General features: G+C 42.9%; 1 protein-coding gene across 1 annotated transcript; it reads right to left on the bottom strand.

Annotated features, from left to right (window-relative positions):
• Nucleotides 1-8,701: 8,701 nt before the first annotated feature.
• On the bottom strand, nt 8,702-31,380 carry LOC130111091 (annexin A2-A-like). Its single transcript, XM_056278122.1, has 13 exons — nt 31,282-31,380; nt 28,860-28,920; nt 27,637-27,730; nt 25,118-25,212; nt 24,183-24,296; nt 17,222-17,312; nt 17,055-17,134; nt 16,505-16,564; nt 14,912-15,005; nt 13,578-13,673; nt 12,568-12,626; nt 10,738-10,860; nt 8,702-9,546 (listed from the first exon to the last, which is right to left on the bottom strand). Exons 2-13 carry the CDS (start codon nt 28,908-28,910, stop codon nt 9,487-9,489), a joined length of 1,017 nt encoding a protein of 338 aa, XP_056134097.1. The 5' UTR covers nt 28,911-28,920; nt 31,282-31,380; the 3' UTR covers nt 8,702-9,486.
• Nucleotides 31,381-69,258: the final 37,878 nt, after the last annotated feature.

The following is a 69,258-nucleotide window of genomic DNA, read 5'->3' as shown; positions in this document are numbered from 1 at the left end:
TGGATTTAAGTTGATTCATACCTCTATTTTTGTACTTGATAGGCCATCTCCTCCTACTTCACCTTCACCTCCTTAAAATGAGTCACTCTTTAAGACAAAGGACAGACAGATGATGAATATTCGTTGATGATGGGGATCGGCTAATGTGGGTGTAATAATAACACTGTGCATCTGTGGCTTGGGCTGACATTTGGTTCATGTTTGAGTGCCCGTCTTGGTGATTTTTGCTCATCATTTGAAGGTTAGGCGGTCTCCATGTGTGTGTCCACAGAGCGCCGACCACCGGGGCAGAGGGGATTCAGAGGAAGGCCGCTGACAGGATTACAGAGGCTTAACAATTCAGGATTGGCTCTGCCTTAAACTACCACTCCTGTAGGTCAGGAGTGAAAACTAGAATATATAGAATAACTAGAATAACTTTGAAAATAGCATTGCTTGGTACCGGCATGTTTTATGGTAAGGCAACTAGTATTTACCCAGAAATAAGTCAGTCAGTCAGTCAGTCAGTCAGTCAGTCAGTCAGTCAGTCAGTCAGTCAGTCAGTCAATCAATCAATAAATCAATCAATCAATCAATCAATCATTTGATCTATCTATCTATCTGATATTGGATTGGCTGTGACATTTTTCCAAACAAACAAGATATTTTAAGATGATGTCCTTTAAGATGATGTTATGATGTCCTGTTGTGCCCATGTCAGATGTAGCAGTTTTACCATCAGACAAACAACAATCAATGGACAACAAACACACTACAAAAATCACGCTGAGTTGTTTATAAAAGGCCAATGGCAGCCGGGCGAATGAGTTGTTAAGCCTATTGGTCCTGCATGCTGGCAGATTGTATCTGCAACCCGACAGAAGCAACTTGAACGTTTGCCACGATGTGCTTCACTGGTCATGTTCCCACACCAACTTGTCACCGAGACAAATTTGTACACGTTTACTGTGTTACTAAGAGAGCAGATAGGGACTCATATTTCTCAAAGATCTGGTGATTGCAGGTGTCATCCTGTGTGCTTCCAGTTGCAGGCATGCTCTCTGCAGGACCACCCTGCCATAGCTTGGTCAGTTTAAGGTGATTGCCGGTTTTTCCCATAATCTTCTATGTCCACCAAAAGTAATGCAGGTGAAACTTAATTTACTGCTCATTTATTTTTTATGGCAGGTTTTACTGTGGAGCAATGCCAGGGCCAGCATTACTGCTGTAGCAGTATTTAACCTCCTGTATTGTTGAAGTGTTCTCAGGGAGAATAACTGTTTAGCACAACACACGCTCCACCTGCCTCTCTACCAACCACCCCGAGTAGCTGGCCCAGCCTCCCACGGATGATTAGGACCTACTTCACCGCCAATCATGATTAGCAAGCTGGCTACGCGCCACATATCTCCACCCATTTCCATGCACTGTTCCAGCACAGGCACCCATTATCAATTAACTCACCACCATCACAAGCTAACTGGTCTGGCCAGAGACGAAGATTTAAATGTTTTCTTTGTAACAGTTTTGACACCTGTCATTTTAAACACAACTTAAGTTTTAAGCAAAAGACAACATTTTGCACTTCCTGCAACCTGTCCGGTACACTCATAACCAAGGAATGGAGGCATCATTTATCCATCCATCCATTATCCAAAACCCTTATCCTGCTCTCAGGCAGCAGGCAGAGAGACACTCTGGACAGGCTGCCAGGCCATCACAGGGCCCATACACACACACACACACACATCATCATCATCATCATCATCATTATCGGCGGTCACTCAGGGTCAAGTATGACCGTCCTCCCTCTGGGTCCCTCTGGATCCTCAGGTGGGCGTAGAGGCTGATCCTGGAGCCACATAATGGGAGGACGCCTGTGCGTGACAGCTTTTTACGTGGAGTGGTTGATGCACCTGCAGCCACCACACGGTCTTGGCAGGGGGTGGCCAGAGTCCAATGGCATGGAGAACCAAGACGATTGGGGACCACCCTCTTTTGAAGCCTTCATCCGCCTTCACTGCCGTTGTGACCTGGAGACGTCTTCCATCAGTTCCGCTGCTGAGGTCTTTGTTGGCTCGCTCTTCATCTGGAACCTCCCCGTTGACCTGTCCGCCTTGGGGGACCCTACCAGGAGCCAAGCTCCGGACGCCATAGCTCTGGAGATCATTGGTACACACAAGCTTCTCCACCATGGCAAGGTGGTGATCCAGGAGAACACACACACACACACACACACACACACACACACACACACACACACACACACACACACAAACACTTAAGATTTTTTCTTGTTCCTTGTTTAGCTGTTTGGGAGAGTAGGCGGGCTGATTGTGACAGGTAGCTGAGATGCAGTTGATGTATGTTTTGTGCTTTTTTTTTACGTGAGTTGGTGAGCAGGAAACATATAAGTGAAGGTCCTGGCAACACCAAAGACAGATACCGGGGAGCATGCCAGAGGTTCCCAGGGCCACCTAGCAAACGGGTGTTAACCGAGTGAGGAGACGTCAGGACAGGGCGGAGGTGTCAGAGCGGGGGAGGGGAGAGGGGGCACGAAGGTCTGTGAACCATCCATTTACAAAGAAAAGGTGTTTATTGCAGAGATTATGAACTTAATTACAGAATTATATGGGGAAAAAAACCATCAACAGACCCCCCCCACACACACACACACACACTTACTGACACCCACCATCCCAACAACATGTGACTGCTGTACAATGCTGTCAAAGTGCCCTTGAGCCTGATGGCTTAGAAGAATATTCACATCCAGCACCGACTGGACATGCAGGGTGTGTGTGCTCCACAATAACTGCAGCAGAGAGAGGGATGCCTCTGCACAACGCTCGGGCAAAACCAAACACTTTTTATTGTAAGCCTTTTCTGAGTTTGAGTTTGAGGTATTTTTACTTTCTATGATTGACAAGTCATGAGCTGTGTTTCAGAATGACATATCTACAACACTGAATGTCGAAAGGAGACATAGGGTCAGCTGCTACATGACATACTGTGTGTGTGTGTGTGTGTGTGTGTGTGTGTGTGTGTGTGTGTGTGTGTGTGTGTGTGTTTCATGATGGGAATTACAGCAGGGGGGGGTGATACGTCTTTATTACCAAATCAAACCATCTGGCGTAAATCAAACACTTTATTTGGGTGATGTAAAAGGGGATTATTGATATTGTGTTTAATCATCGTACAACCATCCAGCGTGCAGGGCGCCCCTGCAACATGACACATCGCCACCGTGCCGTTTCAAAACACATTTACTGGAATGAAAACATAATTTTCCTTGATCCTAAAAAAAAAACACGAAGACGCTCTAGATCAGTGTTGTCCAACCATGGGCCGCAACGCATGAGAGAGAAGAAAAATGCATGTGCTTTTTTGTGATTGATTTCTGTAAGTGAAAAGGAAGAAGTGAAAACATGTGCTGTGCTTCCTGAGCTGATGAAAACCATCCAGCGATGTTACCGTATTCCCAAATTGGTTGGTCGCAGCATGGAAAAGTTCGGGAGCTGCTGCTCCAGAGACTATTAAACAAACAAACCCAACCCCCCCCCCCAAAAAAAAAAACTAAAACAAAATCTAAAACGTATGCAGGGGCTCATGTTGCAAGGAACAGAACAAATGGAAAAACAGGAAGAAATGTTCTAGAAAGACCTTCTGGTCGAAACAGTTTTACATTTTTATGTTCCCTCAGGTAGTAAGCCTTAGAAACAGAGGATTTTTAATATCCTTACATGACTTCAGTCCTTCTTTTTATCTCTTGGATACAAAAACAGTACAAAGGACAATGACGAGTCCTCCTCTTTATAGCCAAGAGGTAAAGAGGAGGACTCCTCATTGTCCTTTGTACTGTTTTAGTTTTTTCCTAAAAACAAAACCAAAACAGAACGTGTTTGTTGATGAGTGGTTCATGTTGGACTGCAGCGCTGCTGCTGGACAGCCTCTTTGACGCAAATCTCAGTTTTTGCGTCACAAAAAAAATCTCACGTGGGTATCTACCTACCAACACGGGGATCGCCAGTTCGAATCCCTGTGTTACCTCCGGCTTGGTCGGGCGTCCCTACAGACACAATTGGCCGTGTCTGTGGGTGGGAAGCCGGATGTGGGTATGTGTCCTGGTTTGCTGCACTAGCGCCTCCTCTGGTCAGTCGGGGCGCCTGTTTGGGGGGGGAGGGGTAACTTGGGGGGGGGGAATAGCGTGATACTCCCATGCGCTACGTCCCCCTGGCGAAACTCCTCACTCTCAGGTAAAAAGAGGCAGTTGGTGACTCCACATGTATTGGAGGAGGCTTGTGGTAGTCTGCGGCCCTCGCCGGATCGGCAGAGGGGGTGGAGCAGCGACTGGGATGGATACAATTGGGGAGAAAAATGTGTGTGTGTGTGGGGGGGGGGGCCTCAGGTCCAAACATTAGATTTCTATATTTAACTTCAACTAAATAAATGGTTCCATTTTGAATAAAACATTAATTATGCACACAAAGAGTTACAGACACATGCAGGTCACACTCATCTGAAAAACACATGTAACTGAAATCAGACAGGAAGTGGATAGATTCAATCCATTTTTTACATGTGATCCTATGCACACACACACACACACACACACACACACACACACACACACACACACACACACACACACACACACACACACACACACACACACACACACACACACACACACACACACACACACACTGATACTGGTATGCACACTGAGTGAGGGCCACAGGCTTGAGGCTGATCAAGGCAGACACATGGAAGAGGCCATTTGCTAGTGCGACATAACCTCTCTTCATAAGTTAACACCGTGTTGTTGAGCTCTTCTGCTTGCACCTTTACTTTGGAGAAGCGCTCCCAACTTGTAGCCTTTTTCTGCACAAACAAGAAAACTGCTCTCGGTGCTTTCTAGCACCACCTGATAGCTTCGCCGGCTAACTTGTCTCCTGATTCCCCATGTTTTCCACTCACAGGCTGCAGCTGACTGAGGCAGCCAAACAGCTGGGCCTTTCAAATTTTAATTTAGCTGCTCCTCATAAAGACACACCTCGCCTCGGGCCTCAGCCAGACAGCCGGCTAGCTTGCAGCGCTCTGCACAGCCCTAACTGGGGCAGAGCGCTGGGAAAAACAGACGGGCTGTTCAGCCACGCACCGAAGACTGGGAAATGCCTCTCCAGCCCAAGGACATGCGGCGCGAAGGATGACGGATGAAGACGCGCTTAACACCACGTAGGGGTGACCACAAGATCGGGGCCCAAATTCCCCCCAAGAGATTATTCGATCCATCTCCCTATCTCTGGGTTTTCTGTGAACAAAGGGTAAAGGCCGTGTTACCTTTACTGCGGTAAATAATGAAAAACATATTTGAACGCTTTACCACTCCATCAATTGATTCATCACATTGGATTAAATATTGAACCATGCCTTTTTTCTTTGTCTTTTTCTGTTTTTTAAATTAAAGATAAAAGATGAAGCAACGCATAGTTTAAAATCCTCCTCCTAACAGCTCGCTGAATCCCCATGTGGGTAGTGGCGTCCCGGGCCACGTCGCTAATGTAGTCGCTGCCTCGCCTCCCCTGCATCATTTCAACTGGAATGCAGAGAGTCGTTTGTGCTTGGGGACATTGTGGAGGTCCCCAGAGGGCCAAAACAGAGCATGCAGTCTGCATCACATTCACCGAGAGAGAGAGAGAGAGAGAGAGAGAGAGAGAGAGAGAGAGAGAGAGAGAGAGAGAGAGAGAGAGAGAGAGAGAGAGAGAGAGAGAGAATAAAGCAAGGAGCACAAAAATATGGGCGCCACTCTCCTCTTTATGATCAGCAGATTAATCTGTCAAGCATACGGGGGTGTAAATCTTGGTTCTCTCGCTTTACAAAATACTCTTTTGCCTTGCTTTGCACCGTATTTAATGTTTTATTGGTAATAAACATAAAACAGCACAATGGGGTAATGTTCTCATCAATATTATTACTAAATGATAATAAAACTGAAGGGCTTGCTATGCTCCAGGGGAGTTTCTTTTAGGACTCCACAATAGGAACATTAAATGCTCTGACCTTTGTGAGGTTAAACTCTCTGGCAATGACGAGGACTTTCTCCTGCCCCCCGTAACTTCCACCAACGTGGATGGTGCGCGGTCTTCCCACATAATCCAACAACAAAGGACACTACTGGTTTTCCTTAATCTCCGACTAATGCGTCTTATTTAACCTCTTTTTTCTTTTTCTTCTCATGTTTTGGGGGTCAAATATGCACAGCAGTGATGAGGACGGTGCACATTCCCGTAGGAGAAGTTGCTCTACACTCGTTTTGGAAGAGGAAAAAAAAAACAACAACTCAATTTCATCCTTTAATATCTATCGCAGGGCCATAGTCTGTAAAAGTCTGGACCTTTGTTGCCTGAAATATTAAGATTTGTTCTGATTTTGGGCTGATGAGTATTTTCAAAAGTTGCATTTTATGAAGTTGCATGTAAAAACTGGAGCGACACTCTTCCTTGAGATATCCCCCGTCCTGGATATAAGGTCAGATAACAATGCCGTCAGAGGAAATTCAATATCGACATCAGGCGGCTGCAGGAAGGAGTGAAAAAAACATTTATTTTCCTCAATAACGGCTTTGCATTAATGCATTAAGGCCATAACTAGACATACTAGACATACAACTAGACATACCCAATTTCCCCTCGGGGATGAATAAAGTAGTCTGATTCTGATTCTGATTCTGATTCTGATGCTGTGTCTGAATCAGAAAAGCAACATGTAATGGTTTTCAGCCAATAACAGCCATGTATTTTCCACAGTGGAGGTTGATTCTGATCAAACAGGCTTAGACGCATCCCACCTCCAAGCAAAGTCTTGGATATGAAACACTCACGTATGTCCACAAAATGTTGTTCCAGTAAAGCACATTTCACTTTCAAGTGTTATTTTTATTTTATTTTTTTAATCATATGACTCCAGGGAAAATAGCACAAACACACCCGCTTCTTCTCATTATGGCAATTGGCCCCCAGATAGTACGACTACTCGGCACACCGTCGGGGTCGTCAAATGGATTTTATTCACAGTAATGTGGGGTGATGATATGATGATTTATGAAATCTGACAAACGTATCTTTCTAATATCCTGCTGTAATGAATATTAATGATGATACAATTAGCCACCTACAAATACATAATATCCACAGCTTCTGATCGCTTCCCAAGACTCAGCCGAGCAACATTATTGAAGAGAAACGACAGCCGAGTATAAAGATCACAACTCCTGTTCATTTTGGACTGAAACGAAGGGCTGTGGGTGAGCGTTGCTTATCCTTATATAAGTGATCATGAGCACAAGTTGAAATCCACCAGACTAACCCCACTTTAACAGCATATCTCACTCAACAGCTCTTCACTCAGTCATTATCAGGGATGAAAATGGCCAAACTGCACCCTCTTGTTCACTACATCACAATAGCATGCCCGATTTCTCTGTGAAACTGTGGCACCACTGAATTTAGCAGTGGGCCATCTCTCTCTCTCTCTCTCTCTCTCTCTCTCTCTCTCTCTCTCTCTCTCTCTCTCTCTCTCTCTGCCCCGGTCCTCATTATTATCATCTGGCAGTCGGTCCTGCATTACCTGTCTCCTCCCCACTGCCTTTAAACAACACAGGGGTTATCGCTCTATTACTGTCTACTTTGGGCCCTGCGGAGAGGGGCCCATTAATTGGTTCTGTCATTTGTAGTGGCAAGGTGCTTGGCTGCCGCCTGGCCACGGTGCAATCATTAGAGAAATAAGGGGAGTGAACTCTCTCCCCCTACAGTGATGCTCTCTGCCTTTCCTCATCAACACAACCTGCTCTCCAACTAGTGTCTCCTCATTTCAACACTGTGCTCCCTCTCTCATGCTTCTAGTGTATCTTACTCTCACTTCATCTTTCTGTCCGTCCATCTGTCTCTCTGTCTCCACTATATCTTCCCCTATCGCTCTATTGCTGTCCTCTCTAGCTTTCTCCCCTCTCTCTCTCCATCTCTGTCTCTCTCCCACCTTCTCACCTCCCTCTCCATCTCTCTCCCTTCCCCTCTCTCTCTGTCCCTCTCTCTCACGCCACCCCCCCCTCTCCTTCTCTCTCTCATCTGCCGCTCCTTATTACCAGTCCATCTCGTTCCCTTCCGTCTATCTCTCAACATTTCCCCTTTCCCCATATTTCCTCTATTTTCTTTTGCGTCATAAAGTCGATACCGTCATTTGTGTTGCGGTGGTAGTGCAGCACCTTTTTTTGCAGCCGTGAACCCGCTGTTTCTTTCTCCTTCTTTCTTGCTGTCAGTCTAAAGTTGGTTTTCTTTTCTCTCTCCGTCTTTGACTCCTGTCGATCTGATCCTGTGAGACCACCAAACTAAACACGAGAAACGGATCGAAGATGTTTGTGCTGCCGCCGTATGCAAATGAGTTTGGTTGGAGGATAAATTAACATCTTTAATTAAAAAAATTAGCGGCAAACAAACAATGCAAAACACACGAACGATTAAAAAAAACTAAATAACCCTCCGCAGCGGAAATAGGACCGAAAGAGAGAGTCTTTTCGAGTGAACGTTAGAATTTTATTTTATTTTATTTTATCCGACTTCCAGAGGAATTAATTATGCAATACGCATTGTCTAGAATTAAGTAAAAAAAGAAGAAAATTAAACATAAGATCACAATCTTTTATTTTATTTGCTGCCATTGTGTCCTACGGGGGTGCAGTTATTAACCAGCAGTCTTACTTTAACCATGAGAAACACGCATGGTACTGGTCTCTACGTCAGAGCTAATTCCCCGGAAGTAAGTTCAGAAATGACGGAACGTCTTCTGCAAATCCATATCGGGGTTCGCTCCCATTCCACACTTTTTCTTTCGCCAGGATGTATTTTCAACATAAAATCAGTGGATCGCAACTCGGCCATGTTCAGGAAATATAGTTTTCCAGAAAGCTGCTTGCAAAAGTTGAAAAGTTGTTTTTCTTTTATTTTTTTTAAAAATGTTCTTTTATTTTTTTATGGTCGAGTAAACTATCAAATGAATAGTGGCTAAGGCTCCTGGATGTGGAGGGCACGTGCTTGATGTTGCTCTACCGCCCTCTAGCGGCGTGTTGACGAAACAGCACACGAGGCCAATACCGTACTTCAAAAGTCAAGACTTTACTTCAAAACAGGACATTCTCAAGAGTATTACAGCTCAGCTACACATTACTGCAAAAGTAGCATTATCTGAACATATTGTTTCCACTCCGTTGCAAAAACAGCCAACACGTCAGTTTTCCGATCTGAGCCAACCACAAGCCAGCAAAGATCACAAAATATGTTGTTTTTGTTTTTGTTTTTGTTTTTTATGAATTAAAATGCAAGGACGCTAACACTGTAAAAATATGGACAAACACTGCTTCAGGCTGCGTGGACACTGACAAAAGCTCCCTACAAAGGGAATACTTTAAACGTAATGGCCTTCTGGAAAAATGAGTCCAAATCTGGTTCCGTTTTAGTCATCTCCTCCACACAGACTCAGCAACGCCTTCTGGTAGTCTCCCTTGGTGTGCTCCTGTGGGAAAGAAAATGAAAGAAAACAAAAAAACATGAGAAATGAAAACCAAATCTTGGGGTGATATGAGGTACAGGAAAGGTCAATGCTAATTCTCAACTGGCCCTGATACCCCTTGTCTCGAGAGTTCAGGCTCCAGAGCGCTGCAGCCTTTCACTGGCTTGTATTCAGATACTGGTAAATGTCTGCTCTGCAAAGTGGATGCAGTAAACCATCTGCTAGGAGTCAAATAAAGTGCCGGCACTTTGGGTTCAAGGTTGAAGACATTGCTTTAGAGAGCACTTGGAGCTGCTGCACTAAGTTGACAAACCACTGGAATAAAAGAACCGCAGAGGGATTTATCCTTGGCAAAATTAGACTGAAAACAGTTACTTCATCCTGCACTTTATACATGGCTATTCAGTGGTCAAAGGAATGTTTTATTACTACTGCTGTCAGAGAGCATTGGCTCTGATCCTTCCCCCCATTAGCTGTTGTACTTACTCAAATTCGCTCTTGGTAAGATCCAAAAATGTAACACACACACACACACACACACACAAACACACACACACACACACATGCACACACTTGCGCGCACACACAGTGTTGAGGTATTGCCTCCTTACTGTCTCTATGCTATGTGATATATTGAATTGTACTTTTATTTCACACCCCATTTGTTGGGTTGTCTCTTTCAGGACAATAACAAATTGAAGAGAACGAAAGTTAACCAATGTCATTTGAGAATGGTTGTTGAGACACCGTGTTATTTTGACTAGCGATCACAGCAGCCACAGTCAATTAAAGAAGTGGTATTGCACCGGGGAGCGCGCTGCGACGCCATCCCCTGAAATGGGGGGCATATCTTAAAGTGGGGAGGGATGGCAGACAGGGGATGCATAGTTGGAAGGGCAGACAAAGAGAAATGTAAATCACAGGAGAAAAAACAGACCGTCAGAGGAGAAGATGGAGCAACTGACATGCGAAATAAAAAGAGCAACAGATCAGGGGAGACCAAAGACAGACATGCTAAGAGATAGACAGCACAAAAGACATTCAAAAAATAGACTGTCAATAGAGGGACAGTGAGAAGTATAGACAGAGGGACAAAACAGGTTGGAAAGTTTGGTAGTCAACAAATAGATGTGAAAAAAAGTTGCACAGGTGTACTAAGACAGATGGAGAGGGAGAGATAGAGAGAGGACTTACAAAAATGGTCTGGTACAGGGACTTCCCATGCTGCTTCTTGAACTCTGTGCGGATCTTCATGAGGTCAACTTCACAGCGAGACACAATTATTCTGGTCACCACCTTCTCCTTCGCCCCTTTACTCTGGAAGACATCACGCCCAGAACACACACACGTTATCAGAACCCCTGAGGTCTATATGGATGGCAAGGATACAGCACAACGAATTTGAGCAGAGTCCAAATTACAGACCTGTCAATATGTCTCATGGGCATGACATTACAGTGTCTTACACAGCAAACAAATAAAAAAACACAGCTATATAACATTTACGAAGACTAGTCTTTAATTCAAAATCACAAGCATTTTCATCAGCGAAACAAAACTGTGAATGGTCTACATATTAGCCTGTACATGCATGTATAGATATCAGGCTCCATAGTATAACCATGCATGTTCTACAAACATGCATGGATAGTCACTAGTCTGTCAAGATCAAGCATGTTATAAATAGGCTACGCTAGCTGTAAAGATGCATTGTAAAAAGTCTCCTGTACAGTACATGAGTTTTATTCCAAAATAAGAAATCTAGAGTTCGAATAAAAATGCACTATTCCTTTGTGATGATTGCTAGCATATCATATAGCATAGCATATAGATGATATGCTAGCAAATATTGCTAGCATGAAGCACATTGTTGATCACAATTAAAATCCAGAGTCGTCATTTGATCCTTCAATTTTTGAGGCTAGAATAATCCCAGTTTTGAAATACTGACCGGTCAAGGTGGCAAAGTCACATAAGATGGATGCGGTGTATAGCGAGCAACACCTTGAATTAAGACAATGACTATTTACGAGTGTGTCGGCTGGAAAACGCCGCTCTTCCCAAGATATATGTTGGCAGCTGCCCCGGCTGAAGGGGAATGGCTGTTTGGGTAATGCAGCCCTGGTTTAATTAGTTAATGAAAGTCATAATGAAGTTAATGAAGGATGGTTAATAAAGAACAGTGATGATGTTCCCCTGAGATTGGTCTCTTACAAAATGAACTGGGGGATCATTGGCAACATGACAGCAGCACAGCCGGGCTGAAGGGCTCCCACGTGCTGTCAAGGCCTTGGCGAGGGAAGGTTACGGGGTTTCTTCTCTATTATCCAGCACTTGCATCGTCCTGATGTGACTGGTTTCTGGCTTGTGCCCATGTCCACGTGCTGTTTATTTCTGCCTATGAGCTATGTGCCTTGTTGTCTATGTTGGTGTTTTCTGTATTTGTGTTTTAGCTACCGGCTCTGGTCTGTACAACACTTTGGTCAACATGTTTTTTTGTTTTTTTTTTAATGTGCTTCATAAATAAATTTGACTTGACTTGACTATGTGGCCATCCATGCTAATATACTCATTGCACTGTTAGATTAATTACACAGGAAGTTGAATCAGTTCATCTGGATACAACATTTATTGAGAGAAATGTTTCATCAGTCAGATGACCACTTCAGTCTCAACTGACTGCAGGTATCCCCACCCTTATAAACAATACAGTGGCTTAATGACTGAAACCAACTATCGGTGGGGATACTGGCAGTCAGTTGAGACAGAAGAAGTCACTTAGATGAGTGATGAAACATTTCTCCCACTAAACCTCGAGTCCAAATGAACTGATTCAACTTTCTGTGAGTTCCTTACCTGGATTATTGAGCATGCATAAAGACATTTTGTAATGAATGTCTAAACCTACATTTTTGCAACTTGTGTTTACTTCCCTCAAAACGTGTTTCTTATTTTTTACCATTGTTATTATTTTTTTGATTTGTTGTACTTCATTTGCAGTATTGTGATGCTTTGGTGGTTTACCTTCATAGCTTCGTTGAGCCTGTTGGCGAAGTACAGCTGTTTGTTTTCAAAGCACTCCACTGTGGATGGAAGGAGACAGGAGGGTTATTAAGAGCTGACCTGGGCCCTTCCTGTTTCTCTGCTTGGCACTTCCTCTCCTCTCGCACTCAGAGAAAGTCCCCGATTAAAGTGAAAGCGTTGGAATTTGTTGATATTTATAATACTCTTTCTGTGGGTTGGAATATTGTTCCTCTTCATTAGCTGCAGATATATAGGTTTAACGGTGAGTCAGCTAACGGATCATGGGCTAAAACTAGGCACAGACAGTCTGTCTGACCCTCCCAAGGTAGTCCCATCAGTTACCTGCACTTGTCAGAGGGAGGGAGGGAGGGAGGGAGGGAGAGAAAGAGACAGACAGATAGATAGACAGACAGAGAGAGACAGACAGGGGAGACAGACAGATGGACAGACAAACAGACAGGTAGAGACAGACAGATAGATAGAGAGACAGATAGATGGGCAGGCAGGCAGACAGACAGGCAGGCAGGCAGACAGACTGACAGCTACAACACTCATCATTGAGAATTCAAGACTGGTTATGTAAGTGTGGGCAGTCCTAATGCTGTAGATAAAAATCAGAATGAAATATGCATACACCAACATACATGCACACAAAATCATCATTACTGTAGCCTGTTGGCAACGCGGTTACAAATCCCAGCATTGGACCAGGAGATTATGGTCAAGTATTAACTGCAAATATGTCTGTTATGCAAATAATTCACCTGTGGAACTTTGTTCATTATGCATTTGACATATACTAAGCCTGCTTCCAGCAACAGATGATCTCTAGTAAACATGTGGTCATGTCTGGCTGCTGATGCAGACTGGTTGGACTTTACAGTCAAGTCTGTTCTATTGTGTTGGATTGACTCACACAGTCAGAGCGGTGTTGGGTATGTTGTCTGATAAATTAATCCACGTGACGCTTCACAGTATGTAGTGTATGCAGATGTGTTTTATAAACGTACCTAGTGTGAGGAAGGACTTCTCCAGATCTCCCTTCACCTCCTTCTTGATGCTCTCTTTCATGTCGAAGGGGCTGTAGCTCTTGTATCTATCAAATACTGCCGGGCAGAAACACGGGAAGCACATGGGTGAGTTTGAAGCTAGTCTGTGCAGCTACGCTGATTAAAAATGAATAAATAAATAAAAAGACTCATTTCACATCAATTAAAAAAAAACAGTATTCACAGCTGACCTCTATGGAGCTTATAAAGAGACAAATAAAGGAGGAATCATTTGTTATCTCTTCACAATAGTTTTTGGTGCATCGCTGTATTGCATCACAGTTGTTCTGCTCATCTGTGCCCAGTGTTTGTCGATGGAGGCCGTTGACTGACCGTTAGGAGGTCCAGTCAGCACTCAGCAACACGTGCTAATGCTGTCAGTGAAAGACCACTATTGCAACTGATAGAACGGTTACAGGATGATGTGCAGGATGCAGTTGTGTTCATCTGTGACCAGCTGCAGTACGGCAAAGCCGCTCAACACTGAATCATGCCAGCGTGCCAGAAACAGTTTCACTTCTGCCAGTGGAAATATAATTCTCACCAGCAGATATGAAATAGTTACTGGTTGGAAAAGGGATCGAAGGGTTCAGTGAAATGGCTTTTCACCAATTAGGAATATGTTTTGACATGCAACATTTACACATCCGACCATTCAAAACCAATTCCAATTAAACCAATTAGATTTGTTTTTATTTATGCTGTTTTTGTTTTTGCTCTTACTTGTTTGGACTTTTGTTTTTGCCTTGTCTGATTTTATATTTTTTGTGAGGCACTTTGTGCCATTGTTTTAGAAAAGAGAAATGAAATTATTATTATTATTATATGTAACTCAATAATATATCTCAACAGGGGCTTTTCATGAGCTGCGGTCCTCTGGTTACTTCCAGTTTTGGCAAAAGGCACCAAAAAAAAAAATATTGTAAAGGATTGCAATTTTTTTTTTAATCCATTGGGTCTCCATGGGTTGTGTCACCACAGATAAATAAAATAAAATAACATTTTAAACAGTAAACCTAGACAAGGAGCACAAAAGCCAAACTAACAGGCTTTAATATGCAGTTTTCTTATTAAAAAAGGAAAAGAAAAATATATATTTAGATTTTTTTGACTCCATACTAGTTTGAGTTCGCGTCTACAGATGTACACAGTAAGCCTGATTGTAAAGTTCATCAGGCTGGTACATCGTAGAAAAAAGCTGTATGCTTAATTCTGCTGTATATCTTGGATGGTCTAGATATTATATCGCTTGGGAAAAGGGAAACTGCCATGTGGGGCAAAGGGTCTTGGTTTACCTCTCTGTAGGTGGGGGACGCTTCTCTCAGACATGATGGAGATCCAAGTGGCGACATCTGTGCCTTTCTTCTTCACACCTGCCTCATACAGAGCCTGTGGGTTTCAGAAACCAGTGAGTTTTTAACCCCTGCAGCCAAACGTCATTTCATTCACTCAGTCCCGTCACCGATAAGTCTCCAGGAATCTTTTGCTGGCCAGATTTTCCTCACCTGTCCCGGGATACCAACAGCTGACGCTCTGTCAGTGTAAAGCTTTGTATAGCAGGCTAATGCAAAGATAGCCTGGCTATGTTGAACCTCTTCTGAAACTGGCCCCAAGTCAGGCCTAGTCAGATGAATTTATACAGCCCTACATCATATTTTAGTCCCTGAGGGCTCTAAAATCACAGTTAAAGTCAGTACAACACACGACACCCCCTACCCTTAGACCCTCGATATGAATGAGGAAAAACTCCACGGGACAAAAAAAAAACTTGGGGGAAAAAAAAATAAAGGGGGAGAAAGCTCAGGAAGAGCCTCAGGTCAGGTTAATGATAGCATCAGCCAAAGAAACGCCTTCAGATACACTTAAACTAAACTAACTTTTCGAAGACAAATATGATACAAATATAGTTACCATACGTCAAAAATATAATCATCATTTCAACTATAAGGTTATAATTAGTCATTACTTTAATTCAGGGGTGTCAGACTCATATCAGGTAGTGGGCCGGATTTGTCCAAATGAGACCTCATGGGGGGGCCGGATTATGTTTTGCTAAAATCAGTTTGACTCAACACATGGATATTTAGACTAATTGTGGATTTATTATTTGAAATCATTCAAGAGACTATCCATCAATCGATCCATTATCCAAACTATTTATCTTGCCCTCAGGGTTGTAGGGATGCTGGAACCTATCCCAGCAGTCATTAGGCAGCAGGCAGGGAGACACCCTGGACAGGCCACCAGGCCATCACAGGGCCGACACACACACACACATTCACATTGAGGGACAATTTAGTACGGCTGGTTCACCTGGCCAACATGTCTTAGGACTGTGGGAGGAAACCGGAGCACGTGGAGGAAACCCATGCAGACACAGGGATAACATGGAAACTCCACACAGAGGATGACCCGGGATGACCCCCCAAGGTTGGACTACCCCGGGGCTCGAACCCAGGACCTTCTTGCTGTGAGGCAACCGCGCTAAGCGCTACGCCACCATGATACCCCCTATAGATACTAATCAGGGAGAAATTGCGTCGCTGGCACATGAAAATAACACACAATATAAAAATACATAAAGCCAAAGAGAGAACTGTAACACGGAGAAGTCGAACAGAAAGCCTTATCTTATCCATGGAACATATTGACAAGAACTCATTTACAGTAGAAGAGAGAAGTGCAACACATAACCAATCATAAGTGCCATAAAAAGCATGTTTTCAATTCATACCACTATTAACAGTAATTCATATTCAAGATTCAAGATTATTTTATTTGTGGGAAAACTTGCTTGGACGTAAAGGACAATCCCAATACAATATAATCAATAATATAATCAATATTCCAATTAGAATTGGAATATTGATCTTGAAAACTTGACTTACCCGTGCATCGTGGTCAATTTTCTCATAGTCAACCACATTAGAAGGCTCGTCTCTCTTGGTCTGAAAAAAAATAAATAAAATAAAGACAGTGTTTAAAATCTAAAATTTGATAACGGCAGTTAGACAAAGGAGAAACGAAGACACCATATTGCCCCCTGGTGGTTAAATTTGAGACTTAGTGAGAAAAGCTTGACAAATCCATAGAGGCTATAATATAAAAAAATCAGAGAGGATAACATGAATATAGAACACAAAATTAATCTTTTTTTATTGTTGTGAATTTAAATGTATGTAAAATACAATAATCGGTACCGTTTTTATGTTTATTTGAAAATGAATTTCCCGGCATGGTTTGGTTAGTAATTAATTAATGGCAAGTTATTTCTCATAAACAAGGATAGGATTCTCCAGACTTATTTACTGCTCAGTTCTGCTCTGTTGTAAATACTTGGGCAAATGCAATATTGCAACAACAAAAAAGGTTCTGGTTAATTGATTCTTTAATTATTCAACAATCCGAGGATTGTTTGCTTAGATCAGTTAGTCCTACCTGAACAAGGGCCAGCAGGAGCTTAGCAAAATTTCCTGACGTGTCGCCAGCCACATCCTTCTCCAGCTCCTTCTTAAACACTGCAAGTCAAAAGCAAAAACAACCATTTAAATCATTTGATCTCATGCCAACTTTATTTCTGAGAGGCTGAAACCCGCTAAACTTACTGTCTTTGTAAATCATTTTGATCTCGGCCAGTTCATCGCTGGTTCTGGAGCAAACTATCTCAATGAGACTCTCTTCATCTGTTCCCAAGCCCTGGGAAAGAAGAAAACACTGTGACACTGCAGAGAAAAGGGCCCTTGCTTCAGACCGTATATTACTGTCAGCTGTATAATAGGCAGGGACAGACGGCTGGTATAAATGGGCTAACGGGGCTAAGCCCTCCCTATCTTTTACAATAAAGATGAGAAAATCATTGTTAAAAAACCTTAGAATAGATTATTTTAACTTTTGGTGGAACCTAAGAGCAGCAACAGCACTAAATAGTCACAAGAAAAGCACAAAATACATCTAAATTGGCTTCTTTCTCTACTTTTTACAGCCCAAACACAGTTGCATCAGCTTCCATTCATATTCGTGTTACGTGAGTGACAGCTGTCTTGGCACGCCCCCTCGGTTTGTTGACCATTTGGGCTAAATTCAATCACACTGACTTTTGACCAAGGACAGCACAGACAGTGAAGTGCACAAGTGCTACTTGTGTGAGTTTTTTTATTATTATTATTTTAAATTTTTATTTTTTGCTACTCGTGTGAGAATGGGGAAGGAGAAAAGTGTTGAGATATAACACCAGTGTATTTGTATGACTATGTGTTCCTGTGTACTATTATTTTGTTTATGAATTTGTTTGTCCACAAGTGGGCGGTGTTGCGCTTGCATGCGTGGATTGATTACGTCACTGAGACGCTGTTCATTTTCTTCTTCTCCCAAAAACTACCGAATAAAACGGAGGCTGTATTTTTCCCTCCAGCGGAAGTTCGGTAGTCGGTACGATTCTTTATAACGGTTTAATAATCCACTTCATCTGCGCAGAGATAGACATAAAGTATTAGTCTAGTCTTCTAACAGGTTATGGGCCCAAATAACGTTGGATTATTTAGTAGTTTGATAAAAGAAGTACACGAAGTGTGATAACCTCGGATGGCGGGATGCGCGCAGGTTAGCACGGAGTAGCAAGTTAGCAAGTGTGAAGCTAGTTAGCATCGAGAGAGGCTATCGGGAAGCTAACGGAACGCTAAGCTAACGCTACCTAGAGAGATGGAGCGAAAGAAGAGCAGGTGGCCCACATTCAACGGACAGGCCGATGAGTATGAACTGTGGGAAGAGCGAATGCTCTGTTGCATGCATGGTGTGGGGCTGAAAACCACCATTCTTACCGAGCCCGCGGGACCTTTGACAGCGGAAGAGCAGGCCCTAGACGAGGAGCGGAACGCGGACGCCTACTGCGCATTGGCGCCTTTATTGGACAACACAAGCTTGGGACTGATCTTCAGAGAAACGAAGAACAACGGTAGAGAGAGTCTACGGGTGTTGCGGGAACATTACATTGGTAAGGGCAGACCCCGGATTGTCACTCTGTATGTAACATTGACTGGGCTAAAGAAAGCTGATAATGAGACGATCACCGAATACATTACCCGAGCTGAACAAATCATTACGGCTCTCAAAGGGGCAGGAGAAGCACCGAGTGAGGGACTAATGATGGCCATGGTGATGAGGGGGGTTACCCGAGAGATATAAGCCATTCACTCTAATGGTGACACATGGCGACAGTGAGTTGACATTGGGACAATTTAAGGCCAAATTGAGAAACTTTGAGGCGGAAGAAGATGTAGCTAATGCTACAGCATCGGACGAGACGTCCGAGAGGGTGATGAAGGCCCATGCAGCGCCTAAGAAAAAGCCAGTGATACGCTGTGAGGGAGAAGATGATCAAACGGTGTGCTGGCGATGCGGTGACAAAGGCCATCGGAAATCGGACTGTTCACGCAGCGTGTGGTGCAGCTTCTGCCGGATCAAGGGTCACACGGACAAAGTGTGCAAGAAGAAGGACCGCGCTGATGGAGCCAGGTGTGCACGCGAGCAAGGTGGCGGCGGCGGTGGTGGTCACGGAGCAGGTCAAGGTCAGGGACCAGGGAATACTGCGGAAGAAGAGAACTACATCTCCAGAGTGCAGGCTGGAGAGACCAGCTCAGCAGGACCAGGACGACGGCAACCGTTCAAACCAGGATTGATTGTGGACTGTGGGGCTTCTTCCCACATAGTCAATGATAAGAAGAAGTTCAAGAGCTTTGACAGCTCGTTCGAGCCAGAGAAACACTGCATGGAGCTGGCGGACAGTAAGCGCACCTTTGGTGTGGTGCAGGGCAGGGGAGATGCTACGGTATGTCTGCTCGACAGTGAGGGGCGACGGTGTAGAGTGACACTGCGGAACGCACTATATATTCCATCGTACCCCCAAGAGCTCTTCTCTGTGAAGTCTGCGACAGCACACGGAGCCAGTGTGTTCTTCGAAGAGGGCAGAGATGCCCTGATGTCACCGGATGGTACCAGGTTTGACATTTTTGTACAGGGGAAAATGTACTATTTGCAAACTGAATGTGTTGTTGAAAAGTGCCATGTGAGCCATGATATAGAAACTTGGCATGAGATAATGGGCCACTGCAACTATGACGATATCATAAAGCTACAGGATATCACTAATGGTATGCATATAAAGGGTAAAGTGTGTAAACCTGACAAAGAGTGCAGTATGCATAGAAGGGAAGTTTACCCAAAACAGGAACAGGAAATCTACAGACAAAGCCAAGACACCACTGGAGTTGGTAAACACTGATTTAGCTGGTCCTGTGGCAAACGAGTCCATTAATGGTTTCAGGTACATGCAATCATTTACAGATGTGTGCACAGGGGCAGTGTGTGTTTATTTCTTAAAAACAAAGAGTGACACAGTGCAAGCGACCGAGAAATTTCTGGCAGATGTAGCTCCCTATGGGACAGTGAAATGCATAAGGTCAGATAATGGAACTGAGTTTACAGGCAAGGAGTTTCAAACCCTGTTGAGACGGAACAAAATAAGACATGAGACGTCCTGCCCATACTCTCCCCATCAAAATGGCGTTGCAGAGAGAGAAGGACGCACACTATTCGAGATGGCAAGGTGTATGCTAATAGATAGTGGTCTACCAAAGAGCCTCTGGCATTATGCTGTACAGGAGGCAGCCCACACCAGAAACAGATGCTTCAACAAGCACACAGGCACTACGCCATACACGGCAATGACAAGAAAAAAGTGCAACATGGCTAGAATGCAAAAGTTCGGGACAGAATGCTATGCTTACCAGCAAGACAAGAGAAAGTAAGATTCTAGATGTGACAGGGGGCGTTTTGTAGGACACGACAAGAACAGCCCGGCCTACCTAGTCTACTACCCTGACCAAGAGAAAGTACAGAAACACAGACTAGTTAAATTTGTACACAAGGCAACTAGTGAAAATGAGACTCAGACACCAGGTCTGCACCCAGAAGATTGGGTAAGAGAGAGAAAGTCTGTTGAGACAGCTGCAACTCAGCCTAGAGTACAGAAAAATGTACAGACTGACGGTACACAGTCAGCACCCGAGGATGATGACGAGGAGCACCCAAGGGTGACGTCACAAGCCTCAGCCAGTGGGAGGTACCCCCAAAGGGAACGCAACCCTCCGAGATACCTGATTGACTATAGTCAGGGCGACAGTGATGACAGCTCACTCACTACTATAGATTATGCATACAGGGCAGTGTGCGGTGTCCCTCTGACCTTTAAAGAGGCCATGGAATCGCCAGAATCAGAAAAGTGGTCCAGGGCAATGGACGAGGAAATGGAGTCTCTAAGAGAGAACAAAACATTCACCCTTACGAAATTGCCAGAGGGCAAGAAAACAGTGGGAGGAAGGTGGGTGTATTCGATAAAGACGGATATAGACGGACACGACAAGTACAAGGCTAGATTTGTAGCAAAGGGATATAGCCAGAGAGCTGGGGTGGATTATGGGGCGACATTTTCACCAACAGCCAACCTAACAAGTGTTCGAGTGCTTCTACAGAAGGCGGCTCAGTATGACTTGATTTTACACCAGATGGATGTAATGACGAAGCCCGCATCCAAGGTAAAACTGAAGACATTTGCTAAGGCAATGTTTGGTGTGTGAAATGTGAGTGGTATGGGTTATACCAAGTTTTTTTTTATTTTTTTCTATAAATATGAAAAGGTATACAGTAAGCTCATGATTCATAAGTGGGAGTGTTGAGATATAACACCAGTGTATTTGTATGACTATGTGTTACTGTGTACTATTATTTTGTTTATGACTTTGTTTGTCCACAAGTGGGCGGTGTTGCGCTTGCATGCGTGGATTGATTACGTCACTGAGACGCTGTTCATTTTCTTCTCCCAAAAACTACCGAATAAAACGGAGGCTGCATTTTTCCCTCCAGCAGAAGTTCGGTAGTCAGTACGATTCTTTATAACGGTTTAATAATCCACTTCATCTGCGCAGAGATAGACATAAAGTATTAGTCTAGTATTCTAACAAAAAGTGAGCGAATGTGGCAATGGCGACCGCGGGCGTTAGCATGAACGAGGGGGATTATTTACTTTCTCATCCATTTTCTTCAATCTCTTCGGAGGAAAAATTGGAAGTGAAGAGACTGGGGACACATCGTCCAAACGATGTTCAAATAACACAAAAGGACAAACGACAAAATGTAAGTTTTGTGTTACTTGGTTTCAACAAAGGACCGGCTATCGGCAAGTGTAGCCAAGAATTCGCTTTCCTGTTCCCCATGCGTGCTTTTTGGGGGAGACGCGGCTTGGACCCAACAAGGGATTGTGGATTTGAAACATTTATCCGACAAAATTAGGAAACATGAATGCAGCACAAGTCACATTGGAAATAGCGTAAAGCTATCAATGCTGGGTAAAGTTAACATCGCCTGTCAACCTGATGAGGGCCACCACGTTTCTATACAGAGACACAACGAGCTTGTAAAGAAAAACAGGCATTCATTATCACGGATTGTGGGCTGTATTACATGTTGTGGGGCACGTGCGCTAGCTCTGCGGGGGTCTGACGAATCTCCGACTTCAATCCAGCGGGGCGTGTTTCTGGACCTCGTGACTTGACCAGTTCTCTTTTTTTGGATAGCCAGTTAGCCGATCACCTGTCAAACACACAGGTTGCCAAGTACACGTCTAAGACGAGCCAAAATGAGTTGCTTGATTGTATGTTAGCCGTTTATGGACAACAATTGGCTGATGAAATATCGCAGGCACCATTTGTGGCTGTGCAAGCTGATGAGACAACCGACGTGGCATGTGCGTGATTGTGCTCAGGGAACAATCAGAACAATCTTCAGAGCACTTTTTCTGAAAATATCCATCACAACCCCCATGACATCTGCAGAGTCAGAGAGGTGTTTCAATACACTTAAGAGGGTCAAATTATTCCTCCGAAGTACTATGGGACAGGATAGGCTGAACGCCCTGGCTATGCTGTCTATTGATCAGGACTTCATCCAAAAATCACCGGACTTCATTCAATGACATGGTGATTAACCTGTTTGCATCCCAGAAAGGTCGTCGATGTGAGCTTCTCTTCAAATAAGGTAGGCCCAAGCCTATAGACCCCTTAAAAGACCATCAGACGCGTTTAGCTTTCCTGTCTACACATTGCTTGACTCTTCTATAATGACCCTTATTTTTGCTGTGCTTACCAAATTGTTTTATTCGGGACATGTTTGACACAACTTGTTGCAAAACAGTTGTAAATAAAAATAGTTGCAGTATTTATTGGCAGTCGTTGCAGTTGGGACACGTTTTGTTGTGCATCCTTAGGTGAACCCCTACTGACACTGTAGGCTACATGATTCTGCATCCTGTTCTATCATGTAGCATATCATTCCATCATTCTTCCATATGTTGTTCTTGTTAAAAATTGCATGTGCTAATGTGTACAGAGAAAAATAGTTAAATGGTGTGTGTGTGTGTGTGTGTGTGTGTGTGTGTGTGTGTGTGTGTGTGAGTGTGAGTGAGTGAGTGAGTGAGTGAGTGAGCGAGCGAGAGTTTGACATCAGGCCATCCTTTTACTTCTCTATAGTGTTGTTGCAGAGCACTTGCTATAACAAGATATATAGTGTTGTTGCTCTAACTTGGTATCTCAGATGTTATGTTGCTGTTGCTGCAGTGTGAACTATAGGTGGGTGTACTATATTTCTTAGCCCACCCACCCGATATCACCACCAGCCGTCACTGATAATAGGTAATCGGTGAAGAGGGAACAACCATCCCTGAACCAAGGGGGACTAAGAGTGCATCTGTCTCCATCTTACAATTCTGTGATTGCTAGTATTCTCAAATCCTCTGTGAATAGTACACATGGCCATTGTAACTCTAGTTAATATTCACGGCAATTTGCATATGAAACTAAAAGTTGGTTTCAGTCATTATGCCACTGTATTGTTGATAAGGGTGGGGATACCTGCAGTCGAGACTGAAGAGGTCACTTGAGTGATGAAACGTATATCTGTCAATAAACGATGTGTCCAGATGAACTGACTCAACTGTCTGTGATATTTACATAGATGGCACATAGATTCATTGACGCAATATGGTTGGGGGAATGTGGGTTCCATCTCTAAATGTGCATTTGATGGCTTTGAGAGCTCTTGTCGAAATCAGTGAGATGGTCAGCACTCATTTGCTTTTCTTTTAAACTCATCTTTGAATCCTACTTGGAAGAAAATTATTCACACAGTATACTTACGTTGGTGACTTTTTTTTTTTATAAAAGTGATTATATCATGTGGATGTTTGTTACTACCGACAATACCCAGCTTTGTATCCAACCTGTTGTGCTCGTACCATACCCATAATCAGCACATTAAATTGGTGTTTCAGTGTTGGCCTGCCAGAGCTCGGGGCTCAGCTGCAGGACCAACACCTTACAGCACAGTTATGTATTGCAATGGGCAACTGGGAACTGTGCAATGGGCTCTGTGTTGGGCACCAGTAACAAGACGTGGGTATTCTGGTACCAAAGGATGGCTCTGTGACATTGTTTACTTGATCCTGCTCTTCTCCCTCACCTTCATTGAGACCTTGAGTTCGGAGGCGTCATACTGGGTGGTACTCTTCATCAGGCCCAGTATTACAGTCTCAAGGGAGCCGGACAGTGACCCCTTCAGGGCTGTGATCATATCCTGTTGAAATACAAACACACATTACGGGCTTTGTCCTTTGCTGTAATATCCGCCGTTTAAAATGTTTGACAACTATTTCAACAAACTACGCACTCGCTCTGACCTAGAGGTCACATTGAATCATCATAGAAGGCAAAAGCCCCTGGTCAGATATTTTAGGACCACTGCTTACAAGACGAGTTCACCATTTAGAGGTGGTAATTATCGCTATTTCGGAAGCTGTTGATTAATAGGGTAACAGAATATTCACTAAATAAGTACCTAATAGTGAATTATGAGTATTATTACTTGTATTTTGTCATCCTTTGGGGGGAGATCATGGCTCAGGAGGGAGAGCAGGTTGTCTAGTAATGGGAAGGTCGCTGATTTGAGCCCCAGCTCTTCCAGAGTGTGTGTCTAAGTGTCCTTGAGCAAGACACTGAACCTCTAACAGCTCCTGATGATCAGGTTGGTGCCTTGCATGGCAGCCTCCACCATCAGTGTATGAATGTGTGTGTGAATGTGAGACATACATTGTAAAGTGTTTTGAGTGGTCGGTGGACTAGAAAAGCACTATATAAATGCAGTTCATTTTACCATTTAAACCTTTCTGTGTCGTATGCCATCACTCTTTATATTTCTTTTTTTCTTTCATTTGATCAAGTGTATGTTGGTGCATATGAACTTAACCCTAATCTACAGAAATTACACTTTTTGTAAAAAAGACCTGATTTGATCAAAGCTTTCACATCAGTAACATTGACAATAATGCCTACTGATCAAAATTCCCACTTCAACACCAGTGCAGATCTCTGGACAAAAGGAGGCGGAAGATGCTTTACCTTCTTGACAATTTTTTCATACTCGAACGCAATCTCCCTCCTTTGGTCATAGGTCCGCCTGGTCAGGATATCAATGATGGTCTGTTCGTCAACTCCTGGGTACAGCAAACACAGCTAAGAGTTGTCATGCATTTTAAGCCTGAGGTCCATTTTTACCTCATCACATCCTGAGCAGAGCCAAAGGCCAGCGACATGATTTATTTCAGTATAGATTAAAAACAACATTAAGGAAGAACTAACAAACCTAAATTAAACTTGGGCACAACAAATAGATCGCCAGGCTAACACTGCAACCTTGTCATACAGTGAAATACAGTTAAGGGACCTGGGACGAGCATAGTGTACAGTAATTGGAGGCTAATAATGACCATTAAAAACAAGACTATTGAAAGAAGAAGCTGTGATTTCAGAAACTTGTCATTCTTTCCCAAGACAGAATGAAATTTTTGCTTTAATTCACCCTCTAATAACAGCAGCCATACCAACATGTACCCTGGTTCTGCTGAATGACAAGCTGAACAGGTATGGGCTTGGCTTGTATTTGGATGGAAGACCACCCGGGAAAACTGAGTTGCTTCTGGAAGTGGTGTTGGTGGGCCAGAAGGGGGCAGTCTTTCCTCTGGTCCTAATGAACAACAAAAATCCCAATGCCGTCCTTCGGATGAGACGTTAAACCGAGGTACTGACTCACTGTGGTCATTAAAGATACCATGGTACTTATTACAAATTGTAGGGGGTTCCCCAGTGTCCTGGCAAAATTCCCAACTTGGCTTTCTCCATCTGGCCACCTAATCATCCCCCCATGTAACTGACTCAATGATTTCCCCCACTCCCCCTCAAACTGATGTGTGGTGAGCGTTCTGGTGCAAAACGACTGCATCACCCAGGTGGGTGCTACACATTGGTGGTGGTTGAAGTGAGTTACTCCCGTCCATGTGAAGTGCTTTGGGTGTCTAAATAAAGTACTATATAAATGTAATCCATTATTAATAGTTGTAACTGAAATTTCAACAACATCTTGAATAATGACTGAAAAATGTCAAGTTCGCCATAGAACATATACTGAGACTAAACAGTGCCATGGGAAAATGGAGTTCAGACTGAGTTTTCATCTACAATAGCTTTGACTTTGATTTAGACTCGTCACACATTTTGCTTGTTAGAAACTTTGATTTGTGATTCCCCGTGGTTGTGTTCGAATACGTTTTTGTTCTGTAAGTAGCCTTGCAACGGGTCTTTTTTTTCTTGGCTTTCGTTGTTCACAGCAGACAGAATTTGCATGAGATGGTGGGAAGTGCTCAGTGAGGCTCTGTGCCGGCATTGAGCTGAAGACGACGTGGTTTTACTGGGTGTGCCGAGCTGCTGAGCTCACAGGGAAGTGACTCAGTAGGACCGACCGGCTGTGGCCAACGTGGACAGCTTTAATATGGATCTTTCCACTCAGGAACTGGAAAAGGCGGCAGCATTCGCCACAAGCGGCATATTGTGTTCATACAGAAACAGTCCCTGTGTGGGTTTTTAGTCCGTTTGTGGCACCAGTCTAATCTCATGGCCATCTAGACAGGGAAAAAATTAGATTCAGCATAGTTTCTTCCTGTTTTGACTGAGTTTCAACTATTCTAATATTTCTAGTTGGTGTAGAAGTAACCTGTCCTTTTTCAACAATTGGTAAATAGATCATCAGCGTCAGAAATTGACCTTCTGCTGAAGGTGATCAGGACTTTATAGCTGAAACTTAGAAAGTAATTAAAGCCAAATGATGGTTATTTTATCATTCTCTGACTGCCCATCCTACTCCAGAGTAAATTCCTTCGTTTAAGGCAGGGATCGTCAGCCTTTTGAATGTCCCGTGCCACTTTACAAAGTTTAGCAAAAAATCCCAGACCCGAGTACCAGTTCATTTTCATAATGAGAATTTATCTATTTATGTATTCACTGCTAATGCTTGTCTCCCCATCTAGATTCCTCATGCCAAAAGATCTGCGCTCTATACACACACACACACACACACACACACACTATTATTTGTACAAATGTGGTTACCAACTGTGGCATGAATCCAAATAACTCTTTATAATGTCTATTGTGATTGTAGAAAAACACATCCAATCCCCTAGATGCAGTATACCCAGACTTTTTAGTAGACTTTTTTGAAATGAACAATTTTTTTGAACTGATCCTTGCACAAAATTCAAACAAATAATGCTGCCTATTTAAGAAAAGCAGGCAGGCTTGAATCTGTCTGCAGAACCAGTGTTTGGTCGACTAAACAAGACTGAAACATACCGGTGCAATATATTCTTACAATACCAACTGAGATAATTCAGGGTTTCAATGGTTTTCTTCCAAAACGGAAACTGTTGGCAAATCCAGGCAAGGCTAATGCAACCAATTAGCTCAGCATCCCACCTACATCCAATAAATGAGATGAATTGCACTGTGGGCTCAGCAAGCAACTTGATCCTGGGAAATGTCTAGAAAGTTTTCAGAGAGGGTTTAGTGTCGTGTGACTCTCTCACCCTTTGTTTTGATGGCTGTTTCGATCCGGGCGGCATCTTTGGCTGGGTCAAAGTCACGCACTGGCACCACGGTGGGGAATTTGGGCTCTTTTTCCTACAGAGGGGAATAGTTCTCATTAGCTCCCATCAATGAGTTGATAAATAAAATTTCACACGTTGTGATGGTTCGCTGGTCGAATGCACTGTTGGACATTCACTAAAGCTTTTTTTCCAGCTGCAGATCGACCGTCAATCATACCCAGTAGCAGTACACAGTAGACAATGATCTAGTACTAAAAGTATATTTGAATGTCAATATATAGTTTCCTGTCAATGCATGTTAATAGCAAAACCATGAGCAGTAAGTTGTAGCTTTGCACCAAGTCAACAAGAAATTCACTCAGAAACTGAAGTTGTTCTGATTCTCTTAGAACAACTTACTTGGGAAAAGTGTGTCACTGCTATTATTTTTTACGTCCCCCTTTTTCTCCCCAATTGCATCCAGCCAATTACCCCACTCCTCTGAGCTGTCTCAGTCACTGTTCCACCCTCTCTGCCGATCCAGGGACGGCTGCAGACTACCACATGTCTCCTCCGATACATGTGGAGTCACCAGCTGCTTCTTTCCACCTGACAGTGAGGCATTTCGCCAGGGGGACGTGGCGCATGGGAGAATCGCGCTATTCCCCTCAGTCCCCCCCGCCCTGAACAGGCACCCCGACCGACCAGAGGAGCCGCCAGTGCAGCGAGCAGGACACATACCCACATACAGCTTCCCACCCACAGACACGGCCAATTGTGTCTGTAGGGACACTCAACCTAGCCGGATTTAACATGGGGATTTGATCCGGTGATCCCCGTGATGGTAGGCAACGGAATAGACCGGTCTATTCCACAGTGGGGCTACCCAGATGCCCCGCCGTGCTATTATTCTATTCTAGGTGATTCATTTATAGGTATGTAGTTTACACTGTGAGTCCATAAATCACAGATATGTAAAACAGAAGCAGAATCAAATCTACAAAAAGAGCAAATTCTTACACTTTGCTCCATTGTTTACTGTAACCAGTGCAGCATTCAACATTTCAGCTCAAGGCCATCTGCTCTCACAGAGAACCACACCTCTTTACGTATATATGATCTGAAGCCAAACTGCTGCATAACTGACTGCCTGGAATAAGTGTTTATTAATCCGCGTGATTGAAATCTCAATCATGCATTATCATGGTAGTGTCAGTACTCACCCCACCATAACTCAATGTGAGTTGGCCCAGGAACTCTGAAACCAGCGCCATTTTGCAATATCTGCAAGAGGTTAAGACAGATGCGGCATTGCTACATTCTTCAAGATGACTTGGGGAAAAAGGACAGTGAAATAACCCCATGCCAAACACAGTAACCTCTCCCAACCCTTTTAAGGAAGCTAAATTAATTAACAACTGGGGCAAACCAGACAGTGAATGCCAAAGACTTGATACCAGCATCTGTCTGCACCAACAGAAGATATTTCACCCCCCCCCCAATTGTTTGTCACTGCAACTGCAATAACTGTAAAAATTGTAGTTTAACCAACACCTCACTACATTGCAATTAAAGTTGGATTTCATCTGAAAAGCACTAAAAAATAAGTGTCAATATAAAAAGCAGTTCAGCTGTAGATGCACATTAAAATATTATAGACGTTCTAAATTTAATGCAGGCTTGCTGCAGAGCTGCTGCGATTTAGAAAAAAAATAGAAAAAAATATTATTTACTTGTTTCAGTCAAACAGGTGTAAAAAGAATGGTCTGGCAAGTTGTGTTTACATTGATGATTGTTTTTTTGGAAAGCTAAGCATAGTAAGCTTTATATATCACCAGTGAATAAGTTGTAGGGGCTGTTGAACCACTGGTGGAACGGTGTTCAGAGAAACTACAAGCAAAATGGGGGACTATGTTTTATGTTGACCACTGTGGATTCAAACTACAGGGCACAGACATCTTAGATGTTGGTCTGGGATTTCATATAAGAGGAACAAGTCAAATCAAGTCATCATTTTTTTTTAATTAGATTAAAAAAAATTTGTATAGCCCAATATCATAATTATAGATTTGCCTCCGGGGGCTTTACAGTAGTAAAACTGAACTGTGGGTGTGTTTGAATTAATGTCCAATGTGTGCCAGAGGATGGGTCTGAAGAAGAGCAAATATAGTTTCTGCTGAGGTGGAGTCAACAGGAAATAAAGGAAAGGACAATGCCAAAATGATGCCAGAATTATTTAGTTTGAAACAAAGTGCATAAACACGCACAAAGACACAAAAACGTACACAATCTCCCATAACCTATAGGTGCATGTAAATTCTGCAACACAGTACAGGCAATGCTTGCAATATGAAATTATTCATGTTGAGTATTGATGCCAGTTGACATAACATATTTACAAAACTCCCCTTATAGTTTCTGTTTTACCTTATTTATATCCCTTTCTCAAGTTTTCGGTTTTGTTATTTGCAGTAGAAAAATAAACCAAAACTTACTTTATTACGTGGCATAATAAAAAGTAAGTAATAAGTAATGAATGATTAACAATTTTAGATCTTGAAGTCATAAACTTCTTAAAATGTGCTTGAAAAATGTGCCGCCCCAACACTGGCTGCAAAGAAGCGTTAAAGTTCACCTCATGAATGAATTAATTTAAAAAGCACGGGAAGGTATTTATAACCCTTGACCCTGTTGCCAAACATTAACAGGAAACTCGAGGGAAAGGGAGTTTGAGACCAGTTGACTCAGGATCGGCAGTCAATATTTTATCTCCTAGCAACAATTGGTGAGCAAAACTGTGAGTGAACATATATCGGTCATGGCCATCTGAGTCACACACACACACATCCTGCTTCATTCAGCAAGCTTTGGCAAGATACTCCTATTGTTTTGCAAGACAGCCACTGTAAATTCTTCAGATTGCCTCTCTGTCTGTGAAAAGGTTCATCGTACCTTCCATGGTGCCTTGCAAAACTTTAATTTCTCTAAATGTCTGTGCTCCCTTGCGAATATGCAGATTTTGTGAGCTACGGTTTGCCGTACGCCCCCGTACTTGACAAATGATAGCGCATGAGATAGGAAGTTAATTACGGTGTCCAGTAACCAGTGGTATGTGTGTATCCAGGGTAAACTTTGCTCTGCCACACCCAGTAACACCCTGTGCACATTCCTTCATGCTGCACAGACTACAAGGGTCAAGCTTACGCCGACTGCACTGTTACGTCTGAGTCCTCTCTCGCTGCAAACCTCCACCTCAAATTAGGTGGAGGACAAGAAGTATAGCATACTGAGTAAATGTAGAGACTTAGTGATTATTCTGTGTTCAGTGTTTTTGCAGCTTGGGCTTTTTTTTTTCCAGTCATCTGACAGGGGAAACATAGCCGTAGCTGTCCCTGAGAAAACGTCATTCATTCATTCATAAACTCTCTTTCAGTCAGTAATTCATTAGGTATTTGTTTGCTCTCAGTAGTAATTCATCCATTCAGTCTACCAACAAATGAGGGGATTACTCAAGACACACGCACGCACACACACATGCACACACTCACTCACTCTTATGCACACACACACGCCCTACTTGACACATTATTGAGGTATTATACCAAAATGATTAGCTGAGAAGGGGGAAAGGGAGGCCCGCCTTACCTTCAGTGAGCAGATCCCGGGGACACAGCAGTGAGATGGATAGATGGCTCCGTTATGAAGCGCTACAGGATGTGGTGTTTAAATACCAGGCAGCCTGACTGACTCACACTGCCCTGGCTCCAACCACTGCTGCCCCTCTGACACTCCCTCCCATGTCTCCACCCTCCTCCTGGCGCCTCTCTCCTCTGTTCTCCCTCCCATGTCTCCACCCTTCCTCCTCCTCCAGGCATCTCTCTCCTCTGCCCTACATCAGCTCAAGGAGCAATATCGGAGCACTGACCGCTGGATTACTTACCGGACAAGACACAAAGACAGCTTTTAGATCACAATGGATCAGCTCACAATGTGTGTTTTCTTTTCTGGACATTTCTATGAGGATAACATAGCATGCATCATTTGGGTGGACACCTCACAGCGTCTCAAGTGCGTACATCTTTTTTTACCGGTAGTCACAATGATTTTTAGACAGCATAAGAGCAGATTTACTCAAAGACCGAGACATGGTCAGGTGTCTAGTTTTCAGTAAAATTTCATCTGTTAGCCCACTTGGTCCATACAAGCAGTTGATTGAACATCCCTTTATTTTTCTCCTGATAATGATGTTGAATTAGTACTGGAAGTTAGAGAATTGGTCGTGTTTCTCTGTGACTATTTGGAGTGACTAATGCATTTTTTAAAATGTGTGGGTCTAAACCCCTCCCTAACTGTGATAAAGGTAATGGCCCTCGCTGAGCTGCAGAAGAAATGTAAATGCCAACCCTGTTGGCATCCGTGCTGGTCTACCTATGAAGATATGCATGGAAGGGAACCCTTGACAACGTTAGTGCCTTGCTCTACCCATGAGGAAACAGGAAACTTGGGTCGGGATATTGTATTTAAGAGCAAATGTCAAGCTTTGGGACATGGCATTGTTGTATTTGTAATACAATTCATAGTGTTGGCTCTGTGATGGACTGGCAGCCTGTCCAGGGTGTCTCCCCGCCTGCCTCCCAATGACTGCTGGGATAGGCTCCAGCATCCTGTGACCCCAATTGGGATAAGCGGCTTGAATAATGGATGGATGGAAGTCATAGTGGTGTATCATTTTGAGTAGTATGTAGGTTCTCCATACCAGGCCTGAACCACATTTGTAATTTTATCATTTTAACCTCCAAACATGTCTCTGGGATGCTCACTGGCAATGCAGTGAGCATCAGAACTATCGGAAAGACCCAGGATGTGTTAACCTCCACCCATATGTCTTTATGCATGCTCAGTAATCCAGGTAAGGAAATCACAGAAAGGTGAATCAGTTCATCTAGACACAATGTTCTCCCACTAAACGTTGTGTCCAGATGAACTGATTCACCTTTCTGTGACTCCACCCATATGCTACTCCAAACATGTCTAAACAAACCCTCAGACTTACTAGCTCTTTGTTTGAACACTACTATTGCACCTCACCTCACCTAGGTCGTCCGTCAAGATGTCCCTACTATTGTAAACCTTTTGGGAGTGAGGAGGTATGGGATGGACCTGCTGATAGAGGATTACCTGCTGATAGAGGCTTTTAATGTCATGCATTCTTATTCTTAACCCACTTAATCCCATTTATTATTTCTTTCATTTTCTCTGTCCTTCTCTTTTGGAGCCTCTTCCTTGCCCTCCATGCTGAGACAGATGAATCCACATCTCATATGAAGTTATACACCCATATGCTCAGCATGGACCCGATCAAGCTCAAATGGACAAATACAGATTTTTGCTCCATGAGCTTTGCATAATGTGTGAGCGTTAAAGGGACATTGCAGTTTTTGGCCACTAGTAGAGCTACTGAGCAAAGGGGCTCCCCGTACTATAACAAACACACTAACTTCCTCTTAAGGTAAACATTGGAGCCTTGTACTGTAAACGTCGTAGCCTTCAAAATATCGATAATTAAGATTTGGGTTTTAACAACATATTGTACGTCTGCACGAGTGAAGTTATGAATGTAAACCAACCTGTGTTTCTTTACATGGGAAACTCGGTTCAACACAGTTCACCTTTGAATAGAATACGTCACTTGTCATAATGCACAGTGTACAACATTTACTTTTCTGGGGGGAGGGACATTCAGATGACATTTACACACGCAGAATCATTTTCAGTTTGTAGATTACATGCATCAGACATAACAAACAGGAAATAGCACAAGGAGCAGGCCATGTGTCCATAGTGCCCTGTTTATTATATGGAGGAATTTACCATAGAGCCCCATACTAACACTGGGCAGCTTTTCACGCCTTGAGAGTCTATAATAAGACCGTCCACAATTATGCCATTCATGAAATTACAGAACAGAGAACAATTCTTTTTTTGGTCACTTGGGAATACTTTTTTTCATTACATTAAGGCTAAATATTTACACATGACCTTAGGTGGATAAGCACTGTCAAACATTATTGACCTTCTAGGCCAAATGTAGGCATAATGTTGGCAGAACAGTTCTGCAACACAAGCTCATTTTAAGTAACGTAGAACAAACAAACACACACAGTAATGGAAAAAACAAACAAACAAACAAAACTGTTTGATCATAAACATGTGGCGTCTCACACAGATGGTGTATTTTTTCTACATTGTTAGTAATCCAATTCCAAATATTTCTTGTATTTTTCAACACTTTCTCTATGCCTGTAATATTGCCCTCATTAAAATGTGCCCCTTTTTTCATCTGGCTGTAAGAACTGATTGCTTATTGATGCCAACAAGCATAAAGGCATGCTGCTGACATTACTTGCTTGCTAGGTGCCTGATGACAGGCAGAATGGCTCTTTTGTCTCAGCCTTGCTCAGAGGCATGTGCTTAGCATTTCTGCAGACCAACTTCAAACTGTAACAATGACAGAGCTGACTATGTGAGATTATTTCCTCTGACTCAACCCTACTCATTCAGCTGATTTTATGGTGGAAGTATTTTTGCAGGGTAGGGGTTTTCTGTGACACGTTTTCTGAGTCAGACTCATAACAATTTAACATTCTACAGATGGCCACTGCACCAGTTTGGGCTTTCCTTGCTCCATGGCAGAGTAGTTTTGAGGGGCTGGGAGGACATCTGCCTTTTATTTCTGGTGTCAATACTGCCCATTAACATATTACCACCTCAGCATGAGGTAATTTCCCTGTTTGACCTAATAACCCAAAGTTTTTGTCTTGATGCATGCTCAATAATCCAGGTAAGGAAGTCCAAGTAAGGACCAAGTGTGTCTGCTCCTGAAGCTGTATCTTCAGTCCACATACTTCACATACAGGGGGCAGTACTATAGGCAGAGGCATGGGTGTGCTATGAGTTCCCAGTTTCACCTATAGTGGCCAACTTGTATATGGAGGAAGTGGAAAGGGGGCTCTGATGTCCTATCCAGGGACACTACCTAACCATTGGTTCAGATTTGTGAACGACACCTGGGTTAAAATTAAATCTCAGGACTTACCACATTTCACCGACCACATTAACTCTGTGGACAACCACATCAAGTTCACCAGGGAGGATGTGAAAAATGAAAGGTTAGCCCTCTTGGACTGTGAAATTGCAATTGGTGATGGGGGATATTTGATTGTTGATGTTTACTGTAAACCGACACATACTGATCAGTACTTAAGGTTTGACTCTCATCATCCACTGGAGCACAAACTAGGAGTCATCAGGACGCTGTACCACCGAGCTAACAATGTCCCCACTGACACAGCGGCCGGGGAAAGGGGAGAAATCCCACAGTATACAGGCCCTGGGTAAGTGTAGTTATCCTAACTGGGCGTTTGTCAAAGCCAGGAAGATGCCCAAACAGTGCACCAGCCGATCGAAGAGAGGAGAAGGACAGCAGCTGCCTAAGTGTAAACCAGTGGGGATTCTGTATGTGACGGGAGTGTCGGAAAAGTTGAGATGCATATTTTCCAAACACTGTGTCTGAGTTGCTCTCAAACCCCAAAACGCGCTGTGCCAGAGATTGGTCCACCTCAAGGATCAGGTCTCCTGGCACAAACGGAGCAATATAGTGTACGCTGTTAAGTGTTGGCAGGATTGCCGGGACTTGTACATTGGAGAAACTAAACAGACGCTGGGTAAGAGGATGGCACAACACAGAAGAGCTAACACCTCAGGCCAGGACTCCACAGTCTGCATCCAGTGGCCACTCTTTCAAGGATGAGGATGTGCACATCCTTGATAGGGTGGAACGCTGGTTTGAATGGGGAGTCAAAGAGGCCATCTATGTGAAGAGGGCACAACCATCCCTGAACTGGGGGGGGGGGGGGGGCTATGAGGACATCTGTCGCCATCTTACAATGCTGTTATGGCAACCATTCCCCAATCCTCTGTAAATAGTACACATGGCCATTGTAACTCTATGTTATGGTCATGGCAATTTGCATATGAAACCAAATGCTGGTTTCGGGCGTGATGCCACCGTATTGTTTATAAGGGTGGGGATACCTGCAGTTAGTTGAGACTGATGATATCACTTAGATGAGTGATGAAACGTTTCTCTAAATAAACATTGTGTTCAGATGAACTGATTCAACTTTCTGGGAACCTAAAGGTTTGATTGCCAGTGCATGTTGGGTGGGGCTTTGTTTACCCAGTCTTTTAACCTGAGGGTTGTGCACTGTGGCTCTGATTCATATAGAGGGGTTGTGCACCATGGCTCTGATTCATATAACCTGACTCAAGCTCGGATAAATATTAACCAAGCACCATAACTTATTTAGTGTGGATGATCTTGGCAGGCACCTGTAATTGAAAAGAACTCATTCTATGCCTTTTGGGGCAACGACGTCCCACCATTCCTCCCCCAGTTCCATTCTATATGTTTTAAATCATTCATTTCTTGCCATTCTTGACTTGGGGACAGGCTGGAGGACTGATGTAGTAATTCACGGGGCTCCCATCGCAAATAGCTACACAACCCCCAAATAACCTTCACTCAATCACTCACACAAGCCAACCCCTTTGCCTACCTTCATCTCCGCTGTCTCAAGCCTGGCTGTCCACCTTATATCCTCATTTGCTAAAAGGCAAGTTAAAGCCCCATAAAGCATGTCAGACTTGACAACTCATTCACATCAGCAGCATAATTAAATGGCAAAAAGCTCTTTTCCCTCTGTTTAGGAGTCAGACTGGGCACTGTGCACGTAGCCGATGTGGTTTTATTGATGTTGCAGTAGTGCTTCTGAGTTAAGTGGACCGTTTTGAAACTCTAGAATGTAAGTACGTTAGAATGCATGCTTAAAATCAGTGTTTTGACACATGATGGCATCTTGCCAAAGTATTTTATTGATTTGGAATGGAGTGATTAGTAAATGTGTCAGTGAGTTAGTAGAGACAAGCTTATCAGCGGTGGTGTGAGTCAGGACAGAGTTGAACACAGAGGTGTAAAACAGCCAATTCCATACAAAGCAATGACACAACCCTGCAGGGTGTGTACCCCCACCGCCCCACTCCTCAATCTAACAAAGAGGTGATCCGTCTGCAGAAGACTCTCGGTGCATGCTGAATAATCCAGGTAAGGCTATCACAGAAAGTTGAATCAGTTCATCATAAACATTGTGTCCAGATGAACTGACTCAACTTTCTGTGAGTCTGCAGAAGAGTGTAATTTCAGTGCTGGAAATATAAATGTAAATTATTTGAAGAAAGGTAGACTTTTACTGCATGGCAAAAAAATGACACCCCAAAGGTGTCATTTTTGCCTGGGCTGGGGTGGTGTGGCGGTCTATTCCGTTGCCTACCAACACGGGGATTGCTGGTTTGGGTCCCTGCGTTACCTCCAGGTTGGTCGGGCGTCTCTACAGACACAGTTGGCCGTATCTGCGGGTGGGAAGCCGGATGTGGGTATGTGTCCTGGTCGCTGCCGTACTGCCTCCTCTGGTCGGTCAGGGCGCCTGTTCGGGGGGGAGGGGGAACTAAGGGGAATAGCATGATCCTCCCACACGCTATGTCCCCCTGGTGAAACTCCTCACTGTCGGGTGAAAAGAAGCAGCTGGCAACTCCACATGTATTAGAGGAGGGATGTGGTAGTCGGCAGCCCTCCCTGGGTCGGCAGAGCAGGTGGAGCAGTGACCAGCACAGCTCGGAAGGCAAAAGAAAAAGAAGAAAAAAAGACACCTTTGCTCATTCCAAATCTAATTTTACTGTCACATTACCTTGCATCACAACCAATAAAATGGGTATAGTAAGTTAATGAAATCATCATTTTTTTATTTAATTTGCCCCTGGCTTTCTGTTTTCTGTCTGGGGACTTTATTGTTTACTTCACCAAATTTCGTAAATGTGGTAATGTGGTGTGAATGATTTTTCTGTTACCCGGCTAACATGCTAGCAGCAAAGGTTGCGATAGCTGCTGTTAATGGATGCTCCTGCTATGTGGCTGGCCTCAGCACCGTCTCAGGGCTGGCTAGCTGGCTCACGTGGTCCGCTGGACAGCATTCTTTCCTACCTTACATAACAAGAGTAGTGTTGAAGTTCATTAAAATAAATGTTTTACTCCTTAAATGGGGAAAGTGGTGAGGTAAACTGAAGTGTATCCAGTTTTAAGTATAAAGAGGTTTTTGTAATGATGCTTATCTATTCATTTATTTTTTTTATGGAGTCTCAGTACAGCCTCTAAATAAGGTTTTTTTTCTGTAAGACAGCAAAATCAGAGTCTGTGTATAAACACTGGCAGGCTTTTATATGCTTCACTTTAATCGGCTTCATTTTTCTTGTATACATTGTCTTTATTCCCCTGAAAGTCTGTTATTGATTTGTGTCTGATATTTTACTTGTGTGACGTATCAGATTTATTCATTGTCACTATCAGCATATCATATAGATGCAGTTTAAATAATATTAAAATGTATTTTACAGACAATATCTTCACCAATAAAGTTCATTCTTTGTTCGTTTGTGGCAGGGAACAATCTGTTGCATGTATTATCAGAGTTCTGTGTGTTGTGACGAATCTTCATTCACGTTGATTGCACAATTTAGAAAGTATAGCAAGCAAGGAGCTGTGCCAGAATGGCTTCAAACCTGTCAATGACCTCATTATTATTATTTGTGTATATATGCACACACACACACACTTACTTCCAATATGCCTCTTCCTTAGCAGATTCCTCAGTCATGTGTGGAATACAGATGGGTTTAGGCTTGCTGGGTAGTTTCTCATTGTCACAAGACACTCATTACACCAAGCGGCTGTCATAACATTGTTGAGTAAGTTTCTCCATTACATCTGAAACTCTGATTCCTGGTTGAGCTATTCACACACTGACTGGGACGGTGGTGGCCTACAACTTTGAAAACTGGGTGTGTGACCAGAGGTAACTCTGTGGAAAAATTAGAAAAGTAACATTCTCCGCTCTCTTACTGCTGAGGTGCCCTTGAGCAAGTCGCTTAACTCCCAAATGCTCCTGTGGCAAATGATAGGAGACTGTAGCTGCACATGGTAGCGGGTGGGAATGTGTGCAAACTTGCCTTCCCTTTGCAATTTTATGCCTGTTGTAAATAAGAATATGCCTTGTCGATGGGGTGCAGTAGAACATGTTCTAGTGAGGGATGACGACATATTTAAGTTGCACAATCCAGACATGTTGAGCACTGGGAAGTATAGTGTTAATAGGAATGAACCAAACTTGGCAGTGAAGGGAAAAGGAGAGAGCGATGAGATTGTGACACACCCTGGAGTTCCTGGAGGGGGCTGCTTTATTTGAGTGTGATAATCAAGGACTGTTTATCAAGTGAGATACGAGACCTGACACTGCGGTGCAATGAAACGGCGTAGTACAAGACCCCACCTGCGGTACAGACGATAGAAAACTGATTTTGAGTGAATACGTACGTGTGGGAACTGTGATTTGGCTATTCTGCCCTTCGTATTAACTGTAGCCTGGTTCTAATAGCAACCTCCTACGTCATTTAGAAAGGGTTCACCAAATTATAACATAGACTTTTTTTTTTTAAACTAAAAATGTCTTCTAATTGGAAATACATTACAATTATAATTTGTGTTCTTCTTCACTGAGTAAATTATTAACCTTATCCACAAAGTGAGCACCAGGCACCGGGAAAGTTTCATCTGTCATTAATAATAATACTAATTTTGTTTATATAGCACCTTTAAATCAATGTTACAAAGTGCTTCACAAAAAAAAAGCATTAATGCAATCTTTTTTTATTTTCGATGAAACATTTAAGATTAATTTTCCATTAGCGTTAATGCATGCTAATGGAAAATTAATCTAATATTTCTATATATATAGTATATATTACATGGTAGCCCAGTGGTTAGAGCAGTTGCCTCACAGCAAGAATGTTCTGGGTTCGAGCCACGGGGTAGTCCAACCTTGGGGGTCATCCCGGGTCGTCCTCTGTGTGGAATTTGCATGTTCTCCCTGTGTCTGGGTTTCCTCCAGGTGCTCCAGTTTCCTCCCACAGTCCAAAGACATGTAGGTCAGATGAGTTGGCCGTACTAAATTGCTCCTAGGTGTGTGTGTGTGTGTGTGTGTGTGTGTGTCTGTGTCTGTGTCTGTGTGTGTGTGTGTGAGAGAGAGAGCCCTGTGTGATGGCCTGGCAGCCAAGGTGTGTCCCTGCCTGCTGCCTAGTGACTGCTGCGATAGGCTCCAGCATCCCCGCAACGCTGAGAGCAGGATAAGCGGTTCAGATAATGGATGGATGGAGATATATATATACACACACACACACACACACACACACACACACACACACACACACACACACAGTATGGACAAAAGTATTGGGACACATGGCCATTACACATACAGGAGCTTCTATGATATCCCATTCTAAATCCATAGGCATTAATATGGAGTTGCCCCCCCCCCTTTTTTTTTTTTTGCAGCTATAACAGCTTCCACTCTTCTGGGAAGGCTTTCCACAAGATTTTGGAGTGTGTCTGTGGGAATTTTTGCCCATTCATCCAGAGGAGCATTTGTGAGGTCATGCACTGATGTTGGAAGGGAAGACCTGGCTCGCAATCTCTGTTCTAGTTCATCCCAAAGGTGTTCGATGGGGTTGAGGCCAGCTCTCTGTGCAGGCCAGTCAAGTTCTTCCACACCAAACTCACCCAACCATGTGTTAATGGACCTTGCTTTGTGCACTGGGGCACAGTCATGCTGGAACAGAAAAGGGCCCTCCCCAAACTGTTCCCACAAAGCTGGAAGCATAGACTTGTCCAAAATGTCTTGGTATGTTGAATCATTAAGATTTCTCTTCACTGGAACTAAGGGGCCTAGCTCAACCCCTGAAAAACAACCCCATACCATTATCCCTCCTCCACCAAACTTTACAGTTGGCACACTGCAGTCAGGCAGGTAACGTGCTCCTGGCATCTGCCAAACCCAGACTCATCCATCAGACTGCCAGATAGAAAAGCGTGATTTGTCACTCCACAGAACACGTTTCCACTGCTCCAGAGCAATGTACCATATTCTATAAGATCATCATATGTTTGTAGCTTGGCTGTCCTGTGAGAATCACATATCTCTAAAAAAAACAGAAAAACAGCCTGATTTCAGCTTTGTGATTTATATGGATTTTCCAACTAATCCCAAGAGGGTTTTAGATGGTTTATTCAGATTAAGAAGTAGGAGAATTTTCCAACCCATAAAGGAACATGCCATCCTTCAGTTTATCACAAACACTCAAATTCAACACGTGGTTTTCACTGGGCAGGAATGGCATGAACAATTATCTGAAAAATAACTAGTAACTAAAACTGTCAGACAAATGAAGTGAAATAAAAACTACAATATTTGTCTCCGAGATGTCGTGGAGTAGAAGTACAAAGTTGCATAACATAGAAATACTCAAGTAAATTACAAGTACCTCAAATTTGTGCTTCAGGACTGTACTTGGTTACAGTGCATCCGGAAAGTATTCACACCCCCTCACTTTCCCCACATTTTGTTATGTTACAGCCTTATTCCAAAATAGATTAAATTCATTTTTTTCTCTTCAATCTACACACAATACCCCATAATGACAAAGTGAAAAAGGTTTTGTAGAAATTTTTGCAAATTTATTAAAAATAAAAAACTGAAATATTGCATGTACATAAGTGTTCACACCCTTTACTCAGTACTTGGTTGAGGCACCCTTGGCAGCGATTACAGCCTCAAGTCTTCTTGGGTATGAAGCTACAAGCTTGGCACACCCATATTTGGGGTATTTCTCCCATTCTTCTCTGCAGATCCTCTCGAGCTCTGTAAGGTTAGATGGGGAGCGTTGCTGCACAGCTATTTTCAGGTCTTTCCAGAGATGTTCAATGGGGTTCAAGTCTGGGCTCTGGCTGGGCCACTCAAGGACATTCACAGACTTCTCCCGAAGCCACTCCTTCGTTGTCTTGGCTGTGTGCTTAAGGTCGTTGTCTCGTTGAAAGGTAAACATTCGCCTCAGTCTGAGGTCCTGAGTGCTCTGGAGCAGGTTTTCATCAAGGATCTCTCTGTACATTGCTCCATTCATCTTTTCCTCGATCCTGACTAGTCTCCCAGTTCCTGCTGCTGAAAAACATCCCCACAGCATGATGCTGCCACCACCATGCTTCACTGTAGGGATGGTATTAGCAAGGTAATGAGAGGTGCCTGGTTTCCTTCAGACGTGACGTTTGGCATTCAGGCCAAAGAGTTAAATCTTGGTTTCATCAGACCAGAGAATCTTGTTTCTCATGGTCTGAGAGTCCTTTAGGTGCTTTCTGGCAAACTCCAAGCAGGCTGTCATGTGCCTTTTACTGAGCAGAGGCTTCCGTCTGGCCATTCTACCCTAAAGGCCTGATTGGTAGAGTGCTGCAATTGATGGTTGTCCTTCTGGAAGGTTTTCCCATCTCCACAGAGGAACGCTGGAACTCTGTCAGAGTGACCATCGGGTTCTTGGTCACCTCCCTGACCAAGGCCCTTCTCCCCCGATTGCTCAGTTTGGCTGGGCAGCCAGCTCTAGGAAGAGTCCTGGTGGATCCAGACTTTTTCCATTTACGAATGATGGAGACCACTGTGCTCCTCGGGACCTTCAAAGCTGTAGAATTTTTTTGTACCCTTCCCCAGATCTGTGCCTTGATACAATCCTGTCTCGGAGGTCCACAGACAATTCATTTGACTTCATGGCTTGGTTTCTGCTCTGACATGCAACCCTAACCCTTATATAGACAGGTGTGTGCCTTTCCAAATCATGTCCAGTCAATTAAATTTACTACAGGTGGATTCCAATCAAGATGTAGAAACATCTCAGGGATGATCAGTGGAAACAGGATGAACCTGAGCTCATTTTTGAGTGTCATAGCAAAGGGTGTGAATACTTATGTACATGCAATATTTCAGTTTTTTATTTTTAATAAATTTGCAATAATTTCTACAAAACCCTTTTCACTTTGTCATTATGGGGTATTGTGTGTAGATTGATGAGAAAAAAAAGGAATTTAATCCATTTTGGAATAAGGCTGTAACCTAACAAAATGTGGGGAAAGTGAAGGGGTGTGAATACTTTCCGAGTGCACTGTACATTACACCACTGGTGCTTAGTCATGTTGACTGTGTTAAGTCATTGTGTCTATTTCCTAGAAATAAGCTCTCCTTTCAGATTTACAAGAGCTGCACAGATTTTTAGTATCGTGTCCATTTTAGGGACCAAATTAATAGGCATCAGTTTGTGAGAGGATCTTGCACACTTTAAGACGCCTTATTGCTCATTCAAAGTGAACGTGAACATTTTCAGTGCATCGTGTGCGAGTGACCTGCTCATTTGTTAGCTGGCATTTCTCACGCGTAAATGCAGGCATGATTAAGCATACATTCTGTTCCTCTAGCAAGTCCCTTATGAAGCCACGGCCCCCCATCACCTTATCTCCAGCATGCAAATGGTCAAGAAACCCTGAGTTCTGTGTAATGAACCTATCACTACATTTGCCACCGCAAGCCTCTGAAATTAACATAAGAATTCCAGATGGAGCAGTTGCTACAAGGTACTTGACAGTATTATTGGCATTGTAGTGACTGTAAGATTCAGTTCTCAAGTCCAGATTTTTAGCTTTCTGCAAAACACTTTCTGTGCAGTCAATTACACAAGTTGTGTTTGGAAAATTGTCCTTAAAAACCTGTGGCAAGGTGGTCTTTATTGTTTCACGAGGCAGCCCAGCAATCACATCCATCTAGAATCTCAGTGTTTTACTGACCTGACCAGGTGACCTTTTGAAGCGTCTTGCTAAATCTGTTCTATCTTAGTTTCATCAGCAGGAAGACCACCCCACCCCCACTGCACATCAATAATGAAGTGGTTCATATTGTGGATAACAACATCAAATTCCTGGGAATCCACATAACAAAAGAACTCACATGGTCACTCAACACCTCCCACCTGGTGAAGAAAGCACAACAGAGGCTTTTCTTCCTCAGGAAACTTAAACAAGCCGGTCTCCCTTCTTAGCTGCTGGTCAACTTTTACAGAAGTACAATAGAAAGCATCCTCTGTCGATGTGTCACAGTGTGGTATGCCAGCTTCACATCAGAGAACAGGAAGGACTTGGCCCGGGTGGTATAGACAGCACAGAGGATTATGGGAGCTGTGCTCCCAAACCTGGATGCTGTATATGCTGGCCGCCTACAGAGGAAAGCCAGCAACCCACCCAGGTCACTGTCTGTTTGTTCCTTTGCCATCGGCGAAAAGATACCGCACCATCAAAACCCGGACTAAAAGGCTGAGGAACAGCTTCTTCCCCAGAGCTGTAGCCTCCATGCCCCCCCCCCCCCACACACACACACACATCTGCCTATAGCTGCTGAGGACTAACTGGTACTAAAGCTGCTGCAATATGGACAACTATGTGCAATAACCCCATGCACTTTTTTGAACTTTAAAAGCTGCTGCTATCTGTTATTGTCTTAATCATTATGTCTTAATCATTTTTGCTACCTCACTTATTTTTACTACCTCACATATTTATACTAAATGTTGTTTGTCCTTGTTTTTTACTTCTTTTTTTTTTTTTTAATCATTTACCTTGTCTAGTTTTGCTGGTCTGAGAGTCACCAAATTAAATTTCGTTGTGTGTACACAATGACAATAAAGTATCTTATCTTATCTTATCTTATCTTATCTTATCTTATCTTATCTTATCTTATCTTATCTTATCTTATCTTATCTTATCTTATCTTATCTTATCTTATCTTATCTTATCTTATCTTATCTTATCTTGTCTTGTCTTGTCTTGTCTTGTCTTGTCTTGTCTTGTCTTGTCTTGTCTTGTCTTGTCTTGTCTTGTCTTGTCTTGTCTTGTCTTGTCTTGTCTTGTCTTGTCTTGTCTTGTCTTGTCTTGTCATCAACAGGATTTGGTCTACAACTGGCATTGATGATGATGTGGGGGCAAAACCTTGTAAGCGAGACACAAGAGTGTTGAACTCTAGTAGTGGAATCCCTGTGTAGAGCAGGCAGTCTGCATCATCTTTCAGTGTAACATCTGCAACAGACAGCGACCTCTCAGGGGGTGGTGTTGTCGTCAAGCCACATGGGATGGTTGCTCCTTTGGAGTAACTGTGGTCCTCCATTGCTGGGTCTGCCCCACTGTGTTTGAGCATCATGACAAGTCTTTGAAATAGGACCTGGCCCCTCAGAAACATCCATCTCACCAGACTCATCTGCAGGTAATACATAAAGTGCATATTTAGGTCACAACATTTTTTTACATTTTTTGTTATTTAACCTTTATTACACAGGTAACCCTGTTGAGACAACGAGGTCTCATTTTCAAGAGAGACCTGTCCTGGAACAAACATAAACAATACAATACAACACTGAGTTACAGACAGACAGGTTGATCAGTACAAAACACAAAAAAACGTGAGATGTATTGCCTCAGTCGTTATCAATTCAAGCAGATGGAAAAGTACACAAAGATTGACAGAAATTAAATGGACACATTTAAAGTACAATTTTCAGATAATATGAATTAATGATTAGTTCATGATATTATTTGTGGAGGATTTGGAAAGGCAAATAATAATAACAAATTAGGGCTACTTTAAATAAACCATTTTAAACACTGTGCCTTACTTGTAGCTGTTGTCAGACTATTCTCTACTGCAAATAAGCACTCTAAACCAAGTGTTGTTGTATGGGGGACCAGGGTTGGCTAATCAGAATCTAACTTGCACACAGACATCAGGATATATAGCCTAGGGTTGATATTTTCAAAATAAATATTCTGTATGTTGGTTAAAACAGGGAATTAAATTAGCACCTGCCAAATGAAGGGTAACGTTAAATGTCCATGGCAAGTAAAACATTTTAGGTCACCTGCCTGTCGCCATGGCAGACAGGTTTTTCTTGTACTAATAATATTTTAAAAAAACAGTGCTCAAGTTAAGAATAGTCATTCTGAAAGCTGAAAAAAAACGTGATGTAAACAAAGCGAACAAAGGAGTCGACATTACATTAACTTACCTGGTGTTGTGACGTGATGAGTCCTGATGAGTCGGTGTCTCTTCTCAGGTGGCCTCTCGTAACCCAGAAAAAGTGTTGGGTAAGGGTTATCCAACGTTGGCTTCTTATCAGCAAGGTGAAACGAGCAAACACAAAGCGTTTGAGGGTGCTTTTTTAAAGTTTAAGTTCTTTAGCCAGTTTCTTTTTGCCTCGTCGTCTTGTGGGAGGTGATGGAAGGTGTACCATCGCTGACAGGAAGAGTCTGGTTTAGTTTTAGGCTTATGATCGAAGCACTCCCGTTTAAGCCATTCATTCAGTTTTGTCTGGTTATACGTACAACAACGAACAGCACGTTGTCCCCGAGCTCCGTAACAACATTTTATATGTAGGTTAGCAACTTTTATCGTCTTTTTTTAAACATTAATAATAATAATAATCATCATCATCATCATTACATTTATATAGCGCTTTTCTAGACACCCAAAGCACTTCACATTGAAGGGGGTAACTCACTTCAACCACCACCATAGGTTGCTCCGTGGGGGCAACCACATCTTGCCCTGAGGGGGCCATTTACAAAGTGTCATATATACATAACAAGTGTCTATTATTGCACCATGCTGTCATGGCCTGTGGGGAAAAAACTTCCTATGTCTGGTGGTTGGAAGAAAGACCCTTGTCCATGAGCAGACATGTATTCAGCATCCGTCCCCTGAATCCTGCAGGTACAAAACATCTGTAGATGGTCCACCAACTGATGGCCAGCATCAGTCTGTCAGTTCATAAGCAAACATCCACCCTGCCCTAGTGCCCCTTTGGCAAGACACAAAATCTCTACTAGTCCAAGTGAAGCAATAGCTGACACTTCTTCAGCCAAATCTGCCACTAGCCTGTGATACTGCTCCCACCGAACACCGAAAGTATTACCCATAATTGTTTCCCCAGTGACCCCCCCCCCCAGGAAACTCGTGGATGGCTCCTGCAAGGAGTATGTCTCCTACAGAGAGTAGTCATCTGTGTGGCTTCATTTTACTTCAATAATTACTTTAACCGCACACTCATAAACTCTGTATGTCATTAACCATTTACTACTAAATGCACAAGGAAACACTAAAGAAGGATGCAGTCAATCCTGGACATTAACAGCTTACACTTGTTTGAAACATATAAACATAAAAATTAGGCCGGGTTTACCCAGCACATGCAATGTAGTCCGCTCTTAAATCAGACGTGATTAAAGTGTAGTTTCAGTGTCTGGTCTCATTTCTCTGCACGCTGCACACAGCTTTTAACAAAAGTACTTTGGTACTATGCTTCATATCTTAGATCCATATGGGCCCAGGCTTCATACTGTACCAAATAGCAGCCTATATTTGTGTATTCCTGTGGTTAATGGCTCTTTGTTACATATATGGGCACCAACGTAAATTAATAGTAATCATAAAGATAATAAACGTCCAATCTCCTATGAATTATCACTATCCAAGTGAAAATGCTTTTGTCACCAAACTGCCTTAATGAAAATAGCTGTTTAGTCGTTTCAGGTTGTTACATTGAGAGACATACCTAGATACCCTGTGTACGTTCTGCTCTGCAGCCAGAGTAACCAAGAAGACAATGTCTGTGTAAAATCCCGTGTGTGTGGTCTGTGGACCTTTCTTTACCATACCCCCAATGGGTTCGCCACTGTTTTCACATATTGGTTTGGTAGCACAATTTTTCCTCCTACTACCCTCCACCCAACCAGAACCAGTGTTTTTACCCTAAATAAAGACAGCAGCCCCCCCCCCCCCCAATCTAACCAAGGTTCATATGTTGTCCCCAGTATTGTCCAGCAGCACGTACACTAAAATGCACCCTCATGCCCAATCTAAAAATAGTCCAAAAGACTGTGATGCTCTAGGACCTCTGAAAAGTAAAGAGGACAAGAAGATGGGGGAGCCCTGACCAAGACCCTCTTTGGTTGAAACACATTGGTGTTTTTATGTACCTGCCGAAAGCCATTAGAATAAATACTTATTAATTTTCCTACGTGACTTCAGCCCCCATCTTTACCTTTTGTAGCACATAGAGAATCACAGTCTTTGGACTGTTTTTATCTCTCCTGTTGGCTCTGTCCCTTGTTCTGTGGGCACCACCTATTAATATTCTCACATCCACCCTTCACCCTTATGTCTTTTGTTTGTGGTCCAGTGCTTTTCTGTGTGACTTTTTTGTGACTTGTGTGTGTCGTGATGGAGAAGCTCATAGTGTTATCATTATTACAGTATTACTGTTATTAAAGTGGCTGTAGACAACGTTTCAGCTCTCTCTCTCTCTCTCTCTCTCTCTCTCTCTCTCTCTCTCTCTCTCTCTCTCTCTCTCTCTCTCTCTCTCTCTCTCTCTCTCTCTCTCTCTCTCTCTCTCTCTCTCTCTCTCTCTCTCTCCCCCCCCCAGCATGTTCAAGTGTTTTTATTGTTTGCGCCGCTGTTGCAAAGACAGCTGGTTCACTTTCCGTTTATCAGCAGCCTGGCTACTGTCCAAAGTAAGAAACAACTGTAAGAATCCCAATTTCAACTAGAAACCCTGATCTCAGTGCTCTGATAAAGGCAGTGTAAAACATCCGGTAGTATTAGTAAGTAGGCAGGTTGTGTTACTTACTAATCCAGCAGAAAGAATGACTGCCGAATGTCAGTTTGGAATCCTCTCAAGTCCCTGGTGTTGTATCGAACTCTGTTTCCCCGTCGAGATCTGTTTCCCCCTAGCCAGAGTTCAATACGGGACACTTGATTAACATTAACCTAACTTCAACCTCAACCTAATGTTAACCTCAACCTAACGTTAACCTCAACCTAATGTTAACCTCAACCAAACCACTAGAACAACCAAGACAGTCATTATGGCCATTTTGGATTTTCAAAGTTTAATTTTGTGTAAAAAAAAGATGCAGACCTGCCGCTCCCTGAATGCTCCTAAAATTGCATATATTTGCATGAAAATTAGTTTTAGATCAATCGCACACAAAAAAAAGTTATAATAGGAGCTTCCTAAAACGACCATGGGTGGTCATCATTTTGTGCAGTTGATTTAAAACTAATTTTAATGCAAATAACTATATACAATTTTAGGAGCATTCAGGGAGTGGCAGGTCTGCCCCCCCCCACAAAGTTATTAAACTTTGAAAATCCAAAACCGTCAAAATGACAGCCTTGGGGAATCAGACCTAGATGGGGAAACAGAGTTCGATACAACACTGGAGCTCGCTCCATCAAGTGAATAGCTGACCGAGGTTCCCTCTTGTTTGACCTTTTTCTATCACTCTCCAACTTTGCCTTCTTTTCCTCCTCCCCCAACGGGGTTGTTTTTCTCTTGCTGGGTAGAGTTTCCACTGCCACTTAGGTTGTTCCACTGTCCGTCACTTCTGATAGTTACTGGGAAAAACAAAAGCGTTATCCTGTTCCTATTTTGGTTGTGTAATGATTGATACACTTCCTTTGTGCCATAAATCGAGCCTTCACTGTCCTATGAGATCGCACCCGGTGGCAGACAGAACGGCATGGTGAAAGCAAGGCTTATAGGGAACCAATCTAAATGCTGATAGTGTCGTTCTATAGCCATCACGATGTGCAATCAATATTTACTTTGTAATATTAACTTGAAGCAAAAAAGTTGTCTACTGCCAATTTAAAGCACAGTTTTTATGTTTATTATTATTATTATTATTATTATTAGTAGTAGTAGTAGTAGTAGTAGTAGTAGTAATGGTACATTATTAGCATAGTAGTAGAAGTTGTTGTAATGTGAGTGAAACACTACTTTTTAAGTATCTCGCTCTGATAATGACAGCAAGGCAAGAGCATCATAGAAGGATAATTTTCCAGTGAATTGGTAGAAAAATTCAGTTTAAAAAGATTTCAAATGAAGAGTCTAGCACTGGGCCTTCAAAGAATGAATGCTGAAATAAAAATAAATAAATAAATAAAAACTATGTTGCAATTTAAAAGAACAGCGAGATTAACCTTGTCACCAACAATACTAGATGTTTTAAGGCTCTAACTGATTTACATTGAGTAAATTGAACATATTAGATTGTCACATTGGGTTATTTTAAACCAATTAAAAGATACTTGTGTTTGCTGTGAAAGCTTTAAACCAATTAAAAGATACTTGTGTTTGCTGTGAAAGCCTTCGTGCGCTGTTTGACATGACCTCTTCTCTCCGTCTCTCACCAGGACATCCGTCCTCTGACCTCAGGCAGATGTTAGTTCTACACCAGCGGCAGCAGCTACATCTATGACAGTGTGTTTGCTGCTGTAAGTACCACAGGACATACTTTCTGTGTATGTGTTTGTGTGTGTGTGTGAGACCAAAGAGCTGATGGGCAGGAACAGTCACACTCATGACAAACTTTGAAATGTCTTACTATTCTGATTCTGATTCTGATTTACAGGGATTTAATTTATCATTATTTATTTATTTATTGCCAAGGCTGACTCACGACTTACAGTTAATAATTATAACAATGTAATATTTATTACAAAGGGCTTTACAACTAGGTAAAAACTAGTAAATGAATGGGGGCGTCCGGGTGGCGTGGCGGTCTACTCCATTGCCTACCAACACGGGGATCGCCAGATTGAATCCCCGTGTTACCTCCGCCTTGGTCGGGCGTCTCTGCGGGTGGGAGGTCGGATGTGCGTATGTGTCCTGGTCGCTGCACTGGCGTCGCCTCTAGTCGGTCAGGGCGCCTGTTTGGGGGGAGGGGGAACTGGGGGGTAATATCGGAGGAGGCATATGGTAGTCTGCAGCCCTTCCCGGATCAGCAGAGGGGGTGGAGCAGTGACCGGGACAGCTCAGAGGGGCAAGGGGTAATTGGCTAGATACAGTTTGGAAGAAAAAGGGGGGGGGGGCCAAAAAACAAAAAAATAGTAAATATATGAAACAACCACTACACACTTGAAATATTCAGTTTCACAAAATAAACTAAAACCAAATTGAAACCGAACCAAACAAATTAAGTAAAAATAGGGGATACAGTCAATGAAATGCAGGTAAACAAAGCAGAGGAGAAAACTTGAAAAAGGAGTGAAACGGAAAAGCGAGCCGTCCTTGTGAGAATGCCAAATTAAAGAGGTTTTTAAAGAAAAAAGAGAAAGCGAGTCTGGGTCACAAGAGAGAAGTGATACTAAAGAGTCGGTCACCTGTGTTTGTCCGTCCAGACCAAAGTGCCACCAATAGTCCTTGGTCAGAAGAGCTTCTCAGTGATATCCAAGGGTACTTTAGTACTTCCAGTTGAAGATGCATGGATAGAAAAAGGCTCTCCTCTGTTCCTGAGCCCTCTCAACACACTAACTACCTGACTGCTAACACCTCATATGTGCAACCAGGTGCACTGACCCGTCGGTTGGAGCATCTCTCAATCGGATGATATCTTCTTCCTTGCACTTGAACTAGTTTCCACGGGTGATGTTTCTCTCGGTGCTTCCAGGTTGACCCAGCTCTGCCTTCTTTCTCTCCAGGGTGCCGTGGTGTGAATGGTTTCAGTAGCTCAGTACTGAGTGGGAAATCAGACTTCTGGCTTTAAATGTGATGAGGAGAATTTGGAAACTAATCCTGCGTTTCATTGGGAGCAAACACAGCGATGCCAGAATGGAGGTGATAAGTGGCTGGTTTATAGTCGGAGGCCGAGCTGTTACATTTTGTCTGAGTTGAAGGTGTGATGCTACAGAGTGGCTATGGCATCTAAATAAGCAAATTGCAATAACGGAGGCCCGATTAAGCAAACTGCATGAATATCACAATCTCTCAAAGCACAATAATTTGTTGTTTTCTGCCGTTTCGGCTATAGGTAGGCAAACGTGTTTTGCTCTTTGCTTGACCACAAGGTAGCTTACATTACCAACCCTCCTTTGTTAATTCTGCTCCCTCTGTTTTTTTCCAAACTGCCTCCTCTTGCAGGTGCCTTGTCGTAACCTGAAGGAGTCCTGTAGCATGATAGTAAGGAGTGGGACCTGCTGCTGCTGTGATCTCTACGACTGTGCCAAGTGAGACAACTGCATTATCACTGTCATCATCATTATCATCTGCATCATCATCATCACCATTCTCTCTCACAGGTAATGCACACATGCCAATGTTATTTCGTGAACACTAACTCATCATTTTTACTTACTTACATTTTTACTTTTTTCTCAATCTTAACGCATAAGTTCCTCTAATGTTTTTCAGTAGTCACCGGGCTAGCCTGTGTCTGTGCAGATAGATACTTGCGCCATTTACTCGTGACTCTTCGGGAGGAAGCTTTGATTATTTTCAGTCCTTTCCTGTTAAGCGCACAGGCTGCTGTAATTAAATGTGCTATCTGGGGTAACTGTGTGCAGTTTAGAAAATAAACAAAACTCTTGTAAAGTTAGCTAAGCAACAACCCTCCTGTATTAACAGCTCCAGAACTCGTAAAGCAGATTTTCTGCAAGTTATCGATAGTGCCAAACAAGTAAAAGCTGTTTTGTGCTAAATATATACAAAGATGTCAGCCGCTTAACACAGTTATGTGTATTACACAGGGGAGGACACTAAAATGGGAAAGAGAAGACAAAGGACACAGGACAGGGTACATCAGCCAAATAGTCTCACCAAACTCTCGTTTCAAACAACACATCAAAACAGGGGTTCAATATAGATTTGTGAGGTGGGGGAGCCCTGATTCAAGCGGGCTGGCAGATGCGCATGCATGCTGAATATTGTATTTTATAAATAGCAGATAGGCCTACAATGAAGTAAATATAAATGCCATACCAGGCTTTTAATTATCTGTCTTACAAACAGACATTTTAAATATTCTGAATAACAAAATAATTGTAAATGTCATCACAAGTCTGTCAACAGTGGTGGTGTGTAAGAAGAGTAGACCCCTCCTCAGCGTGGTGACGCGAGGTCACTTTGAACTTGAATAAGTGGATCAAATAATTAGATATCACGAGACATTTTAGTGGTTTATGCCTATTTCAAGAATAGGTCAAGTGGAAAAATAATGTTGAAATAATCTGCGGGAACCTGGTGTGCCTGGCTCCGGCCCAATTTAACCCCTGTGTCGTAGGTTCGAATCTTATCAGTAACTTATGGTGCATGACATCTTATTTCTCTTTCATTATTTACCTCTCCGTTGGCTTCAAGCACACACTAATATTGACCAGAGCTGTCCTGTGTTTCAGTGGGGGCTACCTGAACAACTACTATGAGTTTGTTAGGGTGCGGAGCTGCCAAGATGTGGTGACTCTGTACATCCTGATCTGGATCTTTAGTAGCCTCAACCTGGTGGCTTTCTTCACAGGCATACTGACCACAGCAGTGCTGGGCAAAGTCAAATACCTGGTAATAAAGAAACAAAGAAAGAAAGAAAGACAGACACAAGAACCTCTCTACACCTCTTAAAACAAGCAAATAATGTAACAGGTCAAGACAAGGTGTCATCTGTATGGTGTCATGGGTATCGGCACAAATACTGGTCCAGTTATCTTAAATTGGTCTGATTACCTTAAAATGTCTTCTCTGGCTAGCACTGTACCCCTGACAAAAACATTTCAGCCAAATTCAAACAAGAGGCAGCCCTTACAGACTGGCTCATTGTAAATCAATAACTGGCTTGTTATGTGTAAACGCTGCTTAAGGTTGTAGACAGCTTTTATTCGTTCAGCCAAATCGACATCTACAGTTCAGGATTCTGGAATAGGTTTTGCATTATCCAAAAACAGATGAATGGTATGTGTGCCCATTGGCCACCTTGAATCAGCTTTTAAATCCAGTTAGATTTGAAACCTTGAATTTTAGGATGACTACTGGTCTCTCTCCAATTGCCAATGTGGACCTCATGTTTCAATAGCATCAAATTACCTGCCAGCTCAAAACTGTTGCGGATAAACAATAAACCGCAATGTGTTGATAGCAGAAGTCCACGTGTGGGTTAGCTGAGTGGTACACAGTAGGTCATATCAGGTCCCCAGATACTCCAGATATGCAATTTTTTCTATGTGTAAGATGGCTTAATCACAAGACACTGGGTTAAAAGGCTCCCCGGACTGAAGCCGCTCTCTCTCATCAACATACGGTTTGCATTTTACAAAGTAGTGGTTGCCTGTTCCAGATGTTCCCTGATGAGGAGCGAGTAGCTGAGGTGAGCACTTTACACATTCATTTGAGACCCCTGTGTGACTGGTGTTTCCAGTTATAAACAGAGCCCACATCAGAGAGGAATGACTAAAACAGGTCTAGATTGTGTCTATTTGTTGCCTCCATTTTTTTTTTTTTTTTTTGGAAATCCAAACTTGATGTGGGCCTCACCATACATGGATGTGGTCTGATTCATCAGACAGCAAGACAGACATTATCAGGGCTGGACTAGACATCTGGCAGACTGGGCACTTTCCTGGTGGGTCGACGTGCCTTTTGGGCTGACAAAACTTCCTCTTTTTTTTTTTGTCTGACCGGCCCATTAAACAAGTAGATCGGCCCACTGGTTTTTTCCTTAATTGACACTGGGCTGACCCAATCACATCTTTAAACCCCTCCCCCTTTTGTGCTCAGCGCCTTCATTAAACAGCACATTAAGTCAAGTCAGAGTTCATTTAAAGTGCATCATCACACCAAGGTGTCCCAACACACATTGCAACAAAAACAGCATCAGTAAACAAGATTGGGTCAAAACCTAGTATACAGCTGGACCGTGCATGGTCAGTGTTGGAAACTGTGGCCAATTTGTTACAGGGATAGTCAGTGGTAGTGTCTATAATGTGAACTGGATATTCAATGTTCATCTGCAGTTTTCTGTAGTGGTCCCAGTAATATCTGTTGTTAAAGTGTACTGAAGTAGCATATGACATGGTTAAGCTATGTTCGAGTGAAAAATAAAGAGGGTATAAATGCAGTTGCAAGAACAATACTTTCCACTGATATGCTGGGATGTTTGATTTGAAAGAGAACTTAATTTAATTATTCTAATTTTCTGTTAATTCCCCCTCCTCTCTCACCTGTTTCTGTGAGTGGATGTCTCTTGTTTTCATTCGTTCTCACTCTGTATTGAGAGTTTTGCCAGAGTGATTGTTATTTGGAGTGAGTTAACTGTGTGGTCTCCCTCATACCTCTCAGAGCTGTTTTCTCCCCTACTTTGCTCTATGCTGGACTGTTACAGTGTGTAAGCAGATGTGGAAAGAGCAGCAAAATATTCCTCGCTAACGTGCAATAAACGTGGAATGAGCTAGAACCGCTGCGCTGATTCCTTTTGAAAGAGCAACTCCCACTTCCGTGTTTACTAGCGACGTCGTTGGTTGGCCGACCAATTGTGTAATATCAGTGAGATCGGTGGTCACCTGATCCAGCAGCCCAATCGTGTAACTTGTTCATTCAGTCACTCTCTAAATATGATCGCTAAGGGATATTTGTGTTTGTAGGTTCCTGGGTTATTTATTTGTCATATTGCTATGTGTTAACGCTATACACTACAGTCATGTACTGCATCATTTCCATAGTAATACTGCAGTTGTACTGTAGGAGCACATTCTGCACTATGGAAATACAATAACATTTGTATGTAATGTGAGGAAAAAATCCACAATACATTTCCATGGTGTTGCAATAGTTATTTTTTGTATGGGCTCGACTGCAAGGCCAAGAAAGGCTGATGAGAAGAGAAGGCCAGAGCCAGAGGAATGTTAAACTGGGACAAAGATGGAGAGTGGGACATGTCAAGTCTTTTATAATGGGCTGCTAATATTCATTGTCTTGCTTTCTGGACCTACTTTTATCTTCAGCCCAACATCCCAGATTGGAAATTTCTGGAGTTGCGATCATGCCCGGATAGTTCTCTTCCAGCACTCCTTGGCTCGCCGCTCAACTACTCCCTAACAAAATCAATAGACAACCCAGTTGTGTGTCATATCCTTAAAGTGTGGGCCCAGTTCAGCAAGTCCTTTGGCTACAGAGATTTTTCTCTCCTGAACCCTATTGCTTCTAATCATCTTTTCATTCCATCTCAACACGACTCAACTCTCCAGGATTGGCACAGGAAAGGCATCAGATGGTTTAAAGACATGTTCAAAGATAGTGGTTTTATCTCTTTCAGTCAACTGTCTGAGAAATACAACTTACCCAAAACACGTCTTCAAATATTTACAGGTCAGACATTATGTGCGCTCCATCTTACCTTGCTTCCCTGCGGAACCTGACACTAACCTGGCTGACACATTTCTTTCCTTTAACCCACTATCTAGGGGTGCATTGTCAGCATTATATAGAAACATCTCCATGCTGACATGTCCACCTCTGGACAGGATTCAAACGGCTTGGGAACATGATGTGGGACATATATCTGATGACCAATGGGTTTCCATCCTCACATCAATACACACATCTTAATTCTGTGCAATACACTGCCTAGTGCATTTTAAGGTGGTTCATAGGGCCCACCTGTCCGCTATTCCCATCTCCCTCTGGATTCTGATTGGAAGCATCATCGGAGGCCTGCTGCTACTGGCCCTCATCATCTTTATACTATGGAAGGTAATGGTACAGTTCACTCAAAGGTGAACTGTGCCGAACAAATATTCATCTCGCCAAAGCAGAGATGAATATTTGTTTTCACACACACACACACACACACACACACACACACACACACACACACACACGGTCACAGAAACCTCTCAGCCAATGCCGACTTCCTTTGCTTGGCTTCCACAAGTGGCAGCACAGATACTCAGACACGCCGTCGTGTCTTGGCGACCCAGCCTCCCCTCAAGGCCCAGAAGACATTAAGCCAGAGACGTCGATACCATGGCATCTTTATACTATGGAAGTTTGATTTGAAACCTTGGCCAAGATGACTAGAAATGCATAAAGGACAAGCACCAGCTGCTGTCGTCAGCTGGTGCTTGTCCATTTTCAAAACAGCTTGTGTTACGAAGTACCTGGGCAGATTGTTTATATTCTGCTTAGTCACCAACACTGAGAACTACTCTGCAGCCACTGCATCCTGCTGGCTCAACCAGTCCACATGTACCGCACCAGTCCATACCGGTCCACTAGGTCCTCGTTCCTAGTGCAGCCGGGGACTTGTGCACCAGGTCCACACACTGCCTAGTGTCTTGCACTGCCTAGTGCATTTTAAGGTGGTTCATAGGGCCCACATGTCCAAGATTAAATTATCTAGCATCTACCCTGATATCTCCCCCGCTTGCGACAGATGCAAAAACAGTGATGCTACCTTGATCCACATGTACTGGCTGTGCCCTCATTCACAAAAATTCTGGAAATATATCTTTTGTACCCTATCTAAAATGTTAAAAACAAAACCTAGACCCAGACCCTCTTATTGCTCTGTTTGGTATTACTGATGGAGATGACTCTCATCGGACATCCGCGGAGCACCGCATGGTGGCCTTTGCTTCGCTCTTGGCCAGATGCGCAATTTTACTCATGTGCAAGGATGCTGCCCCACCCACGCTTAGTCAGTGGCTTCGAGACATCATGTCCTGTCTCAAATGAGAGATGCTGCAATTCTCAGTCAGCGGCTCAGAGGAGAACATTTATAAAACCTGGGAACCCTTTTTAACATATTTTCATAACATCCAAACAATATAAGCACGACATTCATTTTAATGCGGCCCCTGACATGAACTACAATACCTGACTCCATGGAAATAGCTATATCGTTCTTTTCTCCTAGACATTGTGCCTTCGAATTATTCCAGATAATCGGGGGTGGGGGGCTTTGGGGGGAAGGGCTGTTTCACTATATCACTGTTACCACTGTCACTGCCACAGGGTTTTGTTTGTTTTTGCTTGTTCTGTACATTGATGTGTAGCATTGTGGAATATACGTATGTGCCCAGCCTTGTTAAATGTTTGGTAAAAATTCAATCAAAATATTTTGAAAAGAAAAGAGAGGATGGATCAGATTGTTGACGATTTGATAATCATACAGGAAGTGATGAGTTACAAGTTGGAGATTAATCATCCTGGTGGTGGTTGCAGTAACATAGCTGCGTTTCCCCGCAGGCTGTGGTGGTTATGAAGAATTGGCAGGTGTTCTGCTATGGCGATGCAAGATGAGGTAAAGATTAGGTTTATGCAGAGTTACAGAAGAACCAACATGTTTATGAAGTGACCGTTTTACACGTTGCAGTGTTAAACTTTCAATCAATGGTTTGGCCGATGTTCAGCACGGTTTAACGGTCTCTCTCTGCAGCAGTTATTGTAGAATCAAGAGGGGAACCAGGGGGCTGTGGGTATTTTTTTCAACATCTAAATTATGGATCTAATCTCTGAACAAGGCTATATCCAGATCACCTCAGTTCAAGAAAAGGCTTCCACTCAAAATGGACTCTAGTAAACTGTAGAAAAAAGAGAATCACTATAGCAGTTCCTGGGTTCTTTATTTGTGACATTGCTATGTGTTAACACTATACATTATATTCATGTACTGCATCACTTCCATAGTAATACTGCAGTTATACTTTAGGAGCACGTTCTGCACTATGGAAATACGATAGCATTTGTATGTAATGTGAGGAAAAAAACCCACAATACATTTCCATGGTGTTGTAATAGTTAATGTTTGTATGGGCTTGACTGCAAGGCCAAGAAAGGCTGATGAGAAGAGAAGGCCAAAGCCAGAGGAATGTTAAACCAGGACAAAGATGGAGAATAGGACAGGTCAAGTCTTTCCTAACACTGAGAGTTGAATGCTACGCCAATGTTTTAAAATTGCTCTTTGATAGACAAAATCTTGCAGAAAGGCATTCATTTTCTATGCAAAACGTCTCTGCTATGTAGCCTGTGTACTATGATGCTGGAATAGTGCAGCTATATTGTAAAATGAGGAAACAAATGTGGGTTCATTATGTTTTGCTGGCCAGACTCAAGACACATACACATGCACATTTAAGCACACTCATATACACATACACACACATGCATGCATGCATGCACACACATATAAAAAAGATGCAACTCGGGGGCGTCCAGGTAGCGTAGCAGTCTACTCTGTTGCCTACCAACATGGGGATTGGCAGTTCAAATCCCCGTGTTACCTCCGGCTTGGTCAGGTGTCCCTCCAGACACAATTGGCTGTGTCTGCGGGTGGGAAGCTGGATGTGGGTATGTGTCCTGGTTGCTGCACTAGCGCCTCCTCTGGTCTGTTGGGGCACCTGTTCGCAGGGGAAGGGGGAACTGGGGGGAATAGTGTGATCCTCCCGTACGCTTTGTCCCCTGGCGAAACTCCTCACTGTCAGGTGAAAAGAAGCGGCTGGCACCTCCACATGTAACGGAGGAGGCATTTGGTAGTCGGCAGCCCTCCCCAGATCTGCAGAGGGGGTGAAGCAGCGACGAGGACGGCTCAGAAGAGTGGGGTAATTGGGCGGATACAATTGGGGAGAAAAGGGGAGGAAAAAAAGAAGGAAAAAAAGATGTAACTCAAAGTTTAGAAAGCAAAGTTACACGTTTTCCCCTTTGTGTAATGCAGTGTCATGTTAGGGCGATGACAGCGTTGGAGCAAGGCAACATTTATTGACTGACATTTAAGTTTCAACAAGTATCCGTGTCAAATTCAACACCTTGTGTATGACAAATGGACGGATTAACGAATGCGTTGTCCAACAGTTGGACACAGACCTCTCCATCAACCCTTTTACAGTTGGTAAAAAGTGATCACGTTTATGTTTATTTAGATCCCCATTAGCTGTTACGCAAGGCAACAGCTACTACGTGATTTAATAAGCACGCACATTTTGGCAGCAAAAAATTGATTTTATTATTTGCGACCATACAATTGTATGCTGTAACCTCTTATTTATGCAACAGTATGACTTCTATTTGTTATGATAGCCACTTATGTATTTATCTTGACTGGTTTTATTGCTTGTAGCCACAATCTTCGCCTGTTTGCATTGAGCGGTCTTTTCCCCGATGGAATGCAGTAGAAATTAATACCTTTAGTTTTGCTAGACCTGTTCTGCCAACCAACAACACAACAAGACGACATTTTAAAAATGTAAATATCAATCGATCAAAAATCCACTTGCACTCTGCATTGATTGGAGATGGAGATGTTGCCTCTTTTGCTGCCAAAATGTGCGCTCATACTATGCGTGACGTAGGTCATAAAAGGGTCTATAGTCAACTTCACTTCTGGTCTCTAGGAGCCGATGTTGCCGATGAAGAAACTGCTCCATTCATCATCATCTCCATCTTCAAAGTTACCAGGGAGTTTGTTTTTGTTCCATTTGTTTAGTGTGAAAAGAGTCCTTTGTTGGAGGCTATGAAAAAGTGGAATGGTCTGCAATACAAGCTTCTTTTCAATGTGAGAAGATTGTAATGGTGGATATGTTATCAAAACTGAATTATCTTGCCTAAAATTCATTTGGCTTTCCGTGTGTGTTGTAAACTTGATAGAAAGCCTGGACTACATCCAAATTCTCTCATGAGCAACTGAACAAAAACAGGGAAAAACACACTACTGTGATGGCTTAGTGACTCTCATCAAGATGCTGTCACCAGCCAGTCACAGCTGTAATGCAGCAAAGACATTAGCTCAGCAGGGCCATTTTACAATAGGACCTAATTTACTGGGGTGGCACGGTGGCGCAGTGGTTAGCACGGTTGCCTCACAGTAAGAAGGTCCTGGGTTTGAGCCCCGAGGTAGTCAAACCTTGGGAGGGGGGGGGGTCGTCCTCTGTGTGGAGTTTGCATGTTCCCCCATGTCTGTGTGGGTTTCCTCCAGGGGGCTCCGGTTTCCTCCCACAGTCCAAAGACATGCAGGTCAGGTGAATTGGCCATACTAAATTGTCCCTAGGTGTGTGTGTGTGTATGAAATTATTGTTTTTTTCTTCTAACATAAGAGGAGCAGTGGTCCTGTCTTCCAGTCCAGTCCCCTGAGACTCCTAAAGCCCCTCTGCTGATAGACACCAGTACACAGACATCACACCAGCTCCAACCGGTCAGTTTGTATGCACAACATACATGCATGCTCACACAAGCTCATGTGCACACCCTCTTACTCACACGCATGCATGCATGCACGCACACACACCCACACACACACAAATGTCTTAAGTATTGTGTTGAGAGACAGCTGTGTGGTTGAAGCCCTTGTTGCTGCGATTGTGTTTTCATGATTCCTGCCAAACCTTCAACTCCATTCCTCCCCCCTCTACTTTTCCCACAGTAACAAAAATTGTGAGTTGATTACCCAGTCTCGTATGGAAAATACTTAACATGAAACATGAAGAAAGAACTGCAGGCACATTAGAAACAGCAGTGCTTTTGATTTAAAAAAGAAAAAAGAAAATATTCAGGCAGGACAATCTGGGGGAAAAGGCGGAGCTTCACAGGCAAAATGTGAAGCCCTAAAAATAAGGCAAACATTTCCATTGCTTTGGTCAGGGGCACAGACAGGAGTATTAACCCAAACATGCATGTCTTTTGGAGGTGGGAGGAAACCGGAGGACCCGGAGTAGACCCACGCAGACACGGGGAGAACATGCAAACTCCACACAGAAAGGGCCTGGGATGCCAACGGTCTGTGGTTTGAACCCAGGACCTTTTAGCTGTCAGGCAACAGTGCTAACCACACCATACCATAAATATCATAAATACAATTTAATATCATAAATGGTATTAAAAATACCATAAATACAATTTAATATCATAAATAGTATTAAAAATAAGCAGCCCAGGTGTAAATCCGTCATGATGTAATGTGTTCTAGAACACAGTGAAATTGGAATGTTGGTGTTCCGTGACATCATCAAGTTCTACAGGGTATAAATATACGGCAGACGGTTTGTATTTCTCATTTGCTGATTGACATCCGAAGAGGATAGATGAAGCAGAAGCGCGAGAGACTAGAGACATTTAAAGACACAGACCGTTTGTATTTCTCATTTGCTGTTTGACACCTGAAGAGGATAGATAAAGCAGAAGGGAGAGAGACTAGAGACACACTTAAGATTGAAATTTGAAGACGTGAATATTTAAAAAAAAGATTGTTGGTGCAACAAGAAGACAAGGGAGACAGAAGTAACCTGGACATCAAGCTGAAAAAGCAACCAGGTCAAGTTGAAATACCCAGAGACACACCTGAACAGAAAAAGCTTTCTGGAAAAGTAACAGTTGGGAGAATGATTTTTGTCAAAGAGTACGAGGAAATCCAACAGGATCCACAGCCGATCCATAATATCCGCTTTGAGTTCCCAGAACACTTGGAGGGAGACAGAGGTAACCTGGGCATCAAGCTGAAAAAGCAACCATTTCAAGTTGAAATGCCCGGAGACACACCTGAACAGAAAAAGCTTTCTGGAAAAGAAATGGTTGGGAGAATGATTTCTGTCAACAAGTACAAGGAAATCCAGCAGGATCCACAACAGGCCCATGATGTCTGCTTTGAGTTCCCGAAACACTTGGAGGGAGACAGAAGTAACCTGGACATCAAGCTGAAAAAGCAACCAGGTCAAGTTGAAATGCCCAGAGACACACCTGAACAGAAAGAGCTTTATGGAAAAGAAACATTTGCGAGAATGGTTTGTGTCAAGGAGTACAAGGAAATCCAGCAGGATCCGCAGCAGGCCCATGATGTCCGCTCTGAGTCCCTGAAACAATTTGAGGGATTCAAAACAACTCTTGCATCAAGGATGGTAGACGTTGAAGAAGTGGAGATAGGAGAGCACTACTATTCCCTTCTGGCAACAGCAACCAAGCAGATCGGAGGGGACATAAGGTGCCTTTTAGAAAGTACTACCAATGATCTCAAGTCAGACAATAAAACAAAGACTCCATCGGAGACCCACAGAGACAAGCAAATGGTGATGGAAGAAAGCCATGAGAAAAATCTGGAGGAGAAATTTGGCGAAATTCACAGTGTCCAGTTTACCACTGAATGTGAAGAGGCAGACACCAAACCTCCAGAAATGATAGAAGACAAAAGCATTTGGAGACGAATTGCCTCCTTTATCAACGACCAGTTGAAGGAGCGAAACCTCCAAAAGATTTCCAGAACATACCAGCGTGAGGAAGAGGAGGGCCATCTGATTTATAGTGGTAAGTCATTCCCATCCTTATTATGAACAACCTCCTCACTGGTTCTTTTGTTTCAACTCAGTTTCTTTCCAAGTTTGTTTATGCCCCATTTGATCTTATTCAGATAAAACTGATGTTGCCAGGTACTTTGTATGTTTATTTTTGTACAAGCTCGTGATTTGTCTGAGTCTTGGGTAAACCTCCTCCTCTGTTCTTTCCAGGGTGCGAGGATTGCGGCTGTGAAATTGTGACCAGAGCCAAGAGAGAGCAAACCAAAAGGGCAAAGCTGCTCCGTCTGGAAAATAGAAGGCAACGATTTGAGGAGGTAATGAGAAAATACTGGGCCAGGGAGAGAGAGAGGAAAGAAGCCCTGAAGATCAAAGAGGAAGAACGTTTCGAGAAATGGATGGCTGAAAATGGACACGGCACAATGAACCCAGACTCTCCTGACACTCCGAAAAAGAGGATGACTGTATGGGAGAAAAGATGGTTAAGGTGCGTCATTCATATCCATACTATTTGAAGATAAAATAAGATATTTACATACTTATATGCATAGGCATGTTGCAAACTAGGGACAGTGTCTGAAAATTGAAATGTCTTGTGTGTTTCAGAGCGAAGATGTTCTTCATGCAAGTGCCTGCCATGCAAAAATAAACTGCCAACCTCTTGCTTTTTATAATAATTTTATAATTCGGTCAAAGTCAAATGATCTTTGTCCCTTACAGGGAAACTAGTTTTCAGCCAGTATATATGCAAAAAACAAAACATACAAACACCAAGACAGAACTGACACACCCCTGATGGACCAAAAAAAAAAAGACCTAGTGGGCAAGGAGAACCAAAGGGGTTCAAATACACAGACCATGGAAACAAGCGATCTGCAGACAACCGATGAACACCATCTACTGTTTAACAAGCGGATGGCAGTGGGGACAAAGGAAGCCTAATACAGAGCATCCTCAGCCGACGACCCGAGGGTAACAGCTCAAACTCTGGCCGAAGGGGGTGACCCCGGCACTCCAGAAGGGAAGTAGCCTTTCTAAACACCTTCTGTGACAACCACGGGGGAACTTAGCACCCTACCCAACAACGAAACAATTAAATACAGGGGAAAAGATATTTGGACATGCATAAAAACTCTCATCCCTCTAGCAGTGGCTCGCCTAAACTCAGGACGTAAGGAGGGTGTGAAATGAGGGGCTGTGTTGCACATATTTGAATGCACTTTATGTCTGCACTTGTCTGTGCCATGCACTTTATGTCTGTTACTGCATTATAATGTATGTATTTTTATGTGGCAGCCATTATGTCCATGACAAAATTCCCTCAGGACAAATAAAGTAATCTTGAATCTTGACTTCTGCTCACCTCATTAACTGTTGCTTACAATGCTGCTTCTTTGCATTAAGTGCAACGTGTCTGAATTCCTCCAAGGATTGTCTCTCTTTCCACCTTTCATGTACTTACCTGTATAAATGACATAAGTGGCAAACAAATTAGGAGACTTCGGTTAGCTTCGCTCTGTGAATGCGTGTGCAGATGTGCCCGTGTTTGCATGTGTGCATACGAGTTGTTCCGAGCTCTTCGCGTTAAAAGCAAATGGAGCAATGCTTGACAGGACGGGGGCCAGAGACCTGCGGGTGATGGGTACAGACAGGTTCTACTTTTGTTTTAAATGTAGACACACACACAGCAGTCTTATATAGCAGACCAGTACATTTTCAGTTTTCAATCAATTTCTGAGCAATAAGATGGAAGGTGAGGGTCCCCACTGCTGCAGTTATGTCAAGGAGGCACTTTTTTTTAATTTCTCCCACTTTTTCTCCCCAATTGTATCTGGCCAATTATCCCACTCTTCCGAGCCTTCCTGGTCGCTGCTCCACCCCCTCTGCTGATCTGGGGAGGGCTGCAGACTACCATATGCCTTCTCCGATACATGTGGAGTCACCAGCCGCTTCTTTTCACCTGACAGTGAGGAGTTTCACCAGGGGGACGTAGCACATGGGAGGATCACGCTATTTCCTCCCAGTTCCTTCTCCCCCCTGAACAGGCGCCCCGACCAACCAGAGGAGGCGCTAGTACAGTGACCAGGACACATACCCACATCTGGTTTCCCATCCGCAGATACAGCCAATTATGTCTGTAGGGATGCCTGACCAAGCCGGAAGTAACACGGAGATTCGAACTGGTGATCCCCATGTTGGTAGACAACAGAGTAGACTGCCACGCCACCCGGACGCCCATCAGGGACCTCTCATGGTTGCGGTGATTCAAAACCTTTGAAACCCCTGTTTTATATTGCAATTGAGTCCTAACTGCTCAGCTGGTTTGTTGCCTAATTCTGAGCACCGATGAAGAGGTGATACACCTGGCGGAGGTCTGCAGTCTACTGAGGGCACTCTTCTAGTTGGCATTGTTATGGGTCGTTTTTTTTTTTGCAGCTATAAACTTTGGCATCCCAGTGCCAGTCTTCTCAACATGGTGAAGAACAGCCTGCAATTATTTTTGGAACTGTAGCTTCTGTTGGCGGCATTTTACTGCCATCAAGCAACAGTTGCTGTGAATTGGGCAGAAAATGAAAATGCAGCTGTAGAGTACCTCTATATGACACAGACGGACAGACAGACCGATATATATGTAGATGTAGACTTCAGAAATTACCCAACTGTGTGACTAAATCAATAAGTGTTCTGAACTGTTAAACCAGGAATCCTGACCCTTCCTCACATCTCCATCTGTTTCTCAGTAATTGCTCAACAAGGCAGGACACATCAGTAAATTCCTTGTATTCGCATCAACAGAAATTAATTGGCAGGACCAAACTACAAAGCCGCCCATAAGCCCGTCAGAGGAAAGGTGAAGTTTGCCAGATTAATGTCATCACCACAAACAGCTCTGCTTACTACGGTACCCACAAAACACTGTGGGCGAGGAGGGCAAGATTACATTAGGTGGTTACTGAACGGAGAAATTATTTTCTTTCCCTCATTTGTCCCAAGAGTCTAATAGGAAACAGAAATAATGCATGTAATTAGTAATCTGAAGGAAGGCCCATTTTTTTTAACATCCCTTTCAAATATCCCTGTGCCTAACCGAGGCTCCCAGTCCGCCTCGCTCCCCTTTGAGCCAAGTCTGCTTTACGTTTCACTGCCTAAACTGGTATCAATAGAACAGTGTTATCTTTTAAAAATATGTTTATTTTAACCTGTGACATCTGGATTTATTAACATTAGACATTATTTTAATGCCTGGATTTCATATATATATATATATATATACACTCACCGGCCACTTTATTAGGCACACCCGTCCAACTGCTCGTTAACGCACATTTCTAATCAGCCAATCACGTGGCAGCAACTCAATGCATTTAGGCATGTAGACATGGTCAAGACGATCTGCTGCAGTTCAAACCGAGCATCAGAATGGGGAAGAAAGGTGATTTAAGTGACTTTGAACGTGGCATGGTTGTTGGTGCCAGACGGGCTGGTCTGAGTATTTCAGAAACTGCTGATCTACTGGGATTTTCACGCACAACCATCTCTAGGGTTTACAGAGAATGGTCCGAAAAAGAGAAAATATCCAGTGAGCGGCAGTTCTGTGGGCGAAAATGCCTTGTTGATGCCAGAGGTCAGAGGAGAATGGCCAGACTGGTTCGAGCTGATAGAAAGGCAACAGTAACTCAAATAACCACTCATTACAACCGAGGTATGCAGAAGAGCATCTCTGAACGCACAACACGTCGAACCTTGAGGCAGATGGGCTACAGCAGCAGAAGACCACACCGGGTACCACTCCTGTCAGCTAAGAACAGGAAACTGAGGCTACAATTCGCACAGGCTCACCAAAATTGGACAATAGAAGATTGGAAAAACGTTGCCTGGTCTGATGAGTCTCGATTTCTGCTGCGCCATTCGGATGGTAGGGTCAGAATTTGGCGTCAACAACATGAAAGCATGGATCCATCCTGCCTTGTATCAACGGTTCAGGCTGGTGGTGGTGGTGTAATGGTGTGGGGGATATTTTCTTGGCACACTTTGTCCCCTTAGTACCAATTGAGCATCGTGTCAACGCCACAGCCTACCTGAGTATTGTTGCTGACCATGTCCATCCCTTTATGACCACAGTGTTCCCATCTTCTGATGGCTACTTCCAGCAGGATAACGCGCCATGTCATAAAGCTCGAATCATCTCGGACTGGTTTCTTGAACATGACAATGAGTTCACTGTACTCAAATGGCCTCCACAGTCACCAGATCTCAATCCAATAGAGCACCTTTAGGATGTGGTGGACCGGGAGATTCGCATCATGGATGTGCAGCCGACAAATCTGCAGCAACTGCGTGATGCTATCATGTCAATATGGACCAAACTCTCTGAGGAATGTTTCCAGTACCTTGTTGAATCTATGCCACGAAGGATTAAGGCAGTTCTGAAGGCAAAAGGGGGTCCAACCCGGTACTAGCAAGGTGTACCTAATAAAGTGGCCAGTGAGTGTGTATATATATATATATATATATATATATATATATATATATATATATATATATATAATTGAATGAATGACTGAATGATTGATTTTATTTCGAACATGTTAAAATAACAGAATAAAATATATAGGCAGGGATACAAAACAAATGGAAATAACAGTGAACCTATTTTGCAAACTCTCTGTAACAACCACAAGTAATAACTAGTCCATGTTCGAAAAGGGCGTAGGATGAAGTAAATAACTTTCCTGGTCCTACCCCTTTTTTATACATTATCAATCAAATCAAAATAAAACAAAACTTTCAAAACAAAACAAACGTGAAAAAAGAAAAGAAAGACCAATGCATAGAAATTAAAATAAACAAAACAGCACAGCACAAGTCAAACAAGGAACCTTACATGTCATATATCATGTCATGTTATTCCAGTCCACTTCTTTGTTCATCCATTCTTTATCTGTTCAATATGTTATTTTAACTTACTTTGTTTAAACTTACTTTTTCTTATAGATTGACTCCTTTGATGGCTATACAATGAAATATATATATATATGTACACTACCGTTCAAAAGTTTGGGATCACCCAAACAATTTCGTGTTTTCCATGAAAAGTCACACTTATTCACCACCATATGTTGTGAAATGAATAGAAAATAGAGTCAAGACATTGACAAGGTTAGAAATAATGATTTTTATTTGAAATAAGATTTTTTTTACATCAAACTTTGCTTTCGTCAAAGAATCCTCCATTTGCAGCAATTACAGCATTGCAGACCTTTGGCATTCTAGCTGTTAATTTGTTGAGGTAATCTGGAGAAATTGCACCCCACGCTTCCAGAAGCAGCTCCCACAAGTTGGATTGGTTGGATGGGCACTTCTTTGAGCAGATTGAGTTTCTGGAGCATCACATTTGTGGGGTCAATTAAATGCTCAAAATGGCCAGAAAAAGAGAACTTTCATCTGAAACTCGACAGTCTATTCTTGTTCTTAGAAATGAAGGCTATTCCATGCGAGAAATTGCTAAGAAATTGAAGATTTCCTACACCGGTGTGTACTACTCCCTTCAGAGGACAGCACAAACAGGCTCTAACCAGAGTAGAAAAAGAAGTGGGAGGCCGCGTTGCACAACTGAGCAAGAAGATAAGTACATTAGAGTCTCTAGTTTGAGAAACAGACGCCTCACAGGTCCCCAACTGGCATCTTCATTAAATAGTACCTGTTAGAGCCTGTTTGTGCTGTCCTCTGAAGGGAGTAGTACACTCCGGTGTAGGAAATCTTCAATTTCTTAGCAATTTCTCGCATGGAATAGCCTTCATTTCTAAGAACAAGAATAGACTGTCGAGTTTCAGATGAAAGTTCTCTTTTTCTGGCCATTTTGAGCATTTAATTGACCCCACAAATGTGATGCTCCAGAAACTCAATCTGCTCAAAGAAGTGCCCATCCAACCAATCCAACTTGTGGGAGCTGCTTCTGGAAGCGTGGGGTGCAATTTCTCCAGATTACCTCAACAAATTAACAGCTAGAATGCCAAAGGTCTGCAATGCTGTAATTGCTGCAAATGGAGGATTCTTTGACGAAAGCAAAGTTTGATGTAAAAAAAATCTTATTTCAAATAAAAATCATTATTTCTAACCTTGTCAATGTCTTGACTCTATTTTCTATTCATTTCACAACATATGGTGGTGAATAAGTGTGACTTTTCATGGAAAACACGAAATTGTTTGGGTGATCCCAAACTTTTGAACGGTAGTGTATATATATAAAATAACTTTGTTAAAAGAAACACTCAACGGTAGGGAAAATGCTCAACAAATAAGGAGCAAAATAATCCAGTTAGTCAAGTAAATTCTCTATGAGACAGTACAAGCCTGTTTCATGCCATAAGCAATCATAGCATGAAACAGGCTTGTACTGTGTCATAGAGAATTTACTTGACTCACTGGATTATATATATATATATATATATATATATATATATATATATATATAGCGTTTTTTTCCACCCAACACTGCAAGTAT

The sequence above is a fragment of the Lampris incognitus genome, chromosome 4, assembly GCF_029633865.1.
Source record: "Lampris incognitus isolate fLamInc1 chromosome 4, fLamInc1.hap2, whole genome shotgun sequence".
Classification (NCBI taxonomy): domain Eukaryota; kingdom Metazoa; phylum Chordata; class Actinopteri; order Lampriformes; family Lampridae; genus Lampris; species Lampris incognitus.
This window is presented reverse-complemented; position numbering and strand designations above follow the sequence as displayed.

Coding starts and splice junctions, on each gene's coding strand:
- LOC130111091 (XM_056278122.1), bottom strand. CDS start 28,910: ATGGCGCTGGTTTCAGAGTTCCTGGGCCAACTCACATTGAGTTATGGT. Junction 27,731..28,859: donor TCACATTGAGTTATGGTGGG/GTGAGTACTGAC, acceptor TCCCCTCTGTAG/GAAAAAGAGCCCAAATTCCC. Junction 25,213..27,636: donor AACAGCCATCAAAACAAAGG/GTGAGAGAGTCA, acceptor TGCTGTACCCAG/GAGTTGACGAACAGACCATC.